The 72,089-nt window shown below is 42.4% G+C and overlaps 1 protein-coding gene across 2 annotated transcripts; it reads right to left on the bottom strand.

The window, feature by feature from the left end:
- Positions 1-13,457: 13,457 nt before the first annotated feature.
- On the bottom strand, positions 13,458-70,647 carry LOC124797254 (fibulin-1-like). 2 transcript variants are annotated; one of them, XM_047260772.1, is made up of 3 exons: positions 70,520-70,647; positions 54,235-54,473; positions 13,458-16,507 (listed from the first exon to the last, which is right to left on the bottom strand). In XM_047260772.1, the coding sequence occupies exons 1-3, from the start codon at positions 70,608-70,610 to the stop codon at positions 15,572-15,574; spliced, it is 1,266 nt and encodes a 421-aa protein (XP_047116728.1). In that variant the 5' UTR covers positions 70,611-70,647; the 3' UTR covers positions 13,458-15,571. The 2 variants fall into 2 exon arrangements, with proteins under 2 accessions (XP_047116728.1, XP_047116729.1); XM_047260773.1 differs by having other exon boundaries at positions 54,259-54,473.
- Between the last annotated feature and the right edge of the window lie 1,442 nt (positions 70,648-72,089).

Below are 72,089 nucleotides of genomic sequence, written 5' to 3'. Positions count from 1 at the left end.
TGTAAGCTATATTAAAAATACTAATTACTTCTGTAATTGTTGAAAATGCTTCTTTTCTCGATTTTGATTGAGCTAATGTGATAAAGGTACCATGCAGCACTACAATGATAATACACCTATATGATGGATGGCTGTTAGTTTCACGATAAAAAACTGATGATTTCGAGTGAACAGAAGCTATAGAAAAGATCATTAATGGAAGACAGATTATGAAGTTAGCAGTAACCTATGCTACTATAGAAAATTATAGCGCGTGTACATTTTCACCAAAATAATTGATTCTCACCTAGAAAATTAATCTGGACATATGACGTAAATACTAAGCACGCCCACGAGATGATGCAGATAAGTGCATCAGCACAAAGATTGAGGCACTGAGACTACATATTCAAGAAACAGTTAGGTTCCCAAACAATGAATGAAACAAAGTTCGGTTGAATAGAGTTGCATACTGATGTCTGCTACTAAACGCGGAAGAATGTACAACAGTAATTTACTATCCATTCAGCCTCGTCTGTTCCCTTCACAGTAGCAGAACGATGTGCTATTGTCAAAGCTCATTTGTATTCTGGAAAGGGGAAACACTAACAGGTCGCTTTTAGCGAAATGGCTCGCGCTTTGAAATCATTTCTCTGTTGGGCACGTTGATCAATCAATACGAAAGCTGAGAAGCATCTGAAATTAGTTAGACTGAGCCATATTTTCGTATCACTTCTACGTTACTCGATAACGAGATATGGGCTACAGTACTCACTGACGCTAGAAAACTTTTATCATGACTAACCAATACAAGTACAGTTGTTCAATAGAGTCATTCAGATCGGCATTATCCAGAAACAAAGAGGGTTGCGGTAAATTGGAGAAAATTTAATACGTCGTTAATCATAGGGTTCATCGTCAAAACTTACTAGGATTATTTGCTGTTACCTGAAATCTTTAGTGACAATGGTGATACGATGCCTTGAGCAGGTTTCGTAATGCATTTATTTCCAGGATCTCAGTCCGAGGAAATATTCTTTGATATACGTGTTTCTTATAGCACTTTGAATAGGCGGTCAAACGGTTCTGGTAACAGGACACATATCATAGCGTGAGATCTAATATCCAACAGAGCTGTAATGTCTTCTTCCAGTTTCTTTTGGAATTGTCTTTCGTTTTTGTTAAGGTATAGCTATCGTGAAACGCCAAAGCAGACACATTATTACTATAAAGGATGTAAACTGTAGCTGTTTACAAAATACCACACTAGTAGGTGAAGATGAGACGAAAAAATGGTTTAAGGACATAAGAGAAACAGCCTCAAGTCCACATAAGATACAGTGCATGCGCAGCGTGCGAGATTTTGGAGAAAAACATCCTTTATTATGGAAAGCCTCTCGTTCTTACTTTTACAAAATGTAAAATTTATTTCGAAATATCTTGAAATTTAACTGTGTAGAATTAATAATTAAATCGTTGTATTTGTTCGGCCTTTTTACTAGAATCGAGTTTACTTGTAAAGTTTAAGCTTTGATCGAATTTTAAACATAACTACTTTTTGTATAAAATTTGTAAAAGCCCTTTTTCTTTAATTTCCCTCACTGGGAAGTATAACTTAATAATGTTAACGAAATAGCCCTCTAAGCCGTTGGCGTATGAGAGCGAGAGGATATTTAAAACCTCCAGAGCCGCGCATGAGCTGTAGCTTAGGTGCTTCTGTAGGCCAGTTTGAACTTTTTTCCCGGCTAGATAGACCGTACATATCTATAGCAAATTGTTCACTCAACTTCCCCTACGCTACTGTGGTACGTAGTGAGCAGTTACGTTTACATGCCATATGTCTTTGTTTTTTGTTGTTCTTTCTGTATTTTTAAATGTACTGTATCATGAATAGATTCAGATTTGACTACTTCGCGTTAAATTATAATTTACCTTAGATTTATTATTCTTTTCTGTTTATTCCTTTACAACGACAAGTAAAAAGATACTTACCTATTTCTTTTCAAAAAGAGAATTATGGATCTAAATTTAACGCTGTAAAATAGCAAAAAAAAATTGGCAAACTAGGGCCGGAAACTTCCACAACGGTCGTCAGCCGTTTGTGTGTGTGTGTGTGTGTGTGTGTGTGTGTGTGTGTGTGTGTGAGAGAGAGAGAGAGAGAGAGAGAGAGAGAGAGAGAGACAGACAGTGTGAAAAGGTGGAGGAGCAGAGGAGGGAGAGACCATAATATCCGTTCCAGTGAGTGGGTTTGTCACTTAGAACAAGTGTGTGTTATGTTAACTAATATGTGGGAAACCTCGGGGAACGGACAGTGGACTTAAAAAGAAGCAAAACATTCATACATAGATATGGTTTTTTTTTCTTAGTTGGAGACAACTTTTTGTTGTATACTTGCATCGTTTCTGATTTTTTGTTTTCATATTTCAAGGTGCCTCTGCAGGTATTTTTTTTCTTTTCAGCTGTTGTATTCTGATGGATAAATTAAATACTCAGAATAGCTTTCATTAGCTCTAACACAAGCTGCTACACGCCGTATCACGGTCTGTCATACTTGCTCCTATATTCCAGATGTCTGCTCCATCTGCTGAAATCCTTCTTGAAGCTGGCGGAGAACGTCAACATCAGTAGTAGGTCTTGTATACAGTACGTCCATTCAGTGTCCCCCAAAATAAAATGTCAATGAGCTGTGATCAATAGAATAAGCAGTCCAAGACGAGGCTGCCCCATGACCTGTCAATTTATTTGTGAAACGCTGATTTAAATTCGTTCTTGCTTGCAGAACAAAATGAGGTGGCGTCCTGTCGTACATAAATCACTTCTTCTCACGTAAGTGTAGTAGAACGCCTTTCAGCACAACATTTAAATATTTATTTAAAAATTTACTTTATGATGCTCTAGTACGTGTTCCATGGCAAACAAAAGGTCCAATTAATCTGCCTCCAGTTATATCAACATATACATTAACGCTAAACTGTTGTTATGGCTTGTTTCCACAACTATAGAAAGATTCTCATCCGCCCATATATGAATGTTATGAAAATTAGTTAATTCAGTATCATCATAAAGGGATAAAATGCTGGATGGTAGCTTAGCATGTAAGAGGATTTAAAAGTAAGGCTGTAGTATTATGTGTGATACATGGAAGTAACTCTTACTGAGGTAAACGTATTAAAGATGAAGTCTTGGGAAGTTCCCACACTACCCACAGAGTAGGGGGCCACTTTTCCCGATCGGAAGCCATGTCGGCGTCAATGGTTCAGAATAAAACTATCAAAACGAAAGTTAAAATGTGTTGTCTAATCACTAATACTGCGAAGAAAGTATTACTCTACGTTTAAGTGAGGTAACAAGAATAATATAAAGACCAGAATGAGATTGTCACTCTGCAGTGGAGTGTGCTCTGATATGAAACTTCCTGGCCGATTAAAACGGTGTGCACGACCGAGACTCGAACTCGGGACCTTTGCCTTTCGCGGGAAAATGCTCTACCAACTGAGCAAACCCAAGCACGACTCACGCCCCGTCCTCATAGCTTTACTTCTGCCAGTATCTCGTCTCCTACATCCCAAACTTTACAGAAACTCTCCTGAGAACCTTGCAGAACTAGCACTCCTGAAATCAAGGATATTGCGGAGACATGGCTTAGCCACAGCCTGGAGGATGTTTCCAGAATGAGATTTTCACTCTGCAGCGGAGTGTGCGGAGGTTCGCAGGAGAGCTGTAAAGTTTGGAAGGTAGGAGACGAGGTACTGGCAGAAGTAAAACAGTGAGGACCAGACGTGAGTCGTGCTTGGGTAGCTCAGTTGGTAGAGCACTTGCCCGCGAAAGGCTAAGGTCCCGAATTCGAGTCTCGGTCCGGACAGTTTTAATCGGCCAGGAGATTTCATAACATAAATGGTTTACATCAGACGACTGATAATTATTAAAGCTTTTATTGAAAAACAACGGAACTAGCTTCTTCTACGCTCACTGACAACACTGACGGTGTATATTACATCTAGTTTGGCCACTTCTCGGCAGGCAGCCGCACTGTTCTGGGCAAAAAATATGCAATGGCCTCTTTCCCATCTTGGCCACTTTATCCCACTTTTCCCTATATGCATAACAGCGGTGAATGTTTCCTGTTTCCTTAATATAATCTCGTTCCTCACTATTTGATTAGACATGGTCGTATTACAGTATGCCCTCCGCTCCCCGACCCCCCTCCCCGACTCCTGCAGTTACTGACAAGAGAGAGGGTAATGTTGAATCCGAACAAACGGAACAATATGGCATTTTCCCCCTCACATACAGGCCGTAGTTAGAGACTAAAGTAATGTTAACTATATATAAGAAGCCGGCAAAAGAAAAAAAGAAAGCAAAACAAAAGAAAACACTGATCATCTGGCAATTACAAGTGTAATATATGCGTCAATGGCTGAATACAAACACACACATCCTACGTCATGACGCTCAATACAAAGTCGTCTATGTTCCATGTTCTGTGTTCGCTCCCCCCCCCCCCCCCCCCCCCCCACCGGTCACCCAGAAGCCACAAAAAATGTTGTTAAGCCACGCGCCTTTGCTGGTACTTAAGCTACAGCTGATCGTTGAATCACTGTTAGTAGAGGTCGTCGTAACGAATCGAAAAATTACCTACATTCAATGAACAGCGGACGCCATGGAATGAGAAAATTAGGACCTCCCGTGGCTCTGACTCATTGGTACCCAGTCTGGGGACGATTGCTCTCCGTGGGTTAAATGACATTTGCTGTTTTTCAGCCGTAACTCTAAAATACTCAATAATCAATCTTATGAATACATCATTTTCATTTGATAATCATCAAAACATCCGCTACTGAATAAAGCGCTACCCAGTCTTTAGTGATTTTCATGGATGTTGGCGCTGTTGCTTTCTAATGTGAGCTACCTACCGTTCATTAGGTAATAATCACGGTCGTTTCTTTTGTACTAGAAACCAGCGACGAACTTTCTTGTTCCATCTGGGTGTAAGTCCGATCACTTCCGTTTCATTTCCATAACATAGTTAAGTCTTACGCTCCTGTGTGTTGCTGATCATTTTGATCATTCTCTTACTTTTCCAGGTAATTTTCATCATGCACCTCCCTATTTCTTGATAAGCAACCTACAGCTTCCGCATTAAATGTCGTAAATAAAAACGGGTAATACACACTGATTATAAAATTGGTAGCTCCGTTTTGAAATCTTTATTTACTATACTCTGGGTCACAGTTACTCTTTTGCTTATTTTTGTTGGTGTCTATCCTGTCATATTAGTCAGCAACTGTGATAAGTGATGAAGTTTATTAGCAAATATTTTCCTGATTTGGAAAATTATCAAGTAAATGCCTGGGTTCCAAAACCAATTTATCGGTCTCCTCGAAGTCAGTGTACTGAAAACAGATTTTGTTAAAAGAGAATTACCAGCGTTTCAGTTGCGAGTATACACTGTTATGAGGAAAGCCATTGAGTGAAAGAAGATTTCATGCACCTAACTAATGAGAGTAAAATCGAGGAACCGACTGATTTTGGATGCATGACTCGATGTGCGTAGGCTTACAAAAATAATTAGCAACAGCCAGTAGGAAATTTCCCGAACACTTATGTTTTAGTTCATTCCTTAGTATTATTCTACTTTTATCACTCTGAAAGGAAGTTGACGTACCTGTTACTAACTTGTAAGATAAAGTTTAATTATAATTAGAATGTTGTTGGGCGTATTTCCTGACCTCGTTCTGGGGTAATTTTCTCAGGATTACTCCGGTATCTGAACTGTCTCTAAAGCACAGGTGGACCCCGCCTTGCCGATGCTCGCAACCGAATAATCTATTTCCCTGCACACTCCTCGCTTTGGGTCTCACAGAGCCATCGTGTTGTCCTCTCCGAATTGACGCGGTCTGGCAAATGGGCGATCACATCGACGAAGTTGCGTCAGAGGTACAACATTTCTCCTTCAAGAGGAACAAGTTTTGTGTTCTTCCGTTCTGTATACGTTGACGTGATAGAAGAATAAAAGACATCAGTAGTATCTGACATAGTGGATGGACGATTACTTCAACGAAACAGTTGAACTGGTTTCAAAGACTCATATGAAACTGCGGGAGAAGTTCCAGAAACTGCACAGCTGAGCATGGTATTTTTGAATACCGGTGGATCTTTCACTGATGGAAAATCTTAAATGAAGTAATAAAATGCAGAGGGAGGTCAAAAGTAAGTAGACTGATCAAATGGAAACTGAGGAGGTATAAACAAGTTGTGTCAGGATAGAAGGTTATGGAGGACCTTTATTAAAAGAAGCCATTCGTGAATAATTAACTCAATATGCAGCATTTTATATCGTATGTCTATCGCGTTTTATCTAGCAGGGGTGAGTCCATCTAGGAACACATTAAGTTTCCTGATCGATGTTTCAGTCTAGTGACCAGTTTTAGTATCACATGAACGAATAAGCAACAGAGACCAGCATGAGCATTTTGCGGCTTTTTCTATTGTTTTGTTTTTGAGAGACACGAGGCTGTGTTTGTGCAGCACTTGTAAACATGCTGAACCCTTCAGTGCTGTATGCTGTATTAAAACTATTTGTAAGATTTTCGGTGTGTTTTTAGATCTAAATATCAGGTGTGGGTGGTTAACCTTACTTCTTCGGTCGTGTTCCTTCTTGTACCTTGAAACAGAAGGTATTTCGTCATGAAACATGTGATGCTTGCAAAAGCCCCGAGTTTCTTTAATCTTATAACTGGTTTACCTGCCTTGAAAATTTGCATTAGTTTCCAAAACTTTCTATTTCAAAAAGTATTATACTTGTAACAGATTTTTGATAATAATCCTACTTAATTTTGATGTCACTGATTGTTGATGTGTTGTAGAATAATAATGTAAAAGAATAGTAATTACAGTATTGATAACGTTTTCTCAATTGCCAAGCTTTTCAATTTCAAAGCCATGTTGTACCTAGGAATATTTTTTCAAGTTTAGAAAAACCTTAGTTTTCCAGAGTAATTCTTGTAAAGTGTATTCCATCATTTTAAAATGGAATAGCAAAACGTATTCAACTTCTTTTACAGGGCTGGCTGGAGGTGAAAATCTGAAAAGTGTTCCAAGTTATAACTCTCTTTTCTAATATAATAATTGAAGTAATTTATTAAATTCACGTGTATATAATCGAGATACTTAAATACAAGTACTATGGTAATTTGACTTAAAACTGTAATGTCACGAAAAGCAAAACCTCAAGGGAAGTGACCTCTGAGCTGCTTACGAATTAGACCACTAATGTTCTATTGCGACAAATTTTAAGGAGACTTTTAAAATGACTAAAGAGTTTAATGTAGAAACAGTCCAAATTACGTTTTATTAAGCGTTGTAATATCCACCCCTGTATTTCACTCAGAATAATTTTCACGACAGAATTGTGTGTGGAATTCGATCGAACGTTATCGTGTGATCAGTCAACAGGACTTCATCGAAGCTAAAAAATAATAATAAATAATTATTATTTCTGTAATAATTTTATTTTCTGTGTCAATAGTCAATAATATCTCAGGCAATGTTCATGGGAAATCATCTTTGTTATCTGTGACAATTGTAGATCAAGGACACTTCTTCTTCGAATCATTGAACTGACTGGACCCGATTGATGTAACATTGAGGTCTGTAAGGAACTGTAACGTTCTGTTAATTAACATTTGCAAAACAGAATTACTTTGGATGTGAAATGATTTTTATTTATTTCAAAGTCTAATCCATTGTAATTCTCATCTTATATAATGTTAATTTTTAGGTTCAGCTACTAAGGAGCGCAGCCATTAGCGTTAGTGATTTACAGCACAGTTTATTAGTAAATGGTAGAAAAGTAATAAGCAATTTTCACTGATAATATTTTCAAATGTTAATGAATAATGAGGCTAAAGCAGAATGATTTAATATATATATTATTTGTTTGTGGTAAAATAGGATCTGAAGCGACAATCGATAAGTGATTGTCTCATGTCAGCCGCCATCTTAGTAAAATATTGCAGCGGCAGTCTTGAATAGAAATTTTATCAGACACAAATGTTGTTGGTTATAAATAACTACTATAATAATTGTGAATTAGTGGCCCAGAACCTACTTTGAAAAGACAGATTCAACTTAGATTGAATCTTTAAATACAGTGCAGATAGCACGTTACGTTACATAAATTCTTATCTGCTGATGTATGAAGCCTGAATATTTCGCACTACTTTCATGAAATATTTTAACAGGAAAATTACGTCAGTGTTGTGTGCGAGAAGTATTCTGTGACAAACTGTTCATTTTGCTAAAGAGAAGTGCTTCCACATCATATAACAGTAGTATTAAATTTGATAAACGATCTGCAATTAAGTGCCATTTACACTACTTTATAGACAACATGGCTACACAAATCTCAGGCGGAGATTTCTTTAGCAAAGTGACGATTATTAACCGGGAAAAGCAATGTTGAGATCAAACGAGTTGTTACGTTGATAATAGGTAACTGGTTTTATTGGTGATCTTGCTAAAATAGCACAACACATAATCAAGCCACGAATACCCCAGCACGCCACAGCGTTATGCTTGATTTCGACGGAATTAGGTCATCCGCTAATGAGTATTTATTGAATGTAATGCACGACTGACCGAAATAATATACCATACCTACGTGGCACGTTCATTCTCAGTATTCATAAACAGAGGCTGTTTGGAATCTTTAAAAGTCTGGAATACATCGACGATAAACAGTACCAGCTTCATTAGGTAGCAGGACTTATCTTTCCTTTTAAAATAACCTTGTGACTTTGTGATACGAATTAATTAACAGTTTTGCTAGTGTGTGCTACGAGTTGCGGATATTTTAGGGCATAGCGCATCCTTATTTCGTAACTGCTACAGCCCCTATTTCTGTGTGATATTTACGACTTCAGACCTAATCGGGAATATGTATTATTGCTGCAGTATCACAGAGAGTATTTCCTCAGGAATACTACGGTCGTATTTAGTCAATCTACGCTTCACTCTCGTGTCTTGGATTAGTTACAACAATCAAAAGAGAAGTGTTTGAGAGTAATCAAGACCAAACCGTGTCAATCCCAAGCTGGCAGACGGACAAACCTCTCATATTTGTGCTCCATAGATCGAAGTGAAGTTCATGAATAAGTGTTGTCTCCCGAACTGTCAACAGTTAATGCCCAATGAGCCATCATCATTTGAGCGTTCTTCACTGAGTACAAACACCTTGTGAAATGATAGGATTCAGAAGATTACAGATTTAATCTCACTAAGGTAGTTCACTAGCAAAAAGAATTTCCAACGAAAGACACAGATCCATATCACATTCCCTGTGTAACGCGTAGTTCGGATACTAGTTTCTGTTATGATAACAAAACGCTACTGTGCCTTTACGCTACAAGGTACGAACAGAGCCATACACATACCATGTTTGAGATGGGGCGCATCGTGTAACAAACCTAAAAGAGTAATTTATACACGAATCGTAAAAATACAGGGCATTAAACAGAAAATATCGTGCCGAGAAACAGCTCATACGTATTTCATACGATGTACATCTTTTTCGTATCACTTAAAAGTAAGGAAGTATTTTGGATTCACATACAGGAGCACACGGCATATTACGCCATCGAAACACACCACACGACGTATATGTCATAAATGGAACTTTCTTAGTTTGGTATGTTAGAAGAAACAGTCAACGTGCACGTAGTTTCCTGTGGTATAAATTCCGCCGTCTTGTGTGACAAGTGCCGGACATAGGGGTCTCAGGATGTCGCTGTTAACTCGTGGACAGCAGTCAGTATTCCTGTCCAATTCTCTAGATTCTCCTACTCGGCGAATCTGCACTTTTACGAACTCAAATAACATTAAAATTGCAAAGAATTAGTTTCACATCAAAACAAGCGACTAGCTATTAATTTTAGCTGATGCTAATATTTTCTTAAAAACCATTAATACAGTTCTGGAATGCATACCAAGATGCTCCATGTGTTGACCAATAAATTGTTCATTTATTACTGTTTCACTTTTACCAATTTTATTGTATCATAATTGTGACGCGATGTTTGACTCCACCATTCACCTCTTTCTGCCGTGTGCCAGTTTGTTCATCTACATTATCTGCTGCAGGAAATATACACAATAATAGGCTTTACTTACTCTAAACTGTGTCTAACTATATATGTGTTCCAGGTAACACTCCTTCGAGTGTCAGTTTAACAATTCTTGGGTTCTTCATCACATTTGTGTGTTTAAGTTGACTTTTCTTTGAGACATCAACTTTCGTATAATATTAGATTTATTATTTAAGAAACTTATTATATTTTGTCAAACATACCTTCTCTTGCCAGTTCCAGTGTGCTACTTACGAATGTAACCTCAAAAACATTTATTTGTGATCATAATGCCACCTTCAACTTCAGAAATTGACGACTAGAAATGTATACTTTACCTTCATAATAATGTCTCACAGATAATATTGTTGAGGATAGTTTTCTTCGCCAGTTACAGTGGTCTACTAATAACTATACCTCCGAAAACTACTGATTAACAACGTTAAAGACAAGCTTCTGAAATTCGACTACTAGAAGGTATTCTGTCCATTGTTTAATCCTGATAGGTCATATCATTTTACATGTTACAAAACGGAATTGGTCTTCTAACTGACGCCATCCTTTGATTCTGTTACAGTAGACTTAGAGCCTATTCTTTAAATGCTTTTATTATTATTACTATTATTGAACTTTTCTTTCAATATACTGAGAGGTATCGTTCTTTACTCAAGAACTGGCCAAAACATCATTTGTATTATGATATTATAATGAAAGAGTATTATTGTTCTTCTACATAGTGTTGTTGAGATCTAACATACTTAATTCGTGATATGTGTAAGTTTTAATTACAATGATAAATACACAGTTAAATTATTGTTGTAGACCTAAGATGCTAAAACCAACAATTTATAGTGTTTGAGCACATTATTAACTTAAAATTCTTTATTGTTTCAAAAGGTAGCAAAATATGCGTACGAAAGAAGGAAGCCATTAGGCTTGTAGGAGTCCCACCTTTTGCTCTTATCGTTAGCGTTTCGAGAACTCTTTTTCTACGAGAGAGACTGCGATGTAGGCAGTCGCGAGAGATAGTCTTGAGATAGGAATAACGGGTGGCCTTGTCGCATTCCGTTTTGGTGACACAGTTCACACGGAGTAAAACTTGACCGCAGGCAGACTGAGCAAGGCACAAATAATTAGACACCAGTGAGCGAACAGTCGTGTTTCATAGTGTGTTCCACAAAATTTCACTCTTTGTGCTAACGTCTGCACAAAATATTGGAGGAAGATATTTATTAATATTTCTGTATTAAAAAGTCGCCTCTGGTAATTATTAGCCATGAGTCGTATTATCGGTTTGTAACGGTTGCGCAGTTTTGCTTCAGGTACGTTGAATCTGCTCAGCCTTGGTGATGCCATTGTCCTATTGTTTTAAGCAGACACATGAATAATTTTGAGAAGGGTTTTTTGCCGCCAAATTGTCAAATGCTCTGCAATTAACGAGCCCAGCTACAATTTCTTTTTATTGTCATTACTGTATAACAGAGTATTACTTTTTGATTCCAGAGTCTTCATCAGTTTTCTTAAATCTTAGTTTCAAATGTAACGGCGATAGTTGTAACGGCAGATGCAGTATCTGAAGTGTTTCTAAACGTTAGAAGTAACGTTACGTAGTTTTGATGGGTCGCTTTGCTACATCATTTGAGTGAATCTGATTAGCGTAAATAGAACTTCAAATCAAATGACAAGTATTGCCTTTAACTGAATTGTGGAAAATCTGAAAATACTGAAAGAGAGTCAATAAATATCTTGTCACTTCAGTTCTGGTTCTCAACTGTAAGTTTTAACTTTATAAATACAACTTGAATAACTGTTCCAAACTGAACACACTTAACGTTCAAAATTCGTTCCTTCAGAATGTGGCGACCGTATCTATCGAACAGAAGCATTAAATTTCAGGAGAAATTTCTAGGAGTGAGGTAGTCACATACAGTTCCTGTCTCAGTTGTGAGCCGAAATAAGGATGAGCAGCGAAGTTTGTCGAATACTTTGTCGCTAAATACTATGCCCCAGTCGTTTGTCAACTACACGCTTCAAAAGAAATTTGATAGCCAAACTAACACGCCGTCAAGATTAGTTACAGAGTGCAGTAGTTGTTAAGTAAAGTGTTCAAAGTGCAAATTTTTTTCTTATGTGGGCTCTCAATTACGGTTTTATATTATACGACAGACAGACGATGTCGTAGTAAGGTCATGCTGCTTCACAGACACGATTTTACTCTCGAAAAGAACTAACGTAAGTTGGACACTACGTCTGAGTATGGGAAAGAAGGCTAAAGTCTCGTTATAATATCTAATATACAAGCACAAGTTTCAAAAAAAGATAAGGAATTCAGCTATCAGTCGAAAATCCAATCTGTAGTTTATTGCAGATCTAGATTTCAGCCATTGAATAGAAATCCTCGGTGCGTTTAAACTGAGTCCTATAGACTCGTCAAGCTTGTGACAATACATGTTATTATATGACTTAAACACGTACGAATCCTGAGGCAGTTGTTTACGAAGCAGTACAAGAAGCCATAGCTTAGACCATAAGGGCTGTGCACAAGTTGTTTCTCTGAGCACCTCCAATATCTGTTGAGCTATTGTAATATGTGTTTCACTCTTTAAGACGTTAACAGCACATACCTGCCTTACTCCTCTTTGTGAATAATCCATCATTAGTTGCCACATTTAAACATTACATATTTAAGTATTTACAGGTCCGTGAATACTTCTGCGGTTCGTAGCTCCATCGTTCCTAACAATTTTTGACTTCAGATTTTCTCATTGCTGCACTACTGCACAACATAATCATATTTTTATATTTTTTTCTAGTGTTATTGTCTTTTAACAGATATGATTTTCATATCCTTATCACTTACGCGCCTGCAATTTCTATTTTCTCGTGCAGGTGATCATATGTTCTGAAAACCTGCTGCTAATGGGTAGTGTAGGTGATAGGTAACCGTGTCAGAATGATTTATAGTGCCAAAAAGGCGGCGGAAGGATTCATTAAGAGCTATCGCATTATAATTTCAAGTATAAACGGAACAACGTTTTTGCTTTTGATCTGCGGAAGGTTTTTTAAAAACAGCTTTCTTGTTACTTCCAAGCAATGATCAGTTGGTTGTATTATCTATTAATCAGTATAATATTTCAGAAATTGTGTATCTCATTAACGTGCCATTTAGTTTCTAATTAATTTGTAAGCACATATATAGAAAATATCTTAAATTAAATGTTTTCTTAATTATAAAAGAAACCTCAGAAAAATCTAGAATCACCAGAACTCATCAAAATAAAATAAAAACTGATTTACTTTATTTTAAAATACTTTATTTATGTTCTTAAGTACTTGTAAACACCATCACTTCATTACATTTGAAATCTAGCACATGTGAGAGAGGATTACAAATAAGAACTGAATAAAATGGTGTGTTCATTACGCCAGCCAGAAAAATTTCTTAATCCACACAAATATTATCTATAATGGGCATCTCTAAGTGGTAAGGGTAGTTGTGAGTTTGATGATGTAACACCTACCAGAAGAAATAATTGTGGTTGGTGACAAACGGAAGGACACTAGAAAAGTGACATCACACTGATATGGGACGACTATATAGTTCCCTTGAAGAATATCTTTCTCATTTCTGAAGATGTCCTGAAAACATTATTTCAAAGCTAATCAAGTTTCAAATATTTTTATGTAGACTGCACGTATCAACCCTTAAAACACTTCATACGTTTTTTAGGCGCTGTTCATCTCAGTCGAATTAGCTCCTCAAAATGCCACTCAAGTCATATCTGCAATACACATTAAAGCTGAATATACACCGTATTTTTTTCCATTTCTTCTGATCTTTCAGATTAAATAAATTTGGGTAAAAAATTAATGCTCCACCTACAGAATGCACTTCAACAACTGCATTAAGAGAGACGTCGAGTTTCGTGTGTCGTAGCTCGTTTTTACGGCAGCGAAAACAATATAAGGACTTGTAAGTGCATATTTCATATTGCTGATCATTTAATAAGTTACAAATTCACGTTTTCATCAGCGAACCGTTAATTTCTGATAGGTTACTACAAATTACGTGAATTAAGTTGCGATAGCTTAGTGAAAAAAAAAACGGATAAAGCCCATTCGCAAAAGGCTTCAGTTTGACTAGGCGACATCGAGGTCGTTAGAGAGAGAACACTAATCTTGATTGAACAATGGAGCGTAAGAAAATTTCCCTGAGCTTTAACAATTATTCTAGCACTGATCTGAAGTTAACGCAATCACGAAAAACTTTAATCTTTGTGGTCCAGATAGAAATTTGAAACGAACAACACCTGTTGAATGCAATTCTAATTTCTTTGCCACATAGTTTAGTATCATTCAATGGAATTAAATCATCGACAACATATTTCACTTAAGGTCCGTCCACGACACTTCGAGAACGTGACCAGAAACCCACGTTCCATCAATGTCTAGGAGTGGACTACCAGAGGAGATTACATAGTTTTGACGGCCAAATGACGTAGTGAATAACGCAAGGGAAGCAGGTTCTTACTTTCCCTGGTATTTCAGCGAACCCTATTATAACAAATCTGGAAAGGTGGCAGACGATGTCTGGACCCATGATAAAAATGACTTGAATTTACTTGAGACTGCCGAATTTGGGATGTTACTGATTCACAAGGACAGCATTCTGCGACATCTGATATTAATCTCTGTGACAATTTCGGTTACAAAAAATTTTGTGAGCTATGATCTGGGAAATTTATGCGTGGAATTTTCTGTTACCACTGATCCATACGAAAATACTTCGCAGATTTGGCCACGAAACCATCCTAAAAGATTACTTGTGAAGCCTGACAATGTCAGGGAGGAGACGTTGTTCTTAATGTGGTTTATTAAATAATTTTATTCTTACGTAAAAACAAGTTTCATTGCCTAGACCGCAATTTTGCTGTTACAATTAAAGTAGGATAACTAGTTTTGGTTGCTGTCTGCAACACCTTCAGATCTCTCCAAACGTGAAAAAGCATTGGAAAGCTTCGTTAGCTGTGTTCATGCAATTACATGTCTTCATAAACACCAAGACAATAACAGTACATAGTTTAAAAACAACCTGGCTTGCTCACGGTGATGTTTTTAAGCTACGTACTGTTATTGCCTTGGTATTTACGAATTAATGTGATGCTTCTTTTTCACATGTGGAACGATCTGAAGATGGTTGCAGAAACAACAAAGAACCGACTAGATATTTCTGTGTCTCTAATTAACTTTACAACGACGAGGTGTCAAACCTTAACCATCCTTCGTTCCCAAATTCCCGCGATCTTTTCCCTGTGTAACCACTTCCATATTCACATTCTCTTCACGAATTCTCCGCAACGCATCCATCGAAAGGAGTGGGAAGTATAGTACCGTGTTACATCATCTCCAGCTCATTTGATATTAAAAATATTGACTGGTCGACACACGGAAGGAGCCTTTTCGGCCGCCTACTGCCCCTGTGACTTGGGTCTAGTACCGGGAGGCGGAACGTCAACGTTGCGGACGTCTATGCACGTGGCGATGTTGCGCCTATCGATGACGAAACCCTCCGGACAGCCGCACATGAAGCCGTTCGCGACGTTGACGCACAGGTGGGTGCACGGCGCGTACCTCCTGCCGTTCTTGTCGCGCGCGCACTCGTCGTGGTCGTCACAGGACTTCTGGTCGTCCATGAGGAAGTAGCCCTTCCTGCACTTGCATTTGTAACTACCGATCGTATTCACGCACTTGTGAGAGCACTCAGACATGTTTCGCCGACATTCGTCGATATCTTCGCACGACTTTTTATCGGGCAGCAGAGAGAAGCCCTCTTGGCATCTGCAGCTAAAGCTGCCGTCTGTGTTCTCACATTCCTGGGCGCATCCAGACACGTTTCGGCTACACTCGTCTATATCCTGGCATGACTTTCGATCCTCCTGTAGCGCATAACCCTGCTTGCATTTGCAGCGATAACTACCAATTGTGTTCTCACACTCGTGAGCGCAACCTGAAATATTTTCGCTGCATTCGTCTATGTCAAACCACATGTCCCTATAAACATCAAAATAAAACCCTTTCAGATATCCGCCCCCACATGCGCTAGATTCGTTGAAGGAAGTATTATTACCTACCGACTCAATCACACCACTACGACTTGTACCATTTCTCCATATAGAAGAGACAACCTCTTCAATACTCTTACAAGTTATACCTGAATAACAATTCAGCGGCTTCGAAAGCATTGCTGAACAGTTCTGGATTTGCCCCTTCATTGCAAACTGAAAACTCATTCCAGATACACAAACTCTCGGATCCGCCCACATCTGATGTTGGATGGATCTTGCATCTTCTTGGAATTGTTTAATATTTCCATTGTTGACAGCTGCTTGTTCACCATACAGCACCTGGACAAGGGAACCTTCATTTAAACACATAGCATACATACTGAGTTGCTGCATAAATTAGTAGCATTTTTCCATAACATTAATTAACATAACAGATACATGTAACAGATACTTTAGTCATCAGTTATATTGTTCTTCACTGTCAGCAATACTCTGTCAACGTTGGAATAATTTTTCGATTCCGCGACTGTAGAAATTACGTGGTTTTCAAGCGAATAATATACATAACAGATACATGTAACAGATATTTTAGCCATCAATTATATGCTTCTTCATTGTTAGCAATAGTCTGTCAACGTTGAAATAATTTTTCTATTCCGCGAATTTAGAAATTACGTGGTTTTGAAGCGAATAATATACATAACAGATACATGTAACAGATACTTTAGTCATCACTTTTATTGTTCTTCACTGTCAGCAATACTCTGTCAACGTTGGAATAATTTTTCGATTCCGTGACTGTAGAAATTACGTGGTTTTGAAGCGAATAATAAACAGAACAGATACATGTAACAGATACTTTAGTCATCACTTTTATTGTTCTTCACTGTCAGCAATACTCTGTCAACGTTGGAATAATTTTTCGATTCCGTGACTGTAGAAATTACGTGGTTTTGAAGCGAATAATAAACAGAACAGATACATGTAACAGATATTTTAGCCATCAATTATATGCTTCTTCTTTGTTAGCAATAGTCTGTCAACGTTGAAATAATTTTTCTATTCCGCGAATTTAGAAATTACGTGGTTTTGAAGCGAATAATAAACATTACAGATACATGTAACAGATACTTTAGTCATCAGCTATATTGTTCTTCACTGTCAGCAATACTCTGTCAACGTTGGAATAATTTTTCGATTCCGCGACTGTAGAAATTACGTGGTTTTCAAGCGAATAATATACATAACAGATACATGTAACAGATATTTTAGCCATCAATTATATGCTTCTTCATTGTTAGCAATAGTCTGTCAACGTTGAAATAATTTTTCTATTCCGCGAATTTAGAAATTACGTGGTTTTGAAGCGAATAATATACATAACAGATACATGTAACAGATACTTTAGTCATCACTTTTATTGTTCTTCACTGTCAGCAATACTCTGTCAACGTTGGAATAATTTTTCGATTCCGTGACTGTAGAAATTACGTGGTTTTGAAGCGAATAATAAACAGAACAGATACATGTAACAGATATTTTAGCCATCAATTATATGCTTCTTCTTTGTTAGCAATAGTCTGTCAACGTTGAAATAATTTTTCTATTCCGCGAATTTAGAAATTACGTGGTTTTGAAGCGAATAATAAACATTACAGATACATGTAACAGATACTTTAGTCATCAGTTATATTGTTCTTCACTGTCAGAAATACTCTGTCAACGTTGGAATAATTTTTCGATTCCGCGACTGTAGAAATTACGTGGTTTTGAAGCGAACAACTCGTTGAGCCATGTTCGGAGCGCATTTTCATCCGAGAAGGAAGTTCCTTGAGGTTGAATAAATAGAGAGCGGACAAGGTAAACATCTGAGGGCACATGATCAGGTGAATAAGGTGAGTGCGGAATGTTCGCAACCCGATTACTGTGTGTAATGTTGTTTGTCAGTCTAACACAACGCCGATGTGTCTTATCGAGAAGTAGCATCGCTCCACATAGTCTTGCTGGTCGTTGTTTTTGGCCTGCGTCTGTGACGCACCTCAGTTATTGACAATAAATGTCAGGAGTGATGGTTACACCTCGGGAAACAATTCGTAGTACACCATACAGTCATTGCTCTACCAGATGCATAACATTATCTCTAGTGGATGAGCACAGGTCTTTGTACAGAGAACTGTTCCTTTGTCTGGCTTCAACTATTGCTTTATTCTGCTTATGTTCGCATAAAGACACTACTTCTCGTCACCAGTAACGATAAAGAATAGGAATGACCAATGTTGTTCAGAGCGGGCTGATTACGAGTAAGCAGAGATGCGCACAGTGCCACCCGCTGATTTTGATGATTTTGACTTAGAACATGCGGTACGTACACACGCAGTTTTTGAACTTTCCCCACTTCATCAAACGTCGTGCGATGGTGAGATGATCACAGTCCATCACATCTGCCAGTTCTCGAATACGTTGACATGGATTTTTGTCGATTTATGCATTTGAGCGATCTCATCAAACCTCAAGGCCTTCCTGAACGTGGAGCATCACTGGCGTCAAAACGGTCTCACTTGAAACGAGAAATCATTTTCTTGCCGTGCTCTGTCCAATGTCACTATCCGCATACAAATGTTTCTGGCTTCCGCCGCTGCCGTCACCCCTGTATTGAACTGTTGGAAATGTTCCGATTTCCCCATTTGGCATTACATTTTCTAGCGTCCACATCTCCACTAACTCCAAATGACAAATGACAATACGTAAAACGAGATAGCAAGAGTGAACAACAAATTAAAAAAATGACAATTTATAAAACTTATACAACAACTTAGTAATCACAATGTTACAGAAATTAACGGTTGGAGTTTTACTAATGTTATCAACGGTTAATTTGATTGCTATCCATCCATTTTTACTTTAATCTGATGTCAAACTTCCGTACGTAGTTGTTCATTACTACAATTGCATAATTTACCATATGAATTTTGTCATTCGTTAATTGGAGTACGCAGTTGGTACACGCAGCCAGAAGTTTGTTGATTCACAGAAAAAGTTCTATATTAGCAAGCCAGGAACAACCACTGAGCTTCAAAGAACGCCTTCTGTAATCTTCTTTAAACCAAAATCACCTACGTCCGTCAGGCTATGAAACAGTAGTCGTGATGAATTGTGACCAGTTAACTGCTGCTTGAGTTTAGCATTTTACAGGAAAATTGGGTTTCGTAGAGTGTGAGTGACGAATTAGAAGACCCTTTCTGTAGCTATAAGAGCTAATTTACATAATTAATGTGAGGCTTCTCTGTCATAGAGAGGAAAGGTGCCGTATTTTGCTCTATACTCAACAACCACAAACACGGCAGCTGCACAGGAGATACGTTCAAAAATGGTTCAAATGGCTCTGAGCACTATGCGACCTAACTTCTGAGGTCATCAGTCGCCTAGAACTTAGAACTAATTAAACCTAACTAACCTAAGGACATCACACACATCCATGCCCGAGGCAGGATTCGAACCTGCGACCGTAGCGGTCGCTCGGCTCCAGACTGTAGCGCCTAGAACCGCACGGACACTCCGGCCGGCAGGAGATACGTGTTCAAAAATATAACATAGCAATGTTGCGATGTGAACCGGTCTGGCGAGGTGTGGAAACAACTGACACAGCAGCACTTAAGCGGAAGATGGTGGAACCCTTTCCACACCGGTGGCCGCCGTAATGTATAGTAAGTGTAAAAAAACATGGTGAAACACTAGCACATGCATCTCAGAAGTGTAGAAGTAGGCTACCTTGCCATTTTACACTAAAGGCACTTCTGTTAGTATCCTAACTCTGTCACCACAGGGCTGTGACTCACTATCTGGAATGCTGTCCATGAACCGCAGTTCGACTCTGATGAGGGCAGCCTGCCCTGAAACCACAGTACCTGGAGCCATCACCACATCGGGCCAGCTCCTTCTCTGGAAAGCAGCAGGCTGGCCAACAACACGGGGCAGTAGGTCACTGCCATTAAGTCATCTGCCCGCCGCGTGCTGGACAGTGCGGAGTGTGCGAGACTTGTGGCAGCACACGTGGTCGCAACTAGATGAGACCACCTGGAGTCGACACTGACAGAAGCAGTTGTTTCACGAACCAGTGTCTGCTGACACAGGAAGCCACTGGATGCCTCAGCCACAATGAGCAATGGGGAGAGCTGTAATAAAGCTATTTTGAATTTCAGGCTGGTTGAATGGCGCTGGACCGTGTCCCCCTGCACCCTAAATCCATCAGCTATTACAGCTGATATCAGAGAACTGGCGTTGCATTTTCAGTACAATGTCTGAACCTATGTTATGACAAGAAATTTAATAGTTATTTTCAAAATATCTTAAAAACTAAACTCCACCCCAACAGGCCATGAAGGACAAATACTACCGACCGACCACCGTGTCATCCTCAGACCACAGGCGTCACTGGATGCGGATGTGGAGAGGCATGTGGTCAGCACACCGCTCTCCCAGCAGTATGTCAGTTTACGAGACTGGAGCCGGTGATCCTCAATCAAGTAGCTCCTCAGTTTACCTCACAAGGGCCTGCGAGCACCCCGCTTGCCAACAGCGCTCGGCAGACCGGATTGTCACCCAACTAAGTGCTGTCATAGCCCGACAGCGCTTAAATTCTGTGATCGGACGGGAACCGGTGTTACCACTGCAGCAAGTCATTGGCTGTCAAAATATCTCGGTCGTGGAAATTAAACTCGAATGCTGTGCTCTTAGTAAGGTGATTTTTGTTAAAATAAAGAATCAATGGTTTTTCACACTTTAGACGTAATGGGGGTGCAATTGGCTATTACGTGTCATATGTACACAGTGTGATTTGACAGATCATTCGGTACCGTCTACAGAATCAGTGTCAGTAAAAGTTTCATGAGTAGGCATTACCGGCATATGGATAGACAGTTCTGAGAATCAAAATGGCTCATAATTAGATCTAAGTTAAGGTATTTTCTTTTGTATGTCTTGTGATTGTTGGTGTTTCAAAATGAGTGTCGAGAAGAGCAAGGCTTTGAGAGTCAGTGCGTATATTGTCAAAAAAGGTAGCATAATTAGCAGCAGTTAATAGGCAGTTATGTCGTCTAGTAGAAGCACAATCGCTACAGCGATATATACATTTCTCAGCCACAAGTATAGTTGCTCTTTTCTCTGGTACGTTAACTGCGGATGTGCTAGTGTTTGTAGACGAACTTAGGAACTAGGCAGAGATGAAAGGTTGGTCTGATGCGGAACTTTCAAAGGTAGCAAAACTAGGAATTAACTGAGAAAGCAAAAGCTTATATGGGTTAGAAATATCTCAAACGATCTGGAACATTTGAAGAATTTTAGTTCAAAGGTACACAAATCAGAACAGCGCCAGATATTCTGGGGAACAGTTGGACATGGTAAGAAAGGGACGTGGCAGCATGCTATCGTCAATGAAGAAATTTTACAGGAGAGTGATGAGAAGGCGCTTGAAACATTTTTAAGTGGGTCGCCTTCGGAAATGTCGGGGAGACTACAAACAGGGTTCCAATTGATTTGTACACAGCTGCTAGACCGACAGTAGAATGAGAGGAAATTGATGTGTCAACCAGGTTGCAAGTTATACGGACAGTGTTTTCGGCTAGTATAAGACGTTACAGACGTGTACAGATGGGGCATGTGCAGAAGAAACATAGGTAGCCATAGGACAGTGGGAGTAGAGGCAGAGGTCAACATAATACGGCGTAATGATATCAGTATCAGGGATAGGAGACTGGAGATGAAGCAAGCGTTAAATGCCAAAGAAAGCCTGAGATCCATCTACGGGCATTCACAGTAAAATTATATGCAACGAAGTTGTATGCAGAGGTGGATTGTGCAGTCAGAGGAGTAGTGGGGAAGAAGAACTGCACGATATTGTTGGACACAGGAGCACATTTGTCAGTTACGAGTGAAAATCGGGTGTGTTCGAACTTAAGAAATTGAACCCATCACAATATACGAGAAAACTGGGTAGAGTGAGGATAGCAATTTCACATGGTTGGAATCGATGGACATAGATTTTTAACTGGCTACAGGTCAGTTCAAACAGTATGTAGAGATTATGCCACATGTGAGAGACGGCTATGACTTGATTCCGTTGTGGGCTATCTTGCATCAGCATTGTGGTAAAATCAACTTCAAGCACCAATGGTGGAGCTTGACAGAAAATGCTTCAGCTGGGCGAAACTGCTGCCAGTGTAGTGACGTCACAGGGGAGTCTATCAAAATGACACACCGTTTAATCTGGGAACATGCACACTAAGACTCGATTCAAACGATTGAGTGCCTAAGAGTATCGGTAATTCGCTTTGGGTTAATCTTAAGTCGAATTTCCTGCTAGGGGTGTTGTGAGTGTGGAAGTAAATATACTATTGGATCAGGCAGGTGTCTTAGTGAAAAGAAATATTGTAGGCCTACAAGAGGTAAATGGTTGATAAATGGTACCTGTGTTTGTGGATAATTTCATCACCGAGGATTTAAGGTTAACGATGGAGTTGTTCGTCACTAATATGAATATCTGGAAGAATGAGGAATGGGTCACGTGGAGTGTCATCTATGGACAATCGCCAAATGCCGTTGAAACTGAATTACAAGGAAAATTGCAGCGCCAAAAGGGGAGTGATAAGCAACAGATGGAACAGTTACTATTGGAATTTAGAGATTTGTTTCTTTTCCAGAAATATCATTGGCAGCAATGCATATTATGCAGCACCCAATGGGCTTAAGTCACCGGTTTACCACAAGCCACACAGAACACTTGCAGCCAATTCTGGGGCAACTCATCTATTAGCAGCTGAAAAGGATGGGATTATTGAGGAATGTAATAGGCCATTGGGGACCAGAATTTTCGCTTCGTCCATTATAAGTTTCGCTGCGACTATCGACACTTGAATACCAAGACTGTAATGGATGACTACCCTTTACCAGTCATTATAGAAACTCTAGACTATTTAGGCCAGTGCAAGTATTTTTCGACAATAGACTCGAGGAATTGCTCCATAGGACTGACTAAAGGTAACAATTTCTTCACCATGGGAACATTATCACTTCATAAAGATGTATACCGGACTGAAAAATGCACCTGCAACGTTTCAGAGGTTGTTTGATGGAGTTCTCAGAGAGTTGGAGCTATGTCAGTGCATGGTGTATCTTGATGATATACTCGTCTTTGCGAGTGATACAGAGTAGCCGGCAGTGGTGGCCGTGCGGTTCTAGGCGCTGCAGTCCGGAACCGCGGGACTACGGTCGCAGGTTCGAATCCTGCCTCGGGCATGGATGTGTGTGATGTCCTTAGGTTGGTTAGGTTTAAGTAGTTCTAAGTTCTAGGGGATTGATGACCTAAGATGTTAAGTCCCATAGTGCTCAAAGCCATTTGATACAGAGTAGCACATACAGCGCCTAAGAGAAGTGTTTCTGTGATTGAAGGCTGCAGTGTTAATTTTGAGAACAGAGCAGTACAACTTTGTTTTAGAAGAGGTGGCATACCTTGGTCACTCAAGTAGTAAGGATGGAGCTAGGACAGACTCAAGGTTAGTTAAAGCCTTGTGTGAATATTCTATGCTTGAATTGGTGAGTCATAAAACGATTTTTTTGATATTACTGGACTGCTGACACAGTTGCTGAAGAAGGTTTCAAAATTTGTTTGATCAGAGGATTGTCAGAGTACTTTCGAGAAACCGAAAGGAGGTCTAACTTTGAGTCTGCTCTTATTGTTTCCAAATTTCAATAAGGAATTCATTCTGTCATAGAATGTGACCAACTATGTTCTTGGTTGTGTGTTGTCTTCAGAAGTTGAGGGTACAGAACATCAAGTGGCCTATGCATCAAGGTAAGTTAACTTAGGGAGGAAGAATTAATCCATAACTGAAAAGGAAATGTTGACCTTTATTTATGGAATGACCTACGTCAAGTGTTATCTGTAATGGAAAAATTTTCAAGTGATAACAGATCACGTAGCATTTGAATGGCTGCAGGTGTTGAAGGATTCATCTAGTGCTTTGACACCGTGGGCTGTATGATTGGTGAGTTTCATTTTTAGGTTATAGATGAACCTGGAAAAAACATGGAAACGCAGATGGATTAAGTAGGAAAGTAGTGGCGTTACAAATAGGTGGTAATGAACTTAAGGAATGGCAGACAGCACAGAAGATGGATAGTGAATTTGATTTTGAGGTCATATAAAAACCTAGTAAAAATATGAGAACACAGATGGATTGATTAGGAAAGTAGAGGTAACACAATGAGTTCAAGGAATTGAAGATAGCACAGAAGACGACAAATGTAAGCAGATTTGTGGGCAATTGTAGTTTTGCGAACAGGATGGTTTGCTGTGGAAAGAATCCATGTTGGAACCGTGAGAGTTTGTGCCATAAAAATTGAGAGACAGAGTATCATAGAAGACACATGATCATGTGTTAGAAGATCATAGCAGATGTAGGTCTACACAAACAGAGAGTAACTGAGAGGTAGAGATGGAGGTATATAAAGGTGGATGTAGACCAAAATGTATAGAATTGCATACAGTGGCACTAAGAGCGGATATTTGTCGCACAAAAGAGCAGTTGCAGAGGTTACCTGAACCATTAGCCTCATTGCAATTGCTCAGGATTGGTGTCCCAACTATACACCTGCAGAGAATAGGTATGTGCTCACGACTGAAGATTATTTTCCTACTTGAATGTAAAGAGTTACAATGATCGATCACCAGGTACCGACATTGACGCGCGCGAGTAAACAGTTGGATACTGAAGCTCAGAGTATCTGAGATGATAGCAGTGAATGAGGGAACCAATTTTTTGTTAAATTTCGTCAAGGAATCTTGCAAGGTATTGTTGTTGTTGTGGTCTTCAGTCCTGAGACTGGTTTGATGCAGTAGGTGAAAAAATTGGCAACGAGACCTCTACATACTGAAGCTAATGGATGACCGGAAAGAGTTAAAAGAAATTTAGGGAAGATGCTAGGACACTACGTGGATGTACACCATACCAGTTGGGAAGATATTTAAGGTATGTGGTCTCACTGTACAATTCGAAACAGCACACGAATTCAATATTGCCACTGTATCAGCCAGTATATATGTAGAGGATCGAAAGATGAGAGTGATTAAATTAGTTAAAGGTAGGAGTCTTGCAGTAATTAAGTTAGTTAAAATGTGGAGAATATCGTATGTGTGATAAATTCGGTTGTGCAGTTCAGTGTTACGATATCATGGCGTAGAGCCGAGTTCAGCGACAAGAAGGAGAACGCTTGCCGCACAGCAGAAGACGTGACAAGAAGCAGCTCGCCATACGCCAGGGTGTCGACATCGAGGACGGAAATCATGTCAGTTGCGCCAGCCGTGCAATGGAAGAATATTTCACTGACCGACTGGGGAAAAATAACAGCAGACATCAGCGGCAGAGAGCCGTATTTATGAACCGGCAGCCAGCTCGTTAACATCGACCGTCGTGAGGCGTTGGAGTGTCACACACCTGTGTCAGCGCCGTCACCAGTTCCGTGTCATCGCTACCACCGCAGTCACCGTCGTAATGCAGGTCGTCGTCCGGAAGGCGACGCCGCCGCCGTAACTACCGCCGGACACCATCAACAGGCACCGCTTGCCATGGGAGTCATCGCTTGGGGTGCTTTTTGGTAACACACTGTCGCCATTGTCCTGCGACGCTGCCGCCACAGACCGAAGCGGGAGCCAGGGACCTTGACCCGGCGACGCCAGGCAGTCGCTGCCAGGTATGTCCGCTGAGACAGGGCATTGACCTGGCCCGCTGCCACGCCCCCCAGCCGCCAGCACAACAGTGGCACGTGGCGCGTGGTTCCAACTGACGCAGTAAGTCAGTGCATGGCCGGAGCGCCGCTGTCGAGGCAGCAGACTCCAGTTACGGCAGTGAAGGTCTAGACGCAGCAGCAGGCGCACGTCCGCCGGTCATCCTCGTCTGCGCTAAGAATATTACGAGTGGAAGCAAACCTCGCTCACAGGATCCACAACCAATGTATTGCATTTGATCAATAAATTTTGTTATTCTGTCGTCAGGAGCCATCCGCGGACACACCGTCACTGTTCTCTTTCTCAGGCCCAGCAGAGGACCCACGTTCGAATCTGCTGACAGGCACTGAAGTCACGTGTCTGCTAACGTGCCCCGTTTACAATGGTATCAGATGTGGTCGTTTCCACTCGTGCAGGAAGACTGCGCAGGCATCGTGGAGGACGGATCTTGTGGAGGTAACAGTAGTATGGAGCATCTACAGCGACGGTGTACAAAGCAGCAAAGGAAGTAAGTGCCATTTTTGTTTGGATGTTGGATAGTCTCTTTTCCTGTCTTGTGCCTGAATAAGTTCTTTTGTATTCTTTGGGTATACTTTTCTCTTGATTAACTTATAGTCATAGGAAAGGAACTTTCAGCTGTTGAGGGTTACCGAGTAAGTTAGGGATCGGGTAGGGAAATTAAAGATAGAGGTAAATGAGCTCAAAGCGATGGAGAGAGAGCAGTCATATAACAACTCACCCACCGTTGATGGCACTGCTGCAGCAATGGTTACCCCATTTTCAGGGAAACAGATGGAAGAAGTTTTTATCTTTTCTGACAATTTGGCTACAACCGGCAATTTTGGGAGATGGAATACGGAGCATTTATTCAGAGGGGCTATTACTGGAATTACGGGAGATGCTGGAACGAGAATCTGTGGGAGGCTGAAACATTTGAGGATTTTCAGGAAGGGTTAATAGGGAGATATCGGAAGAAGAACACTGTAAGATAGGTTCGGGAACAACTTCCTACGATTTTACGTAAGCAGGATGAATCGATTGAAAGCTTCACCGACCGTATTCCTGAAACCATTGTAAGTACCTATGAGCTCACGGATGATGATACATGTAACTCAATAATTTTGCGGAAAGCACAACCGGAAATCTCAAGAACAGTTCGTTTGGAATTTCCTAAGTATTTGAGTGAAGCAATGGTTATTGCACTATCGTTAGAGGAAAGTGAGTCATTGGCTAGGTCACATGAAAGTTGGACAATGTTGAGTATGGACATAAATTGTTTTCAGTGTGGGCAAAAGAGTTTTGTACAAAGAGATTGCAGACAGCAACTTTGCAGGTATTGTAGGAAATTTGGTCACTCGGATCAGCAGAAATCAGCAAGAACGGTTTTAGTCTCAGGGTAGATCTTACAGGCAGCAGTTAAACGGCACAGGGGGCGGGGTGTCCACTGTACCACACTCCCAGTAAGAGTTAGCGCATGTAAGAAATCTGTGGCAGATATTTTTCTGACAGGCTATGTGGGGATAAATTCTGTAAAATGTTGAATACCAGTTCTCAGGCATCGGTTCCAAGCAACTGAGTTAAGTGCACCACGCTGGACGTTATGTGGCGTAGGTGGAGGATGTGTAAGTTCACTCGATGCTGGAGTGGTCAGTTCCGAGTGGGGGAGGTTAACTTCCAAATGGATGCAGTTCTTCCCGTGGTTATCGGTTGGTACGACGTGCTTCTCGGACTTCATTTCCTGGTTACAAATGGCTCTGAGCACTATGGGACTTAACAGCTATGGCCATCAGTCCCCTAGAACTTAGAACTACTTAAACCTAACTAACCTAAAGACATCACACAACACCCAGTCATCACGAGGCAGAGAAAATCCCTGACCGCGCCGGGAATCGAACCCGGGAACCCGGGCGCGGGAAGCGAGAACGCCACCGCACGACGACGAGCTGCGGACTCCTGGTTACACATCCCACCATAATTGATATGGAATGGCGTACGGTAGAACTGGATGGAGCTTTGTTTCAGCTAGGCTCTGTGGTCCGAACACCAATTAAACTGCGTACAGGGTCCCTTAAAAGTCAGTTCGCAGGATCGCATATCGAAAGGTACAGTAAAGATAGTCTGGAATGATGTTGGTACGGACCTGCCAGTGAACTCGTTGTGTATCGTTGAATCTTTCGCTGGTAACGAAGTACACTCCTGGAAATTGAAATAAGAACACCGTGAATTCATTGTCCCAGGAAGGGGAAACTTTATTGACACATTCCTGGGGTCAGATACATCACATGATCACACTGACAGAACCACAGGCACATAGACACAGACAACAAAGCATGCACAATGTCGGCACTAGTACAGTGTATATCCACCTTTCGCAGCAATGCAGGCTGCTATTCTCCCATGGAGACGATCGTAGAGATGCTGGATGTAGTCCTGCGGAACGGCTTGCCATGCCATTTCCACCTGGCGCCTCAGTTGCACCAGTGTTCGTGCCGGACGTGCAGACCGCGTGAGACGACGCTTCATCCAGTCCCAAACATGCTCAATGGGGGACAGATCCGGAGATCTTGCTGGCCAGGGTAGTTGACTTACACCTTCTAGAGCACGTTGGGTGGCACGGGATACATGCGGACGTGCATTGTCCTGTTGGAACAGCAAGTTCCCTTGCCAGTCTAGGAATGGTAGAACGATGGGTTCGATGACGGTTTGGATGTACCGTGCACTATTCAGTGTCCCCTCGACGATCACCAGTGGTGTACGGCCAGCGTAGGAGATCGCTCCCCACACCATGACGCCGGGTGTTGGCACTGTGTGCCTCGGTCGTATGCAGTCCTGATTGTGGCGCTCACCTGCGCGGCGCCAAACACGCATACGACCATCATTGGCACCAAGGCAGAAGCGACTCTCATCGCTGAAGACGACACGTCTCCATTCGTCCCTCCATTCACGCCTGTCGCGACACCACTGGAGGCGGGCTGCACGATGTTGGGGCGTGAGCGGAAGACGGCCTAACGGTGTGCGGGACCGTAGCCCAGCTTCATGGAGACGGTTGCGAATGGTCCTCGCCGATACCCCAGGAGCAACAGTGTCCCTAATTTGCTGGGAAGTGGCGGTGCGGTCCCCTACGGCATTGCATAGGATCCTACGGTCTTGGCGTGCATCCGTGCGTCGTTCCGGTCCGGTCCCAGGTCGACGGGCACGTGCACCTTCCGCCGACCACTGGCGACAACATCGATGTACTGTGGAGACCTCACGCCCCACGTGTTGAGCAATTCGGCGGTACGTCCACCCGGCCTCCCGCATGCCCACTATACGCCCTCGCTCAAAGTCCGTCAACTGCACATACGGTTCACGTCCACGCTGTCGCGGCATGCTACCAGTGTTAAAGACTGCGATGGAGCTCCGTATGCCACGGCAAACTGGCTGACACTGACGGCGGCGGTGCACAAATGCTGCGCAGCTAACGCCATTCGACGGCCAACACCGCGGTTCCTGGTGTGTCCGCTGTGCCGTGCGTGTGATCATTGCTTGTACAGCCCTCTCGCAGTGTCCGGAGCAAGTATGGTGGGTCTGACACACCGGTGTCAATGTGTTCTATTTTCCATTTCCAGGAGTGTATTAAATGCAGTTAGTCGTTTTATACAACGTAGCGTGTCCTCCATTCCGGAGGTAGAGGGCACGAGGGTAACGCCTGTCAGTATTGATAATTTTGGACCCTAGGAATTAAAATTGTCGCGGGGTACGCAATTTGTGAATTTAAAAGTGCTAGATAAGGAAGACCCAGACCGTGACTTTACAGCAAACTACACAATGCAGGGAGTGAGTGTCTGTCGACTGGTCAGCGCCAAGAAGTAAGGCAGCACACCAGGAAGCACGGGATACAGTATTTGTGGAAAAACTGTTGAGTGAGTACGTGGAAGTATTTAATGCGTCGTGTCCACTACTCGCAACACCGCTCGTTCAGCACCAAGTTCCTACTGGAAGTGAAGCACCCATCTGCAAACTATCGTATCAAGTTCCAAGACATTTACAGCCGATTATGGAAGATTTTATGCAACAACATCTTAGAGATGGCCCATAGAACCTAGTTTTGGACCGTGGTCTGCTCCCACTGTAATTGTAAGCAAAATACCACCAGATGATGGCAAAGCATATCGTTCCTATTGTGACTACCGTTTCCTCAACCAGAAAACTGTGTCGGATGCTTATCCTATGCCTAATAAAATAGAGACATTGGAAAACTTAGATCAGTGTCGGTAGTTCACAAAAATGGATTTGCTTAATGATTACCACCAGTTGAAAGTAACACCGAAGTACCGACCTAAAACTGCGTTCTCAACGCCGACTGGGCATTTCTAGTTTCGCCACATGCCTTTTGGACATAGAAACGAGCCGGTCACTTTTCAGTATTTGTTACGTAGATTGTTACACGGATTAAAATCAAAACTGTGCATGGTATACCTGGATAACATTATTCTGTATTCAAAGAATATTCCTGAACATCGGAATTGTTTGTTCGTCTGCGCACAGCACGATTAACGTTGTGTTTATAAAAAGTCGTTTTGTATTGCAAGAAGTTTGGTATTTGGATCGCATTATCAGTCAGGACGGAATTCGTACAGACCCAAAGCTAGCTGACGCCGTTCAAAATTTGGGGCTCGCGAATTTTTACCGTAGGTATGCTCCGAAATTTGCAGAAACTGCAAATTGCTAAGCGAAGAAGTGAAGTGTCATTGGACAGCTGAGTGTGAGGCGGCGTTCCAGAAGTTAAAAGATCTGTTCACATGCAGCCCCACCTTAGTCTATCCAGATTTTGAAAAAACGTTTATTCTTTCTTGTGATTCGAGTGATTTTGCGCTAGAAGTTACTGTGAGTCAGGAAGTAGATAAATGGGAGCACCCTATTGCGTAAGTTTCACGGCGGCTCAATAATGCTGAACGAAGAAGAAGGAAATTCTTGCATTTATTTTTTGAATTGGGTACTCTTGTTGTTACCTCTATGGTAAACGATTTAAACTGATGACCACGCAGCGCTTAAGCGGCTCTTAGGAGTTACAGATGCAACGGGTAGATGGTGAGATGGGCCTTGCGATTAAACGAGTTCGATTACGAGGTAGTAGATCGTCCAGGAAGGCCGCACACTAACACGGATGGGTTCAGCCGCGAAGTACGCGCTATGGAGTGCGCAGGCATTGACGAAAGTTAACGGAGGGCAGCACAAAGTGCTGACCCAGACTGTCAGCGATTTGCTAAACCACAGCAGTTCTGCATGGAGAACGGAGTATCGTATCGCACAACGCGAAATGGGCCTGGTAAATAGTACCAGAGAGCTTGGGTGACGAAGTGTTGCGGCAAGCATGACATTTGGGACGAAGAGCAACGGATGGAAGGGTAGCGCATAATTATTGGTGGATGACGTGTAGGCAGGACGTGGACTGATACGTGAGAAACTGTGTGCCATGTGCTCAAAGAGCAGAGCTAAACAACCAGAAAATTAAATTACAGAAAATGCCGGAAGCCGATATGCCCTTCCCAATGGTAAGACTGGACATCCTACGACCCTTAGCACAAACACCTGCAGGGATCGTTACGTATTAAACACTGTTGACCACTTTTATAGGTACGTTTCCATGATAACTTCATCGGACCAGCAAGCCACGACCGTGGCTGAGGCACTAGTCGGCCAGTGGATACTTCAGTTTGGGACACCTGAAACTATAATCACGTATCAGGGCGCAAATTTTATGTCGGATTTATGCAGCAGCTATTCAGGCTGTTAAGCATTTAAAAATTACGGACGAACGCTCTGCACTCTCAAGCTAATGGTCACACAGAATGAGTCCACAGGACACTTGCGAAAATGTTGAGTTTTTACATAACTTCCCAGCATAATAACTGGAACGTCCTATTGGTCTACGTCGTAGCTGCATACAACTCGAAAGTTCGCCAGAGCACAAGGTTATTCCTGTATGAAGCTGTATCTAGGAGAAAGATACCGTCACCCTTTGAATTTTGCAAAGCCCCGTCGCAAGGAGACATCTGGCCAGTGAATATTTGCTAAGAGAGTGAAACATATCTGGAGACAAGCATAAAAATTGGGTACGAAGGCCATAGAGAAACAGGAAAGTGCACATGATGCGAAAGCAGCGTTACCTAAGTACCATGTGGGTCAGTAAATTACGTTAACGAATCCTTACGTGCCGAAGTCGAAAATGAAGAAGTTCGCGTCACGATATAGTGCCCTTACCAGGTAATAGAGACGACGTCGCAAGTTAACGTTAAAGTGGAGCTTGCCACCCGCTCTTCGATAGTCCATGTAAGCCGAATTCGCCCGTTTGTGGGGGTTAGGGACAATATACCACGTGCGGCCACAGTTTCCGTATTAAAGGGGAGAGTAATGGCGGATGAGGAGGAGGAGAAGGTAAAACCAAACCGAAGGAAACAGGAGAATATGGCGAATCGTCAGTATATGCTAAGACCTGGAGCACGGATACAGTACTGACATTAAGATTTTCTTTCCACTTACGAACTATGGTATTGGGAACTAAAGCCATCAGTATGATCCATTCCTTAATTTATATATCTGACCTACCTTCCTCGGTTTTGCCCCCCAAACACCTTTGGCTTCTTAACTACACTCCTGGAAATGGAAAAATGAACACATTGACACCGGTGTGTCAGACCCACCATACTCGCTCCGGACACTGCGAGAGGGCTGTACAAGCAATGATCACACGCACGGCACAGCGGACACACCAGGAACCGCGGTGTTGGCCGTCGAATGGCGCTGGCTGCGCAGCATTTGTGCACCGCCGCCGTCAGTGTCAGCCAGTTTGCCGTGGCATACGGAGCTCCATCGCAGCCTTTAACACTGGTAGCATGCCGCGACAGCGTGGACGTGAACCGTATGTGCAGTTGACGGACTTTGAGCGAGGGCGTATAGTGGGCATGCGGGAGGCCGGGTGGACGTACCGCCGAATTGCTCAACACGTGGGGCGTGGGGTCTCCACAGTACATCGATGTTGTCGCCAGTGGTCGGCGGAAGGTGCACGTGCCCGTCGACCTGGGACCGGACCGCAGCGACGCACGGATGCACGCCAAGACCGTAGGATCCTACGCAGTGCCGTAGGGGACCGCACCGCCACTTCCCAGCAAATTAGGGACACTGTTGCTCCTGGGGTATCGGCGAGGACCTTTCGCAACCGTCTCCATGAAGCTGGGCTACGGTCCCGCACACCGTTAGGTCGTCTTCCGCTCACGCCCCAACATCGTGCAGCCCGCCTCCAGTGGTGTCGCGACAGGCGTGAATGGAGGGACGAATGGAGACGTGTCGTCTTCAGCGATGAGGGTCGCATCTGCCTTGGTGCCAATGATGGTCGTATGCGTGTTTGGCGCCGTGCAGGTGAGCGCCACAATCAGGACTGCATACGACCGAGGCACACAGGGCCAACACCCGGCATCATGGTGTGGGAAGCGATCTCCTACACTGGCCATACACCACTGGTGATCGTCGAGGGGACACTGAATAGTGCACGGTACATCCAAACCGTCATCGAACCCATCGTTCTACCATTCCTAGACCGGCAAGGGAACTTGCTGTTCCAACAGGACAATGCACGTCCGCAGGTATCCCGTGCCACCGAACGTGCTCTAGAAGGTGTAAGTCAACTACCCTGGCCAGCAAGATCTCCGGATCTGTCCCCCATTGAGCATGTTTGGGACTGGATGAAGCGTCGTCTCACGCGGTCTGCACGTCCAGCACGAACGCTGGTCCAACTGAGGCGCCAGGTGGAAACGGCGTGGCAAGCCGTTCCACAGGACTACATCCAGCATCTCTACGATCGTCTCCATGGGAGAATAGCAGCCTGCATTGCTGCGAAAGGTGGATATACACTGCACTAGTGCCGACATTGTGCATGCTCTGTTGCCTGTGTCTATGTGCCTGTGGTTCTGTCAGTGTGATCATGTGATGTATCTGACCCCAGGAATGTGTCAATAAAGTTTCCCCTTCCTGGGACAATTAATTCACGGTGTTCTTATTTCATTTCCCAGGAGTGTATGTCATTGATCTCTAGATCAAATGACTACCATCCAACATGGTCGTGTTACCATGGAATATATCTTAGATCGCGTGAAAAGTTACAGAAATGAGCAGCAGCAGCAGCAACCGCTCGTCCATTGGTTCATCAACATCAGCTGCTTGTTTATTTCTTGTGGTGATCGGAGTAATGTATTTCTTGTGATTCTTCAGTTTCTCCCGGCGTATTTGTTGATCGAAGAGTCCACGGGTCTACTGCCGGATCATGGTGTCCAACGGGCACAATATTTCGGCGAAAGGCGCTGCAGTCTGGAACCGCAAGACCGCTACGGTCGCAGGTTCGAATCCTGCCTAGGGCATGGATGTTTGTGATGTCCTTACGTTAGTTAGGTTTAACTAGTTCTAAGTTCTAGGGGACTAATGACCTCAGCAGTTGGGTCCCATAGTGCTCAGAGCCATTTGAACCACAATATTTCGGCAATCAGACACGTCGCCATCGTCATGTGCGCTGACGAACTGAGCTCCTGAGGAAGGACGGCCTCCGTATATCCCCTCCTCCCACGGTCCGTTTCCTCGGCGGTTCGCACCCGCGGGCGCGCGTCAACAGTCGCGGGAACACAGAGATCGGCTTCTGTAGCAGCGTCGGTGCAGTTACTACGTCCGCCCAGCTCGCCATATCGTTTTCGTTCCCGAGTGTCATCTTCTCAGTGCTGGTAACCATGCCTTGCTAAGATTATAACTGCAATCTCAGTTGATGAGTTCGTCGTTGGTGCGAATTTCGTTGGCCTCTCTGACAACGGTGTCCCAGTATTTAGAAGTCTGGGCCAAGACCTTGGTACGCTCATAATCCATCTCGTGTTTTTCGGACAAAGAGTGCTCTGCGACCGACGACTTGCTAGGATACTTCAGTCTTGTGTACCTTTGATGTTCTCGACAACGACCTTCGATGGTGCGCACTGTCTGTTCAATATAAATCTTACCACACTATCAGGGAATCTGGTATACGCCGGCAGACCGCAAGCCGATATCATCTTCCACACTTCCCAATAACGCTCGCGTTTTATTGGGCGGGCAAAAGACGGTTTTAACTTGATGTTTCTTGAATATGCGTCCGATTTTCCCAGATAGTGCGCCAGTGTACGGAATAAATGCAGTGGCTACTTACTCCTCCGTGACTTTTTCCGTCTTCAAAGGTTGCACTGTAGTGGTGGGGCGGAGAGCGTTTCTAGTCTGCCATTTCGAGTACCCGTTCTTTCTGAATGCGGTTCTGAGGTGTTTCAGCTCCTGGGGCAGACTCTCTGCGTTTGAGATGCTGCGCGTCCTGTGTACCAGTGTTTTTAGAACCCCATTTCTTGTAGAAGTTTGGTGACAGCTGTCTGCATACACATACAGATCATGTGCGTTTTCTTCCTGTACACACCGTGACCCAACGTGCCCCCAGCTCTTCTCTTGACCATTACGTCCAAGAAAGGTAATCGTCCTTCTCTTCGGTCTTCATTGAGAATTGGATGTTGGTATGTATGGATTACAGATGTGAAGGAAGTCCAGGAGCTTGTCCCTACCATCGTGCCAGATGACGAACGTGTCATCCACATAACGGAAAAAAGCATATTTCCATTTGGATGACACCAAGGCATCCTCCTCGAATTACTACATATACAAATTCGCGACCACAGGTGAAAGGGGACTACCCATCGCGACTCCTTCCGTTTGTTCATATTATTCTCCATTGAACAGAAAATACGAGGAGGTCAGGATATGCTTGAAAAGGTCGGTGGTCTTCTCGTCAAATTTCTGCCCAATTTCTGGACTGACTCTTGTAGAGGTACCCTGGCCAGCAACACAAGAATATTTCACTGACCTACTGGGGAAAACCAACAGACATAAGCGGCAATGAACCACATTTAAGGACCGGTAGCCACCTCGTCAACATCGTCCGTTGTGAGGTGTCGGACAGACACAGAGCCTGTGTCACTTAGCGCCGTCACCAGTTTGGAGTCGTCACTGCCATCGCAGTCACCGTAATGTTCACCTCTGTAGTGCAGGTCGTCGCCTACGAGGCGCCAGAGTGACGTCACCGCCATAAATATCGTCAGATGCCTTCATCAGGCAGCAGCCTGTGATGGGAGTCATCGCTTGGGGTGCTTTGTTGCAACGCACTGTCACCATCGTTCTGGGACGCTGGCAGCAAGAACGTCCTGACCAGGACAGGAGCCGAGGACCCTGGTCCGCCAACGCCAGACAGCTGCCGCCGTGGATATCTGCTGAGACAGGGCACTGACCTGTCCCACTGCCACGCCCCTCCCCCCCCCCCCCCCCCCCAATCCACCAGCACAACAGAGGCCCTTGGCGCGCAGTTTTTGTTGCCGCAGTAAGTCGTTCCAAGGTCGGAGCGCGCTGTCGAGGCAGCAGATTCGATTTACGCCAGAGCAGCTCCGGACGTAGCAGCGGCCACACGTGTGAATGTCCGCCGATCACCTCCGTCGCCGCAAGGATATTGCTTGCAACTGGAAGCAAACCTCACCCTGAGGCTCACAAACAATGTATTGAGTTGATCAATAGATGTTGTTATTCTGTCATCAGAAGCTATCCGTAGACACATCTTCACCATCCTCTTCCTCACGATCAGCTGAGAACCCACGTTCGAATCTGGCGACGGGCAGTTTACATATGGTCGTAGGATACCATCGCCGTTAGAAACCTTAATAGCCAAGAATGGTCAGACAGGGGAATCTGTTAAGGAGTTCGCAAGAGTGATAAGGTAAGTATGTAGCATGGTGTGCATCTAACACACGAGCACTATAAAAGCAAGAATAAGTAGTGTAACATTTAGCAAGAATGAAGCAATACAAGTGGGCAATGGATAATGTTACCGACTTCGTATTCTCCAAAGAAGAAGACGAAGAAATTGTTTACAAAATATCAAGGATCACATCAACTTGTGGAAAATATGTCACCAGTGAATGCCAAGATCCAGTTGCTGAGTGCAACGTGGGACGATTGAAACCGTTTTGTGGGAGTCTAGAAGTTGATCTGAGGTCATCAGTCCGGTAGAACTTAGAACTACTTAAACCTAACTAACCTAAGGACACCACACACATCCATGCCCGAGGCAGGATTCGAACCTGCGACCGTAGCGGTCACGCGGTTCCAGACTGAAGCGCCTAGAACCGCTCGGCCACTCCGGCCGGCAGTACGGTTGGAATGGAAGAAAAATGAGAAAAGAGAAGGTGAGTTGGAACGAGCAAGAAGTTCAAAAAATGGTTCAAATGGCTCTGAGCACTATGCGACTAAACTTCTGTGGTCATCAGTCGCCCAGAACTTAGAACTAATTAAACCTAACTAACCTAAGGACATCACACACATCCATGCCCGAGGCAGGATTCGAACCTGCGACCGTAGCAGTCGCGCGGTTCCGGACTGCGCGCCTAGAACCGCTAGACCACCGCGGCCGGCGAGCAAGAAGTCTTAAATGTACCGATGAGAGGAAGTCCGTACTCTTCAAGAACGAGGACATCAGAGCAGATTAATCGTATTTTTTTCTTCGTTGTAAATATACCATAATGTAGAGTGTAGATGGGATGAACTGCTGCGGAGCACCAGGCAACATTTATGGGGAGAAAACGATTGGGTACATCAGGAGAGAAGATGAAGGATTTGTGGGCCATAGCTGTGCTACTGGTCATCGTCAGTGCAAAAGCATTGCAGAATGAGAAGCTCGAAGGTGGAGTGCTATTGGTAAAGCAAAGAGATATGGTGATCACCAGTCACCACTGGGTGATACAGGTTGCGTTTAATGCATGGGAATTGAGGAACGACGTGAGACGACTAGAGGAAGCATTCAACAGTTTCTGGCAGGATGTGGAGTGCTTAAAGGAGTGCTTAAAGGAGTTACGAGGATACATGGGACTTACGACAAATTGAGGGACGAGACGACATGATCTGGGGATTACATATAGAAGAGGTTTTATGAACGCAAACTGTGTTTGGAACTGTTGACGACGAGGACATCGAGGACATAGGGGGTTTGAGTGACACAGTGAAAGTAGTAAAGTATTGGGTAAAAGGAAACAAGGAAGCAAGTGAAGGGTACACCAAGCAGGTCACAAATTTGGAGAAAGATGTTTTAAATAACACTCAGTTATAAGGCCAGCTGACTGGGACAGTCATGAATTATATCAAAAAGGTATAAGTATCGATGAACTGGAACGTTGAGAGGTAACAAGTCGACGTAGAAATATTGCATAACGAAGTGGTTACAGATATTTTATAACAGTTTGTCGAAAGCATGCAGTGCGTCATCGTAATTGCGGGAAGCTATGCAACAGGCTGTGGTAAACCTGGGCTAAACCTGTTGCTTACAGGTCATAAGCTGGAGGAGCTCAAGGCAATGTCCGAAAAGACCTACCATTTCAATTAAAGTTGGTCTTGGAACCTAGCTATAAAAACTTAAGTTTCTATTTTAACCTAGCACCGTGGAAGCAAAGACCGATAGACCAAATACGCACATTTCAGTTGCCTTTCCAGTAGTAGAGAACGGTGCAGCAGTTGTTACTAATTGCTGAGGACAAAAGCTGGCATGCGGAAATATAAGAGGTGGATTTACAAAAGAGTTACAGAGGTGAAGTTACGATAACGAGAGATTGTCAGAACTGCTGGGCAGTGAAGTTAATGCTGGGTCAGAAAACTAAAAGGATTGCAAGAGAAGGCCTGAGTTGTACTTCCAGAAGCTTGAATCTCATTAGTTGTGCTCTACGTTAAACAAATTTATAATAGTAGCCAGTTGCTATGAACAGAGGAAGCAAACGGCACCAGACAGGCTAGAGCTAGACGGAAGAGGTTTGCCAGTAAACGTGACATCATGTGAGATAGTGGGACCTACTTACCGTCTATTTGACAAAATTATGGGAATTATCTGAGCATTTCGCACTCTCGGTTGTACAAATATTTGCCAGAGGAGCCTATAGAAGTGCTATCAACCGCGAATCTCACTGTACTGAATCAACTTTAGGACCCGATTTAATTCACTCCATATACAGACTCGTTAACAAGCAGGAGGGGTGAATCGGTAAATCTCCTTGGAGGCATTGATGCAGCATGTGGATCAGTATAGGGGAGAAACAATCTTGACCGATGTCATACCAGGTACTACAGCGACACTTACTCTGCTAAGTGTAGTACTTGTTTACGTGTAGAAGAAGCGAAACACAAGACGAAGTTCGGCCCCAGCCACCGTCAAAATCACGGTGAACTCGATTCCAAGAGTTGAAAGAGAAGTAGCGGAAAATATAATTTTAAGTTAAGCTAAAAGGAAGCTACGCAGCTCAGTATACGTAATGCATAAGGAAACGTCACGGTAAGAGCAATCTTGAGTAAAAAGCGGACTAGGGCCAATTGGGAAAACGTCCAGGAAATTTGTTAGCCATGTTTCCACATGGATAATCTAGTTGAAAGTGAACCAAAGGACTAAATCTCGTTGAAGAGGAGGGCAATGTAGCGCACCGACCACATTTGGTAGAAACGCGCAACGTAGGATGTAGTTTTCGGTAGCACCAGCCGCAAGAAAGTGCGGGTGGTTTTTTCCTTTTTATATGCGCTCCGTCACAAATTTTTCTCGTGTGCCAGACAACCTTTTCATCTCAGAGTAGGACTTCCAATCTATGTCGCCAATTATTTGCCGGATGCAAACCAATCTCGGTCTTCCTCTACAACTTTAGTCTCCACAGCTCCATCTAGTATCATGGAAATTATTCCGTGAAGTCTTAATAGATGTCCTATCAACCCGCCCCTTCTTCTTTTGTCAGTGTTTCCGATATATTTCTGTCTTCGGTGATTCTGCAGTGAACCTTCTCATTTCTTACCTTATCAGTCCACATAATTTTCAACATTCTTCTGAGGCACCAAATCTCAAATGCTTCGATTCTCCTCCGTTCCGATACTGTCCATGTTTCACTGTCATACAATGCTGTGCTCCAAACGTACATTCTCAGAAATTTATTCCTCTAAGTAAGGCCTATGCTTGATATTTGTAGACTTCTCTTAGCCAGGAATCCCCTTAATATCAAAGATAGTCTGCCTTTTATGTCCTTTCTCCGTCCTTGATGGGTTAGTTTGCTGCTTATGTAGATGAATCCCTAACTTCATCTACTTCGTGATCACCAGTGCTGATGTTAAGTTTCTCTCTATTCTCATTTCTTCAACTTCTCATTACGTTCGACTTCCGAATTACTGTCAGCCGTATTATATACCGACTAGACCATTCGATTGAAATATACTCCATTTCCTCCTCACTACCTCTCAGGCCAGCAATGTGCCATCAGCGAATCTTATCATTGATATCCTTTCACACTGAATTTTAATCCCACTCTTCATTCTTGATTTTTTTTTCGTTATTACTTCTTCGATGTATAAATTGAGCAGGAACGACAAAAGACTACATCCCTGTCTTACGCCCATTTTAATCTGAGCATTTCATTCTTCGTTTTCCAGTTTTGTTATTCCCTCTCCGTTCTTGCAGTTATTGTAACATTACCCATCTTTCCCTGTTGCTTACCTTCATTTTTCTCAGAACTTCAGACAACTTGCACCGTTTAACACTATCGAACGCTTTTTCTATGTCGACAGGTCCTATGAACATGTCTTGAGTTTCCTTCAGTCTTCCTTCCATTATCAACCACAACATCAGAACTGCGTCTCTGGTGCCTTCACCTTTCTTAAAGCCAAAATGGTCTTAGCTTAACAATTCTTCAACTTTCTTTTCTATTGGTCTGTATATTATTCTTGTCGGGAACGTGGATGCATGAGATGTTAAGCCTCTTGTACAATATTTCTCGCACCTGTCGGCCCTTACCATCTTCGGAATTGTGTAGATGATGTTTTTCCGAAAGACTGATGGTATACCGCCAGTCTCACATACGACCATGAATAGTTGTATTGTTGCCAATTACCCTAATTATTCTAAAATTCCTGACAGAATGTTATCTATCTTTTCTGCTTTATTTGATCTTAACTCATACGAACCTCTTTTAAATTCGTGCTCAAATACTGACTCTCCTATATCTTCCCTGTCCCTATCACGTCATCAGACAAATCCTTCCGGTTATAGAGGACCTCAGTCTATTCTTTCCATCTGCCCACTCTCTCCTCTGCATTTAACAGTGGAATTCCCATTACACTCTTAATGTTAATCCCCTAGGTTTTAATTGTTTTTGGCTTTTCTACAGGCTGACTTAGTACTTCCGACAGTCATTTCTTTTTCGGTTTCTTCATTTTTTTTGTAGCCATTTCTCCCTAGTTTCCATGCACTTCTTATTTATTTCATTCCTAAGTGTCTTGTTTACTGCTGAATATCCCTGAACATTTTTGTATTTCCTTCTTTCGTCGATCAGCTGAAGTTTTCTTCTGTTGTCATGGTTTCTTCGCCGTTACCTTCTTTGTACTTATGGTTTGCTTTCCAGTTTCTGTGAGTGCCCCTTTTAGAGTTGTCCATTCCTCTTCGACTGAACTGCCTACTGAGCTATTCCTTATTGCTGTATCTGTATCCTTAAAGAACTTCATTCCTTAGCACTTTCGTATTCCACTTCTTTGCGAACTGAATCTTCCTGACTAGTCTCGTAAACTTCGGCCTACTGTTCATCATTAATAAATTGTCAATTGAGTCTATATCTGATCCTGGACATTGGCATGTATACCTGAACTATTATTTCGATATTGTAGTGCCTGTGCTATTCCCAATTACGATGTCTTGTTCGTTTGGGCATACATGCGGGTCCAAAGGAACATTGTATCATGATTCGGAATAACACAGGCACTGCAATATAGTATTTTCCCTCCGACACCGCGCAAGCGGCTTTCAAGTAAAATGTCTCCCCTGTATGGGAGTATATATATGGATGTACCAGTTGTAGACACGTAGTTGACGACATTGTGAAGGCCTGAGTCTGGCCATTAATGGTGCTCGGATAGCCAAATGAAAAGGCGTCCGCTCGCGATAAGCGGGAAACCCGGGTATGATTCCTGGTCTGCCACAAATTTTCATTATCGTCATTCCATTATACAGCTGATGGTTATCCATATACGCAAATGCTAATACATGTAATAAACTATTATTGTCGGAGTTGTTTTTCTGTCGATTCTGATGCGAATAAGTCTATCACTGATCTATTCATAGTAACTCACTCTCTGCCTTACTTTTCTGTCAATAACGAATCCTACTTCTATTTTATCATTTTTTGCTACTGTTGACATTGCCTCATACTCGTCTGACTAGAACTCCTTGGCTTGTTTCCACTTCATTTCACTGACTCCCACTATGCCTAGATCGAGCTGCACCATTTCCTATCTCAGATTTTCTAGCTTCCCTACAGTGTTGAATATTCTGACACTCCACGCCCAGACTCGTAGAACATTACCATTTCGTTGGTTATTCGATCTTTTTCTCATGGTCACCTCCCTTATGGTGATCCCCTCCCCGAGATCCAAATGGGAAACTAGTATGGAATCCTTCGGCAATGGGGAGCTCATCAACAGACTTTTCAATTACATGCCACATATCCTTTGGATACACATTCTGCGTCTTTAATGCAGTGGTTCCTTTCCCTTCTGCATCCTCATGCCGTTGATCATTGCTAAATCTGCTACCTTCTAGGGGAAGTTCCCCGCACTCATGGCAACAAAGCGTCCTGAAACTCTGTTCCCTCTTCCACTCGTTTGGGCAAAGTCATTGGCAGAACGAGTGTGACTTCTCATGCCAGAAGTCCTCGGTCGGCATTGCTGATGATTTTTATTGAAAACTTCTGCACTGGGGACTTGCAAACCTCGGATTATTAATCGAAAACCCTATCCTAGACTACGGGTGCAGGTGTTAAACCTTACAAAATATAACAAAGTCGTCACAAGATTGTGAGGCGGGCTGATCTAGCAAGGTGTGGAAAAAATGGAAATAGGTAGCAGTACCTAAGCGGAAGAGGGTGGAAACCTTCCCATATGGGCGACCCCTGACATGTTTAGTACACATGCCGCAAAGCATAGCAAAGCGCAAGTAGATGCATCTCGCAAGAATATAAATATCAATCCAGTTTACACTAAAGTCACTTCTGTTAGCATCACAACGCTATCACCATGGGACTGTGGCGCCTGGGAGCCCTCTGGAGTGCTGTTCGTGGAGCACAGTCCGACTCTGGATTAGGGCTGTCCGCCCTGAAACCACGGGACTTGGAACATCACCACATCGCACCAGCACCATCTCTGGGAAGAAACTTCCTGGCCTCCAGCGTGAGGCAGTGGATCACTGTGATTACGCCACTTGCCTGTCGCCTGCTCACAGTGCGCATGTGTGAGCCGTGCCACAACACACATGGACACAGTTGGCCAAGACCGCTTGCACCCTGAGTCACTGCTGACATAAGCAGATGAGTCACGAGCCACTGCCCATCTGATGCTGCACTCTGTCAGCATTGCGGGGCGACAATACACAGGAAGTCACTGGATGCCTCAGCCACGCTTCCTTTATTGAGTCACAGTGGGAAGCTGTAACACAGCAGTTTGGATTTTCAGGCTGTTTGATTAGTGCAGTATCCCGCTGCACCCCAAATTTACCAGCCATTACACAATGTTCCAGTTGACTAGGATTCGGTCTCTCTCCTGTGATATGGAATCACCACTAAATGCTGCATGGCAACTCGAGATCTCGACCAAGCTTCGAGTACTCTAAGAATTTTCTGGAACATTGTCCTTAGGAGAATAGCGATCGATAAAATTATATTAAAATTATTTAAAAGAAAAGTCTTCTAGATGTAAGTTCTATGTATTTCGTTTGGTGACTGGTTACGGCCCTTTATAACAGGGATTAGCAAACTTTCCCCGTCATGTCTCCTTTCTGAAATATAAATTTTTTTGGCGCTCTGTCTCCCATTTTGTCATCCTTGCTCAACACTTCTCATACTTGGCACAGAAATGACACATCATATCTACTTACTTCTGTCTAATTACTGCAACTATCAGATACAACAGTATTAATAATAATAATAATAGTGTCATTCGAGCACATCAGAGGTAAGCTTTTCGTTTTAAATTATCACACATTTATATTATTCAAAGATGGTGCAAAATGACAATTATAACTATTTTATAAATAACCATGGTTGCGAGTGCAGTCATCGAAATTCAGCAAATATGCCTTACTTTTCTGTCAATGACGAATCCTACTTCTATTTTATCATTTTTTGCTACTGTTGACATTGCCTCATACTCGTCTGACTAGAAATCCTTGGCTTGTTTCCACTTCATTTCACTGACTCCGACTATGTCTAGATCGAGCTGCACCATTTCCTATCTCAGATAGATTTTTAAATTAGCTCACAAATTCATTAGTTAGTTAAAATTTAATTATTTCCATCTGTAATGGTTTTAATTAATTTATAAAGTTTTAATATAAGAAAACTGATAGGGTTCAAATGACGACAGAACAATGTTCAATATTTAAATGCCAGTTTAAAAACTGTAATACCCAAACTGATCATCCAGAAAGGAAATAAACAAGAGTAAAAATGCACACGATTGAAACTTCCGAATTTTTTTGACATTTGTACATGTAGCGTGTTATTTGAGCACGAATTTATGAAGAAAGCATATTCATTCCTGACTGGATCTTGAAACAGCAATTCACAGATTCTCTTCCATCTGCAGTCGAAATCGATGTTTCGTTTTGATTAATGCCATTACAGAAAATGTTGACTCACACCAGCAGTGCCCTTCTTGTTAAGCTGGGGTATTCATACCAAGTCTGCACCAAAGATTTTTCAAGAGTCTTTGATTTCAATGCATTTCAAAGTGTTCTACGTCTGCGCCCAAGATTTTTAAAGAGACTTCTATTTCAATACATTTCGAAGTGTTCTATCACTAGAGAGTTCTAATGCGCCTCTCATTCCTCTATTGACAAGTGGTCTGCGATGAGCTTATCGAAGGTACTGTAGAACCAGTCATACTTAGATGAAGGTTCTGGAAATTTATTCCTGAATTGTTGACAAAGGTTTTCGAGCTGTACTATACTAATTCTATTAATTGTACCTGTATACAATTCAGTTTCCTTCACGAAATCATTCAGTCAAGAAAACATCTCGCAGTTATCCTTCTTCATATGTCCAAGTTTTCTCTTCTTGAAGTGATACGTAAACAGTTTCTAAAACTTCGGCCCAGTAGCATAATACTAGGAGCCGCAAGTGTGGGGCTGCTGTTCAGTTTGAGAAGACGAAACTCATTCTCCAGTTCCACAACGCGACGAAGAACTTTAACACGAGACAGTCAGCGTACCTCCATGTGCAGTAGAAGCGAATGATGAGTAGAGAAAACCTCCTTGCAAACAATGTAAAATAGCCTGCTGTTTAAAGCTTTCAAAAAATTTACAGCACTGACTTCATCATTAGGTACTTCATAGATTTCCTGTTGTACTACTGTAGAAGCCAATGTCTCTATGTGTACCATGCAGCATGTAAATTTTACAAAAGAAGAAACAGCACACGCGATCGGTACATGGTATTCTCTCACTGCTTTCTTAGGAATTGGTACCTTTTCTTAGGAGTCTGACATTTCCTTTAGTTGTTTTCATGGCACGTGAGAAATTTCATGGGTCTGTTTACATGGAACGTACGTTCAGTCTCCAGGTATCTCTTTAGTTTTTTAGGCTTCAAGGTATCGTTAGTTGAAATCTCCAAATGAAGAACACATTGCGGTCGTTTCTCATTATTGTAAAGAGTATGGGTAAAACCTAGGTATTTACAAACTTTGATTTTGTCTTTAGAGCTAACATTGCTGACAGGAACAGAGGAAGATGCGAAAGAAGAATGTACTTTAATTACGAATCTTTTCCCTTGTTATAATTGCATCATTTCGAAGGGGAAGAAATACTTGGTGAAATACTTCCATGGAATCTCTTGTTACCACTGCGAATCAACCACTGAGCCATGGGAAGCCCGATACTTGTATGACTTTATTCCAGATCCGGTTAACTGCTACCATTGAACACACACTGGAATTCAACTTCTAGCTAACTCACTACCTTCCAGCAGACTAGACTGAAATCGGATGGACAGTGAAAATGGCTATGATTAACGTTCTTGTAGCCAATGTTGAAAGGAAGTAGCAGTCGCACTGTCAAGCGGCTTATTGACATTAGTGGTTGTTAATGTCTGGTACGAAGCTAACCAAACGGGGGATCAGTGACACAGGCTGTGTCATGAAATACGAGTACGACTCATAATTTTCCTTACCATTAATCCTGATAAGTCCTACTCGTCAGTTCTTGTGAAATGCGACAGCAGATTAACGATAGACCATCTTCCTAACTTGGTTTATGTTGGTTTATGTAAATAAGAATCTGAAGCTAGCAATATTTGTTCACGGGAATACTTTTTCTTACACAATATGAAATACACTGAAGCGCCAAAGAAAGTGGTATAGACATGCATATTCAAATACAGAGATATCTAAACAGTCAGAATACGGCGCTGTGGTCGGCAACGCATATATAAAACATCAAGTGTCTGGCGCAGTTCTTAGGTCGGTTACTGCTGCTACAATGGCAGGTTATCAAGATTTAAGTGAGTTTGAACCTGGTGTTATAGTCGGCGCAAGAGCGATGGGACCCAGCGTCTCCGAGGTAGTGATGAAGTGAGGACTCTCCCGTAAGATCATTTCACGAGTGTACCGTCAATATCAGGAATCCTCTAAAACATCAAATCTGCAACATCGCTGCGGCCGGAAAAAGATCCTGCAAGAACGGGACCAATGATGACTGAAGAGAATCGTTCAAAGTGAAAGAAGTGCAACCCTTCCGCAAACTACTGCAGATTTCAGTACTGGGCATCAACAAGTGTCAGTATGCGAGGCATTCAACGAACCGTCATCGATACGGGCTTTGGAAGCCGAAAGCCCACTCCTGTAACCTTGATGACTGCACGATACAAAGCTTTACGCCTCGCCTGGACCTGTCAACACCGACATTGCACTGTTGACGATTGGAAACACGTTGCCTGATCGGACGAGCCTCGTTTCAAATTGTATCAACGGATGGACATGTACGGGTATGGAGACAATGTCATGAATCCAGCAGCATGTCAGCAGGGGAATGTTCAAGATGGTGAAGGTTCTGTTATGGTGTGGGGCGTGTGCAGTTGGAGTGATGTGCGACCCCTGATATGTCTAGCTACGATTCTAACATGTGACACTTAAGTAAGATTTCTGTTTGATCACCTGCATCCATTCATTTCCATTGTGCATTTTGACGGACTTGGGCAATTCCAGTAGGACAATGCGACAGAGTGGCTCCAGGAGCACTCTTCTGAGCTTAAACACTTCCGCTGGCCTCCAAACTCCCCAGAAATGAAATTTATTTAGCATTTCTGGGACACCTTGAAAAGTAATGTTCAGAAGAGGTCTCCAGCCCCTCATACTCTTAGGGATTTATGGACAGCCCTGCGGGATTCATGTAGTCAGTTCCCTCCAGCACTGCTTTAGACATTAGTCGAGTCCATGCCACGTTATGTTACGGTACTTCTGCGTGCTCGCGTGTGCCCTACACGATAGTAGGCAGGTGTACCAGTTTCTTTGGCTCTTCATTGCATAAATACTTCAATGAAAGCCAGTGTCCCCTTCTTTTAGTCCCTGCACCTCCAATGGAGGGGGCTATCCCCCACTTTGAAAGACGGCTGCTTTATAAGACCACCATCAGACCATTTATTACTCTGTAAATGAGAGTAATATATAGTAACAAAGGATATTACGGAGACATGACGTAGCCACAGCCTGGGGAACGTTTTCAGAACGAGATTTTCACTCTGCAGCGGTCAGTGCGCTGATATGAAACTTTCTTCCAGCAGAGTTAGTTCGCAGGAGAGCTTCTGCGAAGTTTGGAAGGTAAGAGACAGGGTACTGGCAGAAGTAAAGCTGTGAGGACGGGGTGTGAGTCGTGCTTGGGTAGCTCAGATGGAAGAGCACTTACCCGTGAAAGGTAGAGTCCTGTGTTAGAGTCTCGGTCCAGCACACAGTTTTAATCTGCCAGGAAGTTTCATATCAGTGCACACTCCGCTACAGAGTGAATATCTCATTCTGGATACACACAAACTGTTCATAAATAGACAAGAAAGTCTAGAGCAGTGACACAGATCAATATGAATATGTTCTGCCCTCTACACGTGCTTGTATGAAAGTAAGTGTCTCAAAGATGGTTGAGAACATCAACTGGTTACGAAAGCGACCTATGTGAGTCGACATGCTTCGCCATGAGCCAAAGATGCTGCAGCATCCAGTCGGGAACGATATGGAAGTGGATGAGCCTGCCTCCAGTGGTGTTATCTGCGGCTGTCTTTCTTGTACATATAAATGTTTCATTGCCTGTTGTAATGTCTCATTCATTGCATTTGTAAAAACGCTGGGACCTTGTAAACGATTGCTTCGGAGTTATTTTACCATAACTGCACAACACGCAATTAAACATTCACGTACACATGGAAAACAGCTGCGTATAACACCACTGAACGCAGACTGCTCCACTTTCATATCGATCCCGACTGCATACTGCAACATCTTTGGTTCTCGGCGAAGCATATCGACTCACAGTCGTCACCTTGGTAATGAGGTGGTGTCCTATCAACCACGTTCGGCACACTCACGTAGATACAAGCAATTACAGAGGTCAGTATAGACTGAAATGAGCCAGTGTCATTGGGTGAGACGTTCTTATCTATTTAACAACATTTTATAATGGACGTCTTTTATGAGCATTCATAACACCGCTAATTGTTTTTTGTATGAATTAAACTTACAATAACATACGTTTACAAACAGCTCTCGCAGATTACAGTAACGGTCCTCTACGACAGGCTATTGGTGGTGTGGTGTAGGAGGCCGCGGGCAGAGCTTCCGCTATAAAACCACAAGCGACAGAGCTCCACCCACTAGTGTTGCACACGGTTCCAGAGCAGCCTCCTCCACGCCTCCGGCTGACATCAAGGCTACAACATATATTTATTTTATGTTATTCCCAAATAACATACGATATGTAATACTCTTCTTTACAGAGTAAAAAGTGATCTGATGATGGCCTTACAAAAGACAGAAGCCTGTCGTCAAACGAAATACAAAACGGAAAAAATCGAAACACCAAGAAGGAGTCGTGCGAGATAAATTGATATTGGTAAGTGTGTTTCTACGTCTGAAAGGTGATGTGTGTTCAGATTTCACGCCAATCGCATACAAGTGGAGCTAGTAGTGCCACCTTGAGGATGCAACTGAGGTTTGCTTTAAATACACGCTGTAACGTCGTGAGCGTTAGTTAACTTTGAGACATGAGGCGACAGAGACGCCACTGTCAGCACATCACTCAGTTTGAACGAGGTCGTGTAATAGGGTACAAGACGGGGTTGTTGCTTCTGTGATACTGTAGAAAGACTTGACAGGAATTTACGCAATGTACCTGATTAATGGCAGCGGTGGTCACGAGAGTGTATGGTCGCAAGAAGACTCGGCTCCAGACGGCCACTTGGCATTACCGTGACGGAAGATTCTTGTGTTCGGCATATGGTTCTGTCGCATTTTATTGCATCTCCAGCAGAAATCTGAGCAGCAGTTGGCAAAACAGTTACACAAAGAACCGCAACAAATCGGTTATTTGAAAGAGAGCTCCGAGCCAGTCATCCTGTAGCGTGCATTCCATTGATCCCAAACTGCCGCCATCTCAGACTTCTATGGTGTCAAGCGAGAGCTCACTGAAGGGAGAGTGGATGTCTGTTGTGTTGTCTGTCTCGGTGCCGGTGATGGCTGTGTGTTCGTTAGAAGGAGGCCAGTTGAGAGCCTCTAACCAACCTATGTGCGTACTAGACACACCAGACCTAAACCTGGAGTTATGGTCAGGGTGCGATTTCCAGGAACACTCTCGTGGACCACGACCTTATACCCTGTAAGGTTTACCAGCAGCAATGACATCCGGTCGTGAAAGCGTTCATTCTATTCCTCGTGGTGTTTTCCAATAGGATAACAGTCTCGCAGATACCGCTATTATGACCCAACATGCTCTATAGAGAGTCGAAGTGTTGCCTTGGCCTGCCCGACCTACACATTAGTCACCAGTCGGGCCCATACGGGGCATCATCGGACAACCCCAGATCCATCCACAAAATACATTAACCGTCCCTGTAAGTGCCACAGGCATGGAACTTCTTACACAAACCGGTATCTGGCACCCGTACATCACAATGCATTCACGCTTGCGTATTTGCATTCAACACTCTGACGGTTACACCGATTATTAATGTACTAGCGTTTCATATTTGCAGTGGCTTACCTCGTGCTTACCTTAAACTGTGATCTTGTAATGTTTATGACGTAAGTATATTACCTAGACAAATGTATTCTCGAAATTTCATTGCTCTACATAAATTATTTTTTGGTGTTCCGGTTTTTTCCCTTCGGGGTATATACAACTTACGTGCGATCTAGAGTATTTTATTAAAATTATTTTAATTCCAATAATCTCATACCGTATTTCATTTTTTGTCGTCCATTAAATTCAGTCGATAGATCTACGATCTTCTAGTGGAGTAGTCTTTCTGGATGATGCACCCATGACTACACGTTTTGCCATGCTGATGTCTTCTGTCCATTTCATTATCAATCGCAGTCGCTGCACTGCAGATAGCTAACTGTCTGTGCGATCTGTCGTATGATGCTGCCGTATCCCTGATCGCAGTGTTTCGACCCATGTCAAAATCGTAAAGATGGTGACAAGCTACACTAATGTCGTCAGTTGCAGTCTGCATCTGAAACCTTGGAGTAGTTTTGGACACACCCTATAGCTATCACGTACTCACACCATTCTTCTTCTATGAGAATGCCTTTTTTTCCTTACTGAAAATACAGCAAACAAATGCACAAAAGGACGAACTTTAATCAACATATCCCACAATGATGAAAATATTGGAAGATGAGTGTGCGAGGGTTCTGTCTTGGTGTTTGTTGTGTAACACTTTTCATTCCCATCATTCTACATCATACTACAAGAAATCCCTAGAAAATGGTTTCTTTCCCTGCAAACCAATCCTGTCATTTGTTTTATCTGTTTCTAAGTATCTTATTCGCAGGAATACCACCTCCACACGAATGTATTATGTACATCAAGTACACTAGTATTCTTTCTTTTGCGTCTATGTTCTTGGGTTTCTTTTTCGGTTTTATAGTCCACCGGTGATTGGAAATGAAGCCCGTTTTCAGCGAAAAGCTTACATTAAACGTACATCTTCATTCCATTATAGATTTCTTTTTCCTTCTTCCTTCGTCTGGAACTGAAATCATTCGCACATCTTACACAATCAAGACGACATCGATAAGTACAAATTATACAAATTCTATTATAGGGCCATTGAGACACACGGTATTGAAGGAATCAAGTAACCACGCACGACTCACGCCCCGTCCTCACAGCTTTACTTCTGCCAGTATCTCGTCTCCTACCTTCCAAACGCATTCTGGAAACATCCCCCAGGCTGTGGCTAAGCCATGTCTCCGCAATATCCTTTCTTTCAGGAGTGCTAGTTCTTCAGGTTCGCAGAAGAGCTTCTGTAAAGTTTGGAAGGTAGGAGACGAGATACTGGCAGAAGTAAAGCCTTGAGGACGGGGCGTGAGTCGTGCTTGGGTAGCTCAGTTGGTAGAGCACTTGCCTGCGAAAGGCAAAGGTTCCGAACTCGAGTAGCGGTCCGGCACACAGTTTTAATCTGCCAGGAAGTTTCATATCAGCGCACACTCCGCCGCAGAGTCAAAATCTCATTCAAGTTACCACAGCTTCCAGGCTCAACATTTTTATGTACGTGTTACTGTAGTAAAGGCTGTAGCTCATTTATTTCTACGTTTTGTAGCAGTGTCGTCAGAAAATTCATTTCGGAAGTACTATTTTATCCTTATTGTAATAAATAATTTATTTTTACGTTTTATATTGATCCATCTCGAAACTGTCAACTGTTCTGCAGTTCTTGTTCCATTGTTCATCAAATTTTGTTTCTTAAGAGGTTTTCTGTCCCTTAAATTGAACCGAGAGTAGTGAATCTAATTTGATTGGTCTACTAAAGGATGACTATTTTAAAAGCTGGAAGGTGATACTTCCGAGAACATTTAATTCATCACAGATAATGGTACCAGTTTCCTGGTGTGATTTACGCCATTATGTTCTCCAGAATGATAAGTTTTTAAAGAAGTCAGTGCCTAGTTTACATCCTACAGGTAGTGAAATTAGTTCACTCGTTCGTGAATACTATGAAATTAGCGCTCATCAAACTGAAATAACTGCAGCATGAAACATATTCGTACTGTACAAAATCAATTAGACATCATATTTCGAGTTATGCTACACTCACGGAAACAAATCCGAGGTGGCAAAAGATATGTGATACCCCCTAATATCGTGTCGGACCTCCTTTTTTCCAGCGTAGTGCAGTATCTCGATGTGGTAAGGAGTCAACAAGTCGTTGGAAGTCCCATATAGAAATATTGGGCCATACTGGCTCTACAGCCGCCCATAATTACGAACGTGTTGCCGGTGCAGGATTTTGTGCACAAACTGACGTCTCGATTACGTCCCATAAATACTCGATGGAATTAATTCGAACGATCTGGGTGGCCAAATCATTCTCTCGAATTGTACCGAATGTTATACAAACCAATCACGAACAACTGTGGCCCGGTGACATGGTGCACTGCCATCCATACAAATTCCATTGTTGTTTGGTAACACGAAGAGCGTGAATGGCTGCAGATGGTTTCCAAGTAGCCGAACATAACCATTTCCAGAATGAGATGTTCACTCTGCAGCGGAGTGTGCGCAGATATGAAACTTCCTGGCAGATTAAAACTGTGTGCCGGACCGAGACTCGAACTCGGGACCTTTGCCTTTCGCGGGCAAGTGCTCTGCCAATTAAGCTACCCAAGCACGACTCACGCCCCGTCCTCACAGCTTTACTTCTGCCAGTATCTCGTCTCCTACCTTCCAAACTTCACAGAAGCTCTCCTGCGTGAGTCGTGCTTGGGTAGCTCAGTTGGTAGAGCGCTTGCCAGCGAAAGGTAAAGGGCCCGAGTTCTAGCCTCGGTCCGGCACACAGTTTTAATCTGCCAGAAAGTTTCATAACCATTTCCAGTTAATGACTGATTCAGTAGGACGAGAGGAACCAATCCATTCCATGTAAACACAGTCCACACCATTATGAAGTCACCACCAGCTTCCACAATGCCCTGATGAAAGCTTTGCTCCATGTTTTAGTGGGTCTGCATCACACTTGAAACGGCCCACTTTTGACTGGGTCACTGTCTTCCAGTAGCCTAGGGTCCAACTGATATTGTCACGAGCCCAGAGAGAGGCACTGAATGCGATGTCGTGCTGTTAGCAAAGGCATCCGCATCGGTCGTCTGTTGCCATAGCCCATTAACAGAAGATTTCCCCGCACATTTATTTCTTCTGTTATTACAGGCATTGTTGTTTGTCTGTTAGTACTGACAACTCTACGGATACGCCACTGCTCTCCATAGTTAAATGAACGCTGTCAGACTCTGCGTTTACTGTGGTGAGAGGTAATGCCTGAAATTTGGTATTCTCGGCAAACACTTGACACTGTGGATGTCGGAATCTTGACTTCCTTAACGGTTTCCGAAATGGAATTTCCCGTACGTCTAGTCCCAAATATCGTTCCGAGCCGGCCGGTGTGGCCGAGCGGTTCTAGGCGCTTCAGTCTGGAACCGCGTGACCGCTACGGTCGCAGGTTCGAATCCTGCCTCGGGCATGGATGTGTTTGATGTCCTCAGTTAGGTTTAAGTAGTTCTGAGTTCTAGGGGACTGATGACCTCAGAAGTTAAGTCCCATAGTGCTCAGAGCCATTTGAACAATTTTTTTATCGTTCCGAGCTCGAAGTCTTTTAATTCCCGTCGTGCGCCCATAATCACGTCGGAAACCTTTCACCTGAGCTCAAATGACAGCTCTGTCAACGCACTGCCCTTTTATACTTTGCGTACACTACACTACCACCATCTGCATATGAGTATATCTGGATCGTAAGACTTTTGTCACGCCAGTGTATACTGGAGAACAAAATACGAAAGATTTTACAATAAGAGGATACTACATGCATTCTCATACAGAAAACACTCTGAAACTTTAGGTATCTCCAATATTTATATACATTCAACATAAACCTGCAACATATTCACCCAGTAGGCTGGTCACCTGAGAAAACTGATGAGGACATACTTCTTCCCTTGGAGCACCTGAAGAGGCCAGCAGGCAGGCCCTTCTTTTCGGTCCATAAACGCTGTGGCACTCGTACTGCATCGTGTTCTGGCCCTTCCATGGCTTCCGGTCTGTATTTATCCCTGGAGGACCCAGCAAACCATCCATCCTCTGTTGCTCGTAAGCGTCACATAGCTCCGATGGGGCGAAACAATTATCTATCCACCAGTCACTGCCTGAAACCCATCAGTTTGTAAATAGTACCATTTTAAGAAATTGCTGTTGATATACTTACACATATTAAAATAAAGTTGTAAAAATGGCCGGAAAACATTCAGTTAATAAACTAAAATGATTGACTTGTACAGGCGATGCTAATCAGCCGAGTTTTTGTGCAGTACTTTCTGTTATTGCGTCAACATACCTCTGTTCGGCCATAACTAACACGTTTCCATCAGTGTAAATCAACACCATTGATGCAAGTAGATGGAATAAAAGCCGACATTCGTAGGAGTTTCTCCTATTCATCCACACTCTAAGATGTTATCAGTCAAAGCACTATAAGCCACAAGTAACGAAACTGTTTGGTGCAAAAGTTATGTAACGTTTGCGAAGACTGCAACCAAGAAACTTCCAGTTGACATAAATTACGTTTATACCACATATTAGCTGTATAACAGCGCGAAATTATTCAGATTAGAAATGTGTATACTACCTCAGACTCGTTCAATTCAAGGTGATGCAGAAAGTACAAATGCTCGAGTTAGAGATTGCAAAATTCGAGAAGTACCTTAATATTTTTTCTAGGAACCCTTCTTCCACACAAACTGCTACACATCTACAAAGCGTCAACAATGACTTCATTGTAAATTAATAGCCGACTAACCATAACTTAGACATGTTCAGTAGGCAACAATTGAGGCGAATCTATAGGCTAGAGAGGTACTTACGGAGGAAATAAAACCTATTAATTCCCATACAGACACTTGAACGGGTAACTGAATGAGAAGCTTCCTCATGTTCGTTACGGAAGTACATCCATTCCCGCAGCCTTGTTCCTGAAAATGGAACCTTACAGATTAAAAATCAACAGCTTTTATTCAGTAGAACCATAAACACAGCTGAGAGGATAATGAAATAAAAATGATGGAATAAGTAGTATTTACGGTCTTTATAGGAGACGTAACAACCATGCTCTATCGTTATGGAAGGAACAAGGGAAGTATTGTTATTGAAGAATCCTCACACGTTCCGTGCCATACACGACGTCGAATTCTTCTGAAGCAGTTTGACATGCAGAGTGCCTCAAAGAACGCTAATATCTAGCGCTCCCTGGCCTACATACCGCTCATCGGTTTCCCTGTGTTGCATCTAACGGCGATCCAAATCGTCACACTTAAAATTTTTCTTCAATGTTACTTAAACAATCAAGCTACCAGTTTGCGCTAGGGTCTAACACGTATTCAGTCATCAATGTAGGGTAGGTCGAAACGGCGTTCTTCTGAAAACACTAAACACAGTCACTGTGCTCTAGCGCCTAGCCGACAAAGTAAGCCGAGAAATTCTTTCTTTCTTGGAGCCATTCAAACAAAGTTACTTTCATCCAGTGCTTCGGTCACATTGTATGGTTCAGCAGACGCTAGTCGCTGGGTGTAGCCTTGTTCCATTTACACTTTCACAGAGGCATTATTGTCGTATATGAATACTATGTTGGAATAATGACGCTGTAGGACTATGTGAGAGGATGTCGAGAATGATAATTGAGAGGCTGATTAACTTCTGTGGGATTCAGCAGCATACTGTTACGGATGATCAGCTCCAGACAAAGAAAATCATTAATATAAATCGGCACATCCCTCAACAAACCTAAAATGTATTGTAGGATTAGGTAATAGTACAAAGACAGAGAGGGATTAAGGTACAAGACGTAAGAAAAAATGAGGAACAGATTGTAACTTCGATCGTTGCATAATTACTTCGAAAACTGATTTCCCAATCGGAACCAGGATAAAACAAAACGAGGAGGAGAATGTTGGAAACGAAACTATAGAGAATTCAAAATACAGGGTGTTTCAAAAATGACTGGTATATCTGAAACGGCAATTAAAACTAAACGAGCAGCGATAGAAATACACCGTTTGTTGCAATATCCTTGGGACAACAGTACATTTTCAGGCGGACAATTTTCAACAACAGATGGCGCTGCAAGTGATGTGAAGGATATAGAAGACAACGCAGTCTGTGGGTGAACCATTCTGTATGTCATCTTTCTGCTGTAAGTGTGTGCTGTTCACAACGTGCAAGTGTGCTGTAGACAACATGGTTTATTCCTTAGAACAGAGGATTTTTCTGGTGTTGGAATTCCACCGCCTAGAACACAGTGTTGTTGCAACAAGACGAAGTTTTCAACGGAGGTTTAATGTAACCAAAGAACCGAAAAGCGATACAATAAAGGATCTGTTTGAAAAATTTCAACGGACTGGGAACGTGACGGATGAACGTGCTGGAAAGGTAGGGCGACCGCGTACGGCAACCACAGAGGGCAACGCGCAGCTAGTGCAGCAGGTGATCCAACAGCGGCCTCGGGTTTCCGTTCGCCGTGTTGCAGCTGCGGTCCAAATGACGCCAACGTCCATGTATCGTCTCATGCGCCAGAGTTTACACCTCTATCCATACAAAATTCAAACGCGGCAACCCCTCAGCGCCGCTACCATTGCTGCACGAGAGACATTCGCTAACGATATAGTGCACAGGATTGATGACGGCGATATGCATGTGGGCAGCATTTGGTAAACTGACGAAGCTTATTTTTACCTGGACGGCTTCGTCAATAAACAGAACTGGCGCAAATGGGGAACCGAAAAGCCCCATGTTGCAGTCCCATCGTCCCTGCATCCTCAAAAAGTACTGGTCTGGGCCGCCATTTCTTCCAAGGGAATCATTGGCCCATTTTTCAGATCCGAAACGATTACTGCATCACGCTATCTGGACATTCTTCGTGAATTTGTGGCGGTACAAACTGCCTTAGACGACACTGCGAACACCTCGTGGTTTATGCAAGATGGTGCCCGGCCACATCGCACGGCCGACGTCTTTAATTTCCTGAATGAATATTTCGATGATCGTGTGATTGCTTTGGGCTATCCGAAACATACAGGAGGCGGCGTGGATTGGCCTCCCTATTCGCCAGACATGAACCCCTGTGACTTCTTTCTGTGGGGACACTTGAAAGACCAGGTGTACCGCCAGAATCCAGAAACAATTGAACAGCTGAAGCAGTACATCTCATCTGCATGTGAAGCCATTCCGCCAGACACGTTGTCAAAGGTTTCGGGTAATTTCATTCAGAGACTACGCCATATTATTGCTACGCATGGTGGATATGTGGAAAATATCGTACTATAGAGTTTCCCAGACCGCAGCGCCATCTGTTGTTGACAATTGTAACTACTGTAATTTCGAAAGTTTGTCTGCCTGAAAATGTACTGTTGTCCCAAGCATATTGCAACAAACGGTGTATTTCTATCGCTGCTCGTTTAGTTTTTATTGCCGTTTCAAATATACCGGTCATTTTTGAAACACCCTGTATATTATACACCTACTACAAGAAGAATATGTGAGAAGTTCGTCAACTAAGATTTTACATCCACGCCCGAGGCAGGATTCGAGCCTGCGACCGTAACAACAGAAGAGCCTAGAACCGCTTTTTTTTTCGGCCACAACGGCCGGCCATTGGAGGATGACTGGTGTGCTTGTGAACTATACAATTTTCTGGAACATTCGATTAAGGAAGCAGCAGAGGAAGCTTTAGGAATGGAAAGGGCAAGAACTGAATGGACAACCACGGAATTGTTTGAGGTAGTTGAGGAAAAGAAGAAACCTAATTAAATATCGTTTAGTTCTGGGAGTGAAGAAAATTGGAATGGACACAAGCCATATAAAAAGAGGCTAAAATATTCACAACAAAGTTTAAGGAAGAGGCATGGGAAAGCCTATGGGGAAAAAAGAACATTCGTTTAGATACAGGAGATCGCGGAGGCATGGAGCATGATGAAGAAGATAATGTTTAGCAGTACCGCACCCACAAAACATTCTAGATGTACTGGACAGTTGAAAAATCACTGTGAAGAAATTGTGGTACAAATATGAAGAGACTGGATGAAAAAAAATCTTCAACAGAAGCAGCATGGTTGGTAATGTAGAACCTATATAAGAGGAAGAAGTAAAATAGGTGCTGAAAAAGGTAATACACGGGTAGACATCAAAGGAGATGATTCTACAAACAGTAGTCGAATGAATACTAATATACGATACAGAAGGATTGACCCTGAGGAGCGCAAAGAAGTATAGTACAAGCAGTAGAAATGGATAGAATAAAGAGGGCAGCCAGGCTAACTAGAACAGAGGGGAGAAGAAATGAGGAAATAGGGAGATAATGGATGTGGAACAACCAGTAAATGCAGTGAATTGAGATGGCATCCCATTTTAAAAAGAAACAAAGTTGACCTTCATATCTCTGAAGCGAGCCCACCTAGCAATAAACAACCAACGTCATATGTATGGCGAAGGAAGCAAGGACAACGGTGCCGGGAATGAAGAAGCGCGGACGGCCGGGAATAACATGGAGAGAGGGAATAATTGAAATGATGAGGAACATATGACTGAAAGTGGAAGACTGCAATGATCGTGAATGCTGGCGAATGGGAATACAAGAAAACTGCTGAAGAGTGGAGTAACCCTTCAAAGCAAAAGTAAATGTGTTACAATGTGAGAACGCTTTCCCAAGGAAACAATTATTTCACCGCGTATTCACACACTTATACTACGTAGTGGAACCAGCACTTATTTTCCGTTTCCACTTTTTTGGTGTTCCTCAACCATCTTTTCAATCACACAAGATCAAAAGAGAGTTGTTGAGCCCACAGACAATCCAGGCGTCTGAAATGTAAATCATTTATTTTTGGTACAGTGTTCTACATATCTTCAACGTCTCAATTTATTTTGATCGTTCTTCCTGTGAGATGCTATTTCCAAAAATTTACTGTAATATCAAATGGAAACAGAACTAATCCACAGTGATGCGGCATGCGAGTCTTGGTTGCAGTATAAATTGTTGTCACGTGACGCCTTAGAATTACCTTGCTGCAGAATACGAAATCAGAAAACAGCACACATGACTAGAAGCATAGAAACGTCGTTAGTACTTCTTAATTTGTTCTACATATGACCTACATTGTGTATATGCACGGTACCTTGTTCCGAAAGGTAAGGTGAATCTATACACGACACTCAGCGGTTTCATGTATGGTTCGATGCTTTAAAAGCAAAACTGATGTTGCAACTGCAAATGTGTAACCCGAAAGGCCTTACGCACGATAACTGTGTAGCCTTAGTTATTCTCTAACGTTGAAAATAATATTAACAATGATGTTGGTGGTTATAGTAATGAACAGCCATTACCTTCTTTAATCTTCATTATAATTAGCTATGCATGAGAAAGAGTGTAGAAACTCTTGTGTTTTTGCAGAAATGTATTTACAGGTGCAAAATAATGCAGTTAAATTAAATGAGAATGAAAAGTAAAAATATCTGTTCTTTAAATCTCTTTTACTTCCTAGACCGGATTCGGTATATGCAATAGCACGCTTAGAGGAAAACAATGACGTACATCAACATTTTATTACAAAATTATTTTTCCTTGCTATACATGTTACCATCTAAAACTGGGCAACACGAACTCAAGCAAAGTAATCTGCCAACCATCCGAAGGTTACATTTAGAATCACCGTGATTTGGCCTAACAAACGAATAATGAGGAGGACATATTCAATGCAGAAATCGAATATCTGGGAGTCGGATTTGTTTTCCATATCCATTGTTAGGATATTGCAACAGTAAAAATCCTAAGATTGCAACAGAACCAAATCTTCGAAAGTAGTATGTGCAGTTTTACACACATCCTTCCAATCACAAATAAATTGAGCTGACAAAAGTCATGGGGTAGTATATGGACTCAGCTGATTCGTGTGAAAAGGAATCCGATGTGATTACGACCGCACGACAGGAATTAACAAACTTGGAACGCGGAATATGAGTTGGAGTTACAGACATGGGCCATTTCGGTTGTAGTTAGGGAATCCAGTATTCCGTGATACACAGCCTGCCGAGAATGCCAAATTTCAGCCGTTACCTCTCATTACAGTCAACGCAATGGTCGACGGCCTTCATTTAACGACCGAGAACAGCGGCGTTTGCTTAGAGCTGTCAGTACTAACATACTAGCAACATTGCTTGAAATAACCGCAGAAATCGATGTGGGACGTACGACAAATGCATTCGATAGAACAGTCCGCCGATATGTGGTACTAATGGGTTATTGTAGCAGACGACCGACGCGAGTGCCTTTGCTAACAGCACGACATCGCCCACAGCGCCTCTCCTGGGATCGTGTGATCATATGGTCTGTATCCCAAACGACTGGAGAATCATAACCTGGTCAGATGAGTCCCGATTTCAGTTGGTAAGAGTCGATGATACGATTGGGGTGTGGCGCAGACCACACAAAGCCATCGCCCGAAGTTGTCAACAAGGCACTGTGCAAGCTGCCAGCGGGTCCCTAATGGTGTTTGCTGTGTTTACACGAAATGGACAAGGCCCCCTGACCCAGCTGAACGCGTCACTGACTGAAAATGGTTATGCTCGGCTACGTGGAGAACATTTGCAATCATTCGTGGACGTCCCAAACATCGATGGAATTTTTATGAATGACATTGAGCTATGTCACTGGGCCACAATTGTTCACGATTGGTTTGAATAACATTCTGGACAGTTCTACCGAATGATTTGGCCTTCCAGTTCATCCAGAATTACGGTCTAAGGCGCTGCAGTCATGGACTGTGCGGCTGGTCCCAGCGGAGGTTCGAGTCCTCCCTCGGGCACGGGTGTGTGTGTTTTTCATTAGGATAATTTAGGTTAAGTAGTGTGTAAGCTTAGAGACTGATGACCTTAGCAGTTAAGTCCCACAAGATTTCACACACATTTGAACTTTTTTTTTACCCAGCATTAATCCCGCTGAACGTTTATTGACATAATCGAAAAGTCAGTTCGTGAACAAAATCCTGCACTGGTAGCACTTTAGCTATTACGGACGGCTGTTGAGGCAGCATGGCTCAGTATTTCTGTAAGGGTCTTCCAACGACTTGGTGAGCCAATGCCACGTCAAGTTATTGCACTACGCCGGTTAAAAGGAGGTTCTACAAGATATTAGGAGATATCACATGACTTTTGTCACTTCAGCTTATATAGAGACTGGTGTTGTTATTACGTTAACGGATGCGCAGCAGTGTCATCACCACCGTATCTCATTTAATACGCAGTGACTGATTGAACATTTGTCAAAATATGATAAAAATAATAAAACGGGTTATAATTCATAAATGAGACGAGTAAAAAATATATAAAAATGTAAATAATATGTGTGAAGTAGAAGCACACTTCTACATCGTGGTGTTGAAATGCTCGAACATCACAAGCATTCTACAGTGGCGGATTTCAATTCCCAGTAAGGAAATCATGCTTCAGTCTCAGTCATATAGTTACGTTAAAAGAACATCAGTCTGTTCCAGTGGGTGGAAGGAGCAACTCTTTGGCTTAGTCGCTACTAGTTATGGCCCTCTTCTAGTCACTTATTCTCCAAATGACGCACGGCCCTTTGCGTCAATAGCAACGCCAATATATTTAGGCCAAAATGCCATTCTACTACAAAATGTGTAGTGCAGACTACATTGGCTGCTAAACCGGCCGTTCGTCGCCCAAGTAGCTCAGCTGCCTTGTACCCAATAGAGAACCACTGTCTATAACATGCGTAGTGGACCTTATATTGGGTTCACAGCACAACTTTATGCTTCGTATTAACGGTCAGTTTCGTCGTAGCATGTGGGCAACTCAGGAAAGCTCCTTTCATGGTCTAGCTGCCCACACGAAATGAAATATCAGTTCCTTACAACCATGCACGTACCAGTATAAGTGCCACATAATGAGGCTGCCTGTAGATGGACACTGATGGTTGACCAGAGTGATCACAGGTCTGCATATAATACTTGTTCTATAAGCAACTATAGTCAGATAGCATCATCGCACACGTGTAAATATCAGTTACATCAAGAAACTAACACATTGACTAGTCTCAACTTTTATCGACACGTCGTGCCGATGATCCATGTAAACGACTAAACTACTCTACCTTAGAGTGTGTTTCTACATTCAGTTTACTGCTAGGAAATTTACAGAAAGCTAATTGTGTGAATAGTAACAAATCTCCAGACTGGGATAGTAGATACTTAACTCGACAGTGATTCAGCCAACGCATCCATCCACGAATTTGACTCAAGGGACCTAGGGAAACAAAGAGACCAAAATTTGGTCGACACGAATGATACGAGTTTACTTTGCCACGGAGCACCACACTCTGTAGAAGATGTACATTTCGAAAATTAGATACACAACTGACCTGTAAATTGTATATGGCTTCTTGTTGCAATTGTTAACGAAGAAAATATGACATTTCCAATACTTAATGTGTTGGCCTGAAAATTCCATATCGGTTATCATGTCTTTTTGGGACGGCGATTTGGTACTCACTTCATAGACGGATCAGCTATCTTCAGAGAACAAACGATATTGCAGTAGGGAACTAAATAAATTCATTACACGACGTGCCCCGCGATGTTCCGAAAATGTTTAATGTTGTCCTGTGAAGAACCTTAAAATATTGTTTATTGGTTTTTAGAACGGTCTGATATGAAAACTATCACATACCAGAGTATGACGACAGCTAACTGACTTAAACTAATAATCTTCTCGTAACAGACTACGCCGACGATCCTGATTCAAACTATCAGTTTCTTTTTTTTTTTCTTGTGAAGCCTCAGGCACACTTAGTAGTCCTATGAATTATACCTCTATTCCAAATGACACGTCGTGGTATGATAATTCTTGTCTCTGCTTTTGTATTCAGTTACAAAAAACCTAATCGCAACATCATTCACCTGCTTTAGTTACAAAATACCATAAATTCTTAGCAAGTCTACGGCTATACAATGGGTATGTTTCTGTGTGTGTGTGTGTGTGTGTGTGTGTGTGTGTGTGCGCGCGCTTGCACGGGCGCGTGTACTTGTATGCGTGTGTGTGGAGTGAGGGGTATCCATATTTTAAGTATAGTATCTTTAAATATCGCATTTTAGAAAACATTTCTACGTTTCAAACGTTTCATAACATCAACCCTGACTGAAGTAAAAGATGTTGTCAACACGATGAGGCACTTAACAAACTCCAGTGTAGATGTTATAAGATAGAGGTCGTGCATTATGGAGAGGTTAACTATTGAAATTTTGGGTGAGCACTTACCTGGAAGAGTAGAAAAACATTTTACTTCCCCCCACATACACCTCACGAAATGACCAAGGCGAGAAAATCCAAGAAATTAAAACCAATACAGGCGATTTACTGTCAATCATTATGCCTACACCCCACATGCGAGTGGAACGTGGAACTTGGATACAGTTAGTCGTACTAGAAGTACCCTCCGGGACATCGTTAGGTGCGCATACTAATAAATCGCTGTGGAAAGTGATATTTTCTGTAGCTAGTTGTGCGCGTGCTATGACACAAAGAAAAACAATGCATTAATAGAATGTGTCATTGCAGTATATATTACCGGAGTCACATCCTCACGTTCTTACAATTTTAACTAAATAAAAATTTCCACACGGAACTCGCCAATGGAAGTGTTTCCATTAAAAAATATAACAATTATTTTTAATCATGATCCCAAGGTAAAAAGATATTTCTTTCTCTGTGCTATCTGAAGTCGACTTCCTCTCTTAGAAGTTAGCGTTGTTGGCACATACCTGAATGAATTGGTGTTCCGTGAAACGGCGAGAAATAGCCGTACCGAGAACTGTGAGCTTATTGAAGCACAAGACCGAGAATCTCTCCGTCCATCTTTTGTCAGTTACAATAGGAGTTTGGAGTACTTATATTCTGCGCTGGCTATTGTATAGTCCCAGAGGAATAGCGCCATGGCCATAATCCGTAAGACTAGAACAACCGCCATTGTCTCCGTTATTTCCAAGTACCTGAAGGCGGTACGTCAACAAGTGCACAATTTCGGTAGTCTGGAGTGAATACAGGCACGCTCTTTATGCGCCTTCTCGTAAGTAATTCGAAACAGTTTTTTGATACAACACCAACTTTTGATCTTCTGCTGTAGTGAGATGTTAATAATATTTATCGCATGATGGTTACATTCGATGACCGATGTGTCGTTTTTGATCCTCAGTTGTAATTCACAAGGGTCAAATAAAAGCCAGTCAGTTCACCGAAAAGGGTTTTAAAAGATCACTAAGTGCTGCTGACGTTTCGTTTATAGCATTGAAACATACTTTCCGCGTAGGTAATGTAAACGATTCATAGTAGCGTGGAGTTAAGATATTGGAAGCATTGAAGAGTTGTAGTAGGCTCTCTGGGATAGCGGGCATGATCACATGAATTTAGACGCCAAACTTCTCTCGAAATGTTGTTCATCCACAGGTTTCCTGTTTTCGTAAAAAATATTTTACCGATGCGACCTCCTGAAGTATGAAATGTTCCGATTGTAGAGCTTCTACTTTCAAGCAGTCATTCGACCTTGTCGGTCGGTGTGGCCGAGCGGTTCTAGGCGCTTCAGCCCGGAACCGCGCTGCTGCTGCGGTCGCGGGTTCGAATCCTGCCTCGGGCATGGATGTGTGTGATGTCCTTCGGTTAGTTAGGTTTAAGTACTTCTAAGTCTAGGGGACTGATGACCTCAGATGTTAAGTCCCATAGTGCTTGGACCCATTTGAACCTTCGAACTTTTGCGGTGTGATGATCTCAGGTATTCGCGTGGAATGGTGTTTCTTTGTACAGCATGAAGAGGGCTTGGTTATCGTTCTACGGCTGCTTAGACGTTGTTATTGTGTTTAGTGTTGTTATGGCTGCCAGACACCGAAAAATTGAATGTCACGCTGTTTTGTAGCACCTCTGCTGCGATTACATTCCGAGGTATCCGACGTCATTCCGTGTCGTGCGCAGCATTCTGTCCGTTGCAGTTGATCCTGGCGACATCTACGAGTACTTCATCTCAGTATATGGACTTCAGAGTAAACCCCTGGAACGGTGACCTATAGGTAGGTCAATTACTGCGCGGCTTCAGGAACGTTCGTCACGTCTTTCCCAGCTAATGTTGCTCCGAGATACTCCCTCCGTTCTCTGCCTGTATCTCATTTAGCACACAACCTTTCACGCCAAAATATATCAATTACGAAAATACTGTTCCATTTCAGAAGCCAGCCCTATACCGGTGTTAGTCGGTCTCCTATGTACTCTTCTCTGTTAGGAATAGTATTCAAATGTGTTGTGGTATCACCTGTGGAAAAAGAGTTCAGTCTTAAGCCACTGGTACTAGGACAGTGCCTTCTAACTTGAATGTTGAGTGTGCCGAGTTCAACGTGCTGCTGAACGCTGAGAAACGATGCGACTTGTGCATACGGTACGTGTTCTCAACATGGTATAGGCGATCGCAGCGCGCTCCAGCGGCAGTTGTCGGCTGTCGCACATCAAACTGTTTACGAAATGGACGGGCGTAAAGTCCTACTTTATCTTTGTTAAAAGGCACGTTGGTTCCCTTGTCCATATGCTAGTCATGTTATTCTGTCTGTAATACACGTAAATAAGAACTTCAATATCCATAGCCATATTATAAGGGAAAAAGGAAAGTACCACGTCCACTCAATAAGGACATGGGTTTATACAAGTTCCATTACAAAAACTGCGATACAAATTTACAGTAGTTTTGCATATAAGATAAAATTATTTCATCATTCTCACTTATTAAAAAAATTCTTTTGCCAATCTTACTTGATCACTTTTCTTATTCAACAGTAGAATCCTTGTTACCGATAGGATAAAACAGTTTAGCCTAGGTCGAATCAGATTATCCTTGCTAGAATTTACATGCTTTAGGATAAACTGGTACGTCCTAGTCTGAACTAAACTTGCCTAGTTGGAACGCATGTCGCTGCCTATACGAACGGGGAATCCCCGAATCATCTCTGACTTGCCCCTCGCACCTCTCAACCGCTCTTCGCTCGCACTGTTCTTTGTTTTGAACGTTATTTTGCATCGCCGAGTGCGCGTGTTAAGTTGCTGGTTGCGTTTAAATGATTTTATTATAATCCTAGCATAATTATTGTGAGGCGTTCCATCATGGATGAGCCTTCGTGTAGTAGACAAGTCAATCAAAAGCTATGGAGAGAAAAGTTTCTGGAAGAAATTTTGCAGAGTGAAAACAAACGGGTTATCAGTAGACGAATATGCAGATTTGATTAAACAAGTAGAAGACGCGGAAAAGTTGGAGAAAAGAATATCATTACAAAAAAGAATACTGAAACGATTTGCTGTTTTGAAAATTGGTGAAGTGAAAAAACTAATTGCACGGTGTGAAGGGAACATAAAATACTTTGTTCCAGCTGATGAACTTTATGATGTGATTGACGCAGCTCATGTAGTTGTGGGTCGTGGTGGTCGCGATAGGATGTTAGCCGAGACATCAAAAAAATATGCCAATATCGCAAAGGAAATGATGTGCCTCTATTTATAAATGTGTGATGTTTGTCAACAAAAGGAGACAAAAAAGGAAAGAAGGCTAGTTTCAAAGCCAGTTCTCCATTCGGAAATGAATAGCAGATGGCAAGTCGATTTGATTGATTTCCAAACACAACCAGACGGGAATTTAAATTTCATTCTAGTTTACCAAGACTGTTTCACAAAATTTGTTCTCCTTCATGCGTTAACATCAAAGAGGGCTGAAGAAGTGGCTTATCATTTGAATGACATATTCCTATCTGTAGGGGCGCCGTGCATTCTTCGATCTGATAATGGCAGAGAATTTGTCAATAATGTTATAAGTGAACTGGCAAAGCTTTGGTCAGAACTGAAAATTGTGCATGGAAAACCAAGGCACAGCCGAAGTCAGGGCTCTGTTGAACGTGCCAATCAGGACATGGAAAATACGATAAGTTCCTGGTTAAAGGACAACAATTCGACGGAGTGGTCGAAAGGATTAAGGTATGGCCAATTCATGAAAAATCGAACATACCACTCTGGCATAAAACGATCACCTCACAATGCGTTATTCGGAATCGAAACTACAGTAGGACTTTCCACTTCCTCGTTGCCTCAAGAAATCATAAATGATATTCAGGATGAAGGTGACCTAAAGAAGGCAATCGAAGATGACAGCAATACTGAACAGTACGAAGACAGTGATATAGTGATGATGATAACATTGTGAAAATTGACACAAACGACATTCAAAATGCTAGAAAAATTCCGACAGAAAATTTCAGAAACCAAGCTAAAAGAATGAAAGCTTCCTCTCATCCACCAGCTGACATTGGAGACAACTGAACCATACCGATTCCAGATGTAGATAAAGGCAGAGGTGACCTTCGAAATCTAATTGGAGTAATACTTCAAAACACTGATGAGGACCTGTACAAAGCTGGCAACAAACATGGCGTACTTCAAAAACATTATTGCAGGTATAATTTTATTAAAATTTTCCATAACTATTTGTAATAAAATATTAAAAATATTTATTTTAATTTCTTTTTTATTTTTCTAGAACTGATTTCGACGTCTGCATTCAGAAATTTTTAGATGTGGGAGATATTAAAATATCTTTAAGAACTGCAGCCACAAAACATTCTGTTGTATCAGGACAAGGCTTCGTGAAACGCAGTTGCATGAAAAACTATACAACAAACAAATGAAGTTGTAAGAAAAACAAGTACTCTGTAATTCTAAGTGCAACCAAAGTAAACCTTGCAAAAATAAGTAAATAAGCAAATTGCAGATAAGGTGATTTTTGTGGATGGATATATGTAAGTCGATCTAGTGATAGATGTGAATTTACTGATTAGCTATTAAATAACTTTAATGAATCATATTGACTATTTTGTATCTATTGCTTTATTCAATTTACTTTGAAAAGCTTATATAAGATACAAATTAATTGAAACTAGTTCTGATTAGGATGTACCAGTTCATCCTAAAGCATGTAAATTCTAACTAGGATAAACCGATTCGACCTAGGCTGAACTGTTTATCCTATCGTCAAAAGGATGAATGAGTTTGACCTAGGCGAAACTAGTTCATCCTAAAATCGGGTTTGGCTGGTGACATACATACATACGGGCCTTCAACTGAAAGCCAATATGACGTCTCCGGACGCTGTACTGCAGAGAGATGGCGTTCATGTGACACAGGTGACGTTGTTCCATCTCACTGATCGACGTTCAAACGTACGTTCAATAATATCTGTGATGCTAGACATTTCTCTGCACGTTCGGAAAGACTCCCGATCATACTTTCTCCACACTATGATGCCAGAAACTCGGCACGCTCAACATCCGCGGTCGCGGTCCTTGTGCCAGAGGCTTTACCTTTGCAGAATTCCAAAAGGGCGCTTAAGGCTCTCATTTGTAACCGGTCAGGCGCTTGAACATCACACGAATTCCACATTGCGAACTGCCGCATCTCTCTGTAGGGTAGTGAATTAATTATTTTTTTTCATTGCTTCACAATGTTCTTATGCCCCGCTACATTCGACAGCTGCTCTACAGCTCACTTGCGCCATCACACGACTTATTTATATTTTGTCCACCAAATGAAATCAACGAAATACCTAAAGGTGTAGTTCAACACCTAGCGCGCTCGCTCGCACTGAAGTGAGCCGACCCGCTTCGAACCCTTGCGACGAAATAACGACTCTTTGTCTAGCCACGGGTCATCCCGAGTGTGCTTTCATAGTGTTTCTCACCCTCGTTTAAGTAATTACCGAACTAGTTCCCAATCTCTGCCGCACGAGGTGCGACACACGATGCAAACAGATTACGCAATGTTATAACACGAAGAAACACGGAACCAAAGTCAACTCATTTCACAGATAGATGGCACACACGACTTTCCACACTTAGGTTTAACTAACAACTATGGCTGCTGAAAATATTTCTGGTGACAAGATTAAAACAACATTATGACTGTCAAATCATGAAAGTGACACACGACATAAAAAAGAAGAGGGAGAGAAGAAAAGAGGACAGCAGAAAGTATAAAGGGTTTCAATAGCAAATTACTGAATCCATATAATGTGAGCCAATCGTCTTATCTCCCAGATAGGTAAAAGTATCTTAAAAACACGAATCATGCTTGAAACGCACTGAATCTTTAGAATTTTATGAAATGTCTTTCCATTCGACTGTTGTTAACAGTTTATAGTTGTAGTTATAAAAAGACATACTCATAACTTACTGAGAAATAACAATATGGCTTTATTTATATTTATAATGGGATAATTGCTGGTCGTTCAACCTAGACGTCAGTTGTTAAAAAGAAATTTAACATATCTAATAGCTGTCCACAGACAAAGATTACGTTGATTATAAATACTTCAATGTAGAAAATTAAACTGCAGTTTTGTTGTAAAGTTCTCATTTGAAGTACGAAGAATATTTCATCACATTTACTGCAGATTATGCCAGATAGTCCCTAGATTCATATAATGCAATAAATCAACAGTTGCTATAACAACTGGCTTATGAACATAATAGACATTGCAATGTCATCCTATCCTCTCCCCCCCCCCCCCCCCCCCCCCTTCCCCCAGTCCCCCCGTAAGGAAAGTCTCTTCAACGCCTTATAGTACTTGATATCTTAACAGCAGTGTTGTTGATTATTTGTAACTGATCATCTATTGACATCCAAGCACTTAAATGCATTATGGCTTCTACATCTACTATGGTTGATGTGGAAAGCACAGGTAGCTCGACATGGTAATCTACAGAGAATAAGTAGTATTTATATTCCACAGTGAAAGGCTTAGCAGATTTTTCCATCACAGTGGAATCTATTTAATGACTTTAATCATGCATTAATCAAAAAAATGCTTCATTGCTATATCTTAATCCTTCATTTTTGATGAAAAAGGCAACTTAACAAATGATTTCTAATTTCTCGTAATCAACGAAATTGAAACATCTGCTTCTTAACGTACGTCAAACTTACCAGTCGTGAATTTAACTTGCTAGTTTCCAAAGAGACAATGAATATTTTTCATACTATAGTAATGCATGGAAAACTGTAATTTAGCATTCAGGCACTGGTAAGAAGACATAAATATAAGTTTTTAATGCGACCCACTCACCAGTGGCAAGAGATTTCGCCTGTGACGACGGCGGCTCGAGTACGATAAGCACAGACGCCACGGCGGCCGCGAGATAGTTCGGAGGCAGCATCCTGTTGCAGCAGCGTCGCAGGTCCGGAACCGCCAGCCGCTGCGCGCGCTCTGCGTGTTGCCTACAGGCGGCCGGTAGGGGCGCGCACAACCATCCCCTCCACGGCCTGGATCGGCACCGACGCGACTGCTGAAGGCGAGGTAGTAGGCATTGTCCGCCGACGCAAAGTGTGACAGTTTCACCTCTACTGATTGCACCTCAAATCCAATACGTGTCGAATGCTACAACATATTGTAACAAAGTATCAAATCTGAATGTTACAACATTAAGACTTCAGTTCTTTTATTGACAATTTGTGAAAGATGAAATACACCACAGGTGAATAGGTTTGCAGACGACCGGCACTCTCAAATGCATTTCATTTTATGACGTTAACTACGCCATCTGTAGTCATATTTGAAATGTTGAAAGTTAATGTCTTGTAGGCTTGTGCTGTTAACAAAAGCCTCACAAAGTAGAAAAATGGCTTCCCCAAAATAGTTAGCATTGGCTATGGACCATACAAAGGGCAATATGACACCACTATCATGCTCCCCCTCAAATTATTGTAGCATGATTTTGGCCTTGTGACAGCAGCAGGAATCCCGCGGCAAGATGACACCACTGTCTGGTAATACATCAAGCATGAAGGCAAGTAAGAGCTCCACATTATTTACGTAGTCTGCAGCTGTTCAGGTACCTTCGACTGTTAGCAAAGGTCTCAATGGAAGCCTAGGTGAATGACCCTTATATCATCACACCGTCCCTACCCAGGGGCCGCTCCGCAGTGCATGTTTCGAGCACACGTTAACCTGCATGATGGCGAATTCAGACACGATCATCGACTCATAATACCAGTCGACACATTTTCCTTGATACATTGTGCAACATCAATGATCCCGCGTCTACTGCAATCGTAACTGGCAATGTCGTTGGGTCAACTAGGGAACACTTAAGCGTACTCTGCTGGAAGCCCCATTTTCAGCAATGTGCGTGTGCTTTGGAACACTTGTTCCTGCGTCAGAATTGAACTGTTTCGTTAGATCTGTTACAGATCGCCTCCTATCGCGCTTTACAAAGCAGGCAGGCCTCCGACCACGACGTTCTGTAATGGTACCTGGATGTCCCACACCTTCTCACTATTCGTGGTTCACCGCCCTTCAACCACTATAACATAATTTTCTCAGCTGCCCATGTGTGCTATACCTCTTTGCTTTGCAGTCCCTCACCCAATTTCCGTTTCCTGGCGGAAAGGAGTTCTATTTGGCTGAAGATAATGGGCAGGGTTTCCCCTAACTCTCCTAAGAGATGCTGATGGATTCCACTCAGCTGATATGGTTGTTGTTGTTGTAGTCTTCAGTCCTGAGACTGGTTTGATGCAGCTCTCCATGCTACTCTATCCTGTGCAAGCTTCTTCATCTTCCACTACCTACAGCAGCCTATATCCTTCTGAATCTGCTTAGTGTATTCACTCTTAGTCTCCCTCTACGATTTTTACCC

Source organism: Schistocerca piceifrons, chromosome 1, assembly GCF_021461385.2.
Source record: "Schistocerca piceifrons isolate TAMUIC-IGC-003096 chromosome 1, iqSchPice1.1, whole genome shotgun sequence".
In the NCBI taxonomy this organism is placed as follows: Eukaryota; Metazoa; Arthropoda; class Insecta; order Orthoptera; family Acrididae; genus Schistocerca; species Schistocerca piceifrons.
This window is presented reverse-complemented; position numbering and strand designations above follow the sequence as displayed.

Bases quoted from the DNA above. Each gene is read 5' to 3' on its own strand.
- LOC124797254 (XM_047260772.1), bottom strand. From the start codon at position 70,610: ATGCTGCCTCCGAACTATCTCGCGGCCGCCGTGGCGTCTGTGCTTATC. The intron at 54,474-70,519 runs GTGAGTGGGTCG...GATGGGTTTCAG, and splicing joins GGCGAAATCTCTTGCCACTG to GCAGTGACTGGTGGATAGAT. The intron at 16,508-54,234 runs GTGACCAGCCTA...TCCCTTGTCCAG, and splicing joins GTCCTCATCAGTTTTCTCAG to GTGCTGTATGGTGAACAAGC.